Source organism: Scyliorhinus torazame, chromosome 9 (assembly GCF_047496885.1).
Source record: "Scyliorhinus torazame isolate Kashiwa2021f chromosome 9, sScyTor2.1, whole genome shotgun sequence".
In the NCBI taxonomy this organism is placed as follows: Eukaryota; Metazoa; Chordata; class Chondrichthyes; order Carcharhiniformes; family Scyliorhinidae; genus Scyliorhinus; species Scyliorhinus torazame.
In genome coordinates, this window is record NC_092715.1 from 267,006,940 (window position 1) to 267,079,028 (window position 72,089).

Here is a 72,089-nt window from a genome sequence, read left to right on the forward strand (position 1 = left end):
TTCAGGGAAGGAATTAGAAAGCTCAGGGCTGAGGCAGCTGGGACTGCAGCCACCAAGGCTGGAGTGCTTAAAATTGGGAAGGGGCCAGCAGTGCTGGAGGAGCACAAAGACCTGGGACCGTTATAGGGCTGGGAGAGGTTGGAGAGGTGGGGAAGCAGCGAGGTCATGGAGGGGTTGGAGAACAAGGAGGAGAATTGTAGAATTGAGATGTTGCAAACCGGGAGTCACACCAGGTCAGTGAGCGCAAGGGTGATGGGTGGATGGAATTTGGCACAAGTTGGGATACAGAGAGTGGATATTTAGATGAAGTCAAGTTTATGGAGAATTCCATGGAATCCCTAGTGTGGTGAATTGGTTTGGATTTGTTTATTGTCACGTGTACCGAGGTATCGTGAAAAGTATTTTTCTGTGTGCAGCTCAAACAGATCACTTCGTACAAGAAAAGAAAATACGTAAAAGGGCAACACAAGGTACACAATGTAAATACATGTACACCGGCATCGGGTGAAGCATACAGGAGTGCAGTATCAAACTACAGAAGTAGGGGGCAGCACGGTGGCGCAGTGGGTTAGCCCCGCAGCCTCACGGTGCTGAGGTCCCAGGTTCGATCCTGGCTCTGGGTCACTGTCTGTGTGGAGTTTGCACATTCTCCCCGTGCAGGCTAGGTGGATTGGCCATGCTAAATTGCCCCTTAATTGGAAAAAATGAATTGGGTGCACTAAATCTTTTTTTAAAAAAGACACTACAGAAGGAGGCCATTCGGCCCATGGGTTTGCACCGACCCTCTGAGAGGGCACTCTCGTTAGGTCCACTAGAGAGCGGAGGAGCATTGCAATAGTCGGATGTGCTCTCTAGAATGGACAGCAGCAGCAGTTCAGCAGTCACTCCTCCAACAAGTTAGCTCGAAAGACATTGTTGAGGCCAACAGACCAGGAGGCCCCTGGAGGAAGAGTGGGCACATAGAAGTCATCAGATTTTAAGTGCAGAAGGAGGCCATTCGGCCCATCGAGTGTACACCGGCCACTGAAAGAGCACCTCACCTAAGCCCACACCGCCACTCCCTTCCCCGCAACCCCAGCGAAACTTTTTGGTCACTAAGGGCAATTTATCACGGCCAGTCCACCTCACCTGCACATCTTTGGACTGTGGGAGGAAACCGGAGCAGCCGGAGGAAACCCACGCAGACACGGGGAGAACATGCAGACTCCGCACAGACAGTGACCCAAGCCGGGAATCGAACCTGGGACCCTGGAGCTGTGAAGCAACAGTGCTAACCGCTGTGCTGCCTTTGGGGGACCTGGGGGGCACCATCACTCCCATGTGCATAAACCTGCTGGGATTCACCTTCATACTTGTTTTTCTAGCTGCAGTTTATCAGTAGGATCCCTTTAGCAAATGGTACAAGGTGAACAATTCAAACCTGCCAACACTGACCCACAGTGAAGGGATGGAGCGTTGCCCTGGTAACTGACAGCAGCCGCCGCGCAGGCGCGGCTCCGGCCGGGGTGACGTGAGGCGCGGGTCACGTGGGGCCTCCATCAGGCCTCGCGCTGATTGGAGGATGGAGGCGCGCGGGCTGCAGCGACAGGCCGGCGCGTTGAGGACCCAGCTCCGCCAGCTCAGGTACCGGGGAGGCCCGGGGCCCAGCTCCGCCAGCTCAGGTACCGCGGGGAGGCCCGGGGCCCAGCTCCGCCAGCTCAGGTACCGGGGAGGCTCCGCCAGCTCAGGTACCGCGGGGAGGCCCGGGGCCCAGCTCAGGTACCGCGGGGAGGCCCGGGGCCCAGCTCAGGTACCGCGGGGAGGCCCGGGGCCCAGCTCCTCCAGGCTACTCATCAGCCCACTGCAGCGGAAAGACATGGCGTTGCTGTAGCGCCTGTCACATCCTGAGAACGTTGTTAGCGTTGCTATGGCGCCTGTCACATACTTAGAACATTTGTTAACGTTGATCACATCCCTGTAACGTTCTTAATGTTGCTATAGCTCCTGTCACATCCTGAGAACGTTGAAGATAAAGATAGATAGATTTTTGAGGAATAAAGGGATTAAGGGTTATGGTGTTCGGGCAGGAAAGTGGAGCTGAGTCCACAAAAGATCAGCCATGATCTCATTGAATGGTGAAGCAGGCTCGAGGGGCCAGATGGCCTGCTCCTGCTCCTAGTTCTTACGTTCTTAACATTGCTATAGTGCCTGTCACATCCGTAGAGCGTCATTAATGTTGCTATAGTGCTTGTCACACCCCCTCAACGTTGTTAACGTTGCTGTAGTGCCTGTCACATCCTGAGAACGTTAACGTTGCTATAGTGTCTGTCCCATCCTTAGAACATATCTCTTCCCCCTCCCCCCCCCCCCCCCCTCCAAGGCAATGAAGCGCTTGCATTTGAAATGTGCTCACTGTGGGGCACACACAAACTGGTTGTGCACAGCAGGATCCCACAAAACAGCACGGCGGTGATGATCAGTTCTCTCTTAGTTATCATGATTGAAGGATGGACGTTGGTCCCAGGATACACACCAGAGATAATTCCTCAAATTGATCCTCCTTTGACAGTCTCTCGGGATTGGATATGATTTCTTCCATTTGGGTTCAGTGCGTTCCGAATTGGCTGATGAGTCCAGTGCACAAACTGCAGACTCTGCCACATGTGGGGCAGGTGGTATCCAAAGGGTTGGGTTAGATGGCAGAAGGCCAGGTTAAGGGAGTGGTGAAAAAGGCAAATGGAACACTTGCCTTTATCAATCGAGGCATAGATTACAAAAGCAGGAAGGTCATGTTGGAGTTGTATAGAACTTTGGTGAGGCCACAGCTGGAATGCTGTGTGCAGTTGTGATCGCCATATTATAGGAAGGGTGTGATTGCACTGGAGGGGTGAAGTGGTGATTCACCAGGACGTTGCCTGCGATGTAACATTTAAGTTCTGAAGAGAGGCTGGATAAGTTTGGATTGTTTTCGCTGGAGCAGAGAAGACTGAGGGGCGACCTGATCGAGGTGTACAAGATTATGAGGAGCATGGGCAGGGTGAATAGGGAGCAACTGTTCCCCTTAGTTGAAGGTCAGTTACATAGAACTTAAAATATAGAACATACAGTGCAGAAGGAGGCCATGCAGCCCATCGAGTCTGCACCGACCTACTTAAGCCCTCACTTCCACCCTATCCCCGTAACCCAATAACCCCTCCTAACCTTTTTGGACACTAAGAGCAATTCAGCTTGGCCAATCCACCTAACCTGCATGTCTTTGGACTGTGGGAGGAAACTGGAGCACCCGGAGGAAACCCACGCAGACACGGGGAGAACGTGCAGATTCCGCACAGACAGTGACCCAGCAGGGAATTGAACCTGGGATCCTGGCTCTGTGAAGCCACAGTGCTAGCCACTTGTGCTGCCCGTAAACATTACGAGAGGACACATGTTCAAGGTGGGGGGCAGGAGGTTGAGGGGGGATTTGAGAAAAAACGTTTTTACCCAGAGGGTGGTGATGGACTGGAATACACTGCTTGGGAGGGTGGTAGAGGTGGGGTTTTTAAAGTACCTGGATGAGCATTTGGCACGTCATAACATTCAAAGTTATGGGTCACATGCTGCCAAATGGGATTAGGTAGGCAGGTCAGGTGTTTTCATGCATTGGTGCAGACTCGTTGAGTCGAAGGGCCTCTTCTGTGCTGTATTATTTTGTGATTAGATGGGTTCTTCGAAGAGTTTTGCTCCTCGGCACCTTGACTTCACCTCTGCATGTTCCTGGTGAACTCTTGATTGTATTTCGTACTTTCCTGAATGAACCACCTCCATTTGGTCAGTCACAAGCCAAGGTCTCCCATGAGTCGGTGGGTATGTTTGACTTCTTCAGGGATGCTTTGAGGATCCCCCTAAGGTTTTCCTACCCACCTCCCCATATTCAAGCAATATCTTTCAGATCACCAATTTCTGCCTTGAGTGGATGTAAATCATGTTAGGAAGCTGTTTTACGGAAGAATAGGAGAACTCTCTCTGCTGTCCTGGCCAACATTCATCCATCAACCAAGAGATTTTCCATTCATTACCCCATTATTGTCCCTGAGAGCTTACTTTGTGCAAATTGCTGTTGCATTATCCATATGAGTGATCAAATCAAATGGAATTCAATCTGGATAAGTATGAGATGATGCACTTGGGCAGGACAAAAAAGGCAAGGAAATCCATGATGAACTGCAGGACCCTGGGAAGCACCGAGGATCAGAGGGAGCTTGGTGTGCATGTACACTGGTCCCTTAAGGTAGCAGGGCAGGTAGATACAGTGGTTAAGGAGGCATATGGTATACTTGCCTTTGTTAGCTAAAGCATAGCGTTTAAGAGCAGGGAGGTTGTGCTGGAACTGTATAAAACGTTGGTTAGACCACTGCTAGAGCATTGTGTGCAGTTCTGGAATTCACATTATAGGAGGGATGTGATAACACTGGAAAGGGTGCAGAGGAGATTTACCAAGATGTTGCCTGGGATGGAGAGTTTTAGCTATGAAGAGAGATTGGATAGACGGGTTGTTTTCCTTGGAGCAGAGGAGACTGAGGGGGGACATGATCGAGATGTATAAAATTATATGAGGCATAGATAGCGTAGACTGAAATAAACTTTTCCCCTTGGTAGAGGGATCAATGACCAGGAGGCATAAATTTAAGGTAAGGGGCAGGAGGTTTAGAGGGGATGTGAGGAAAAACATTCTTCCCCAGAGGATGGTGGGAGTGTGAAACTCGCTGCCTAAAAGGGTGGTAGAGGCGGGAACCCTCACAACATTTAAGAAGTATTTAGATGTGCACTTGCGATGCCAAGGCAGACAAGGCTGTGGGCCAAGTGCTAGAAAATGGGATTTAGAATATTTAGATGGATGTCTTTGACTGGCACAGACGTGATGCGCTGAAGGGCCTTTTCTGTGCTGTAGACCTCGATGACTCTAAAACTACTTAAGTTGCTATGTAGTGCTGAGTTATTGAAAGGTGTTATGTAAATGCAAGATTTTCTTCTTCCAGACATGCTCAGCACCTTCTGCTTTCTTTTAACAAACATCATTAGCTTAAAATGTGTGCATAATACACTAGCCTGCCGGAAATCTATTGTTCAGAAACATGAATCATCTGGAAATTCTTTGAACATTAGAGGGCAGCACGGTAGCACAGTTGCTTCACAGTTCCTGGGTCCCAGGTTCCCGGCTTGGGTCACTGTATGTGCGGAGTCTGCACGTTCTCCCGTGTCTGCGTGAGTTTCCTCTGGGTGTTCCGGTTTCCTTCCACAGTCCAAAGATGTGCAGTTAGGTGGTTTGGCCATGCTAGATTGCCCTTCGTGTCCAAAAGTAGGCTGCTCTTTCCAAGGGCCGGTGCAGACTCGATGGGCCAAATAGCCTCCATCTGCACTGTAAAATCTATGTTATGTATGAACACACCCAAGCAATTCATGGGATAATTTTAGTTCAGTACTTCAGAGTGGAAACATGGGAGGTACAGATTTTTGAATAAGTAAACCATTTTTTATTAGCGTTTCATTCTGTTTTATGCTTCAGATAAATATTTATATCCATGGTGGTTTCTGGTTCACACACTTGTGGGTGAGCACTGTAATCTCATTTTATAATCCAGAAAATTCCAACATCTAGAAGTAACTTGGGGCCCAAGCATTCTTGATTGGAGAGATTACAGTGTGTTGACTAATTTGTCTAGTAAAATATAAGGGCCACAAACTGAACCTTTGCTGAGGGTCCAAACTGTTCCTGCGCCAAGATATTACCTTAATGCAGTACCTTGCTGTGTGCAAATTGTCTGCTATGTTTCCGACATAACAAAAGTAATTGGGTGTCTGAAAAATGCTGTGGGATGGCCTGAGGTTGTCAAAGGCGCTATAGAAATGCAAGTGCTTACTTCATTCTCTATTAAAAGTTCTTGAAGGTGGTGGTCTAGTAGTTCTGTGCAAATGTATTTAGTCTATCCCCTGATTTATCATGGTCTTTAGTCCCTCAGGGACCTGTCAATTTAAAGCCTTCACATTTGTGTTCAAATCCCCATGTTGCCTCCTCTACCTATCTCTGTAACAAACTCCAGTCTTCCAACTCAGCCCACCATGAAAGATGTTCCCCGAACTCTAGATTGTGCTCTGTTACTGACGGTCATATCCATTGTTGACCATGCCTTCAGCTGCTTAGGCCCTATGCTCTGGAATTACCTCCCGAAAACCTTTCTACATCTCTCTCATTTTAAGCCTCTCTTTGAAACCCACCACTTTGATCGTTTTTTAAAAATATAAATTTAGAGTACTCAATTTTTTTTTTCCAATTAAGGGTCAATTTAGCATGGCCAATCCAGCTACCTTGCACATTTTGAGTTGTAGGGGTGAGACCCACGCAGACACGGGGAGAATGTGCAAACTCCACACGGACAGTGGCCCAGAGCCGGGATCGAACCCGGGTCCTCGGCGCCGTGAGGCAGCAGTGTTAACCACTGTGCCACCTTGCGGCTCTTTGATCAAGATTTTAGTCACCCTCTTTAATGTGACCTATAGGCTCAGTTTCTGTTTTTATCTGATGACTCAATATTTTTCTATGTTTACGGTGAAATTAAACGCAAGCGGTATTCCAGAATTACGTCACATTACCATAGCAGGAACAGCCTGAGAAAATGTTAAAACGATGTAAATAGATTTATCGAAGGGGGCAAGTATTGTTTAAAATACTCCTCCATTGTGCATTGTCACAAGCATACCCTTTTACTATTGCTCTGTTTGGCTATACAGAGTACTTGGATGGTGTTTCTCGGGATCGGGGAATGGGTAGGTCCCAATTGGTTCAAAGTTGTGGGTCCCATGGATAGATGCAGCTACTCTGAAATGTATCTTTCCATCTCCATCTATATTTCCATCGCCAGCAACCTTTTTTTTTTAAAGAGGGAGGATAAGGAAAGCTTTGCTGATCTGTAACTTTGAATGTAATTAGGCAACAAGTCAACAAAGATGTCCATGTACATAAGAAATCTATTGAGGACCTGCACTCCCTTCTGAATGGTTTGACAAAGGAGCCTTCCCAGGATTGTGTAGCTATCAGAAATCAACACGATCCGGTGTCCCTATCTTTGGAGAAAGGTATGAAATTCTAGTTGTTCAATTTATTACAGGTTCTACCTTGGGCCTGCAATAATCTGTTTTACTTGATGTTTCCATGTGTTCATTTTGAACCTTGTGTGCAGGAACAGGCTAAATTGATATTTTTGTTTAAATTGTCGAGTCATTTTGATTGCTAAAGTAATGACTCCACATAATGATTAGAGTTGAGTTCCATGGATGACACGGTAGCACAGTGGTTAGCACTGTTGCTTCACTGCTCCAGGGACCCGGGTTCGATTCCCAGCTTGGGTCACTGTCTGTGCGGAGTCTGCATGTTCTCCCCGTGTCTGCGTGGGTTTCCTCCGGGTGCTCCGGTTTCCTCCCACAAGTCCCGGAATATGTGCTGTTAGGTGAATTGGACATTCTGAATTCTCCCTCAGTGTACCCGAACAGGCGCTGGAATGTGATGACATGGGGATTTTACTAACTTCATTGCAGTGTTAATGTAAGCCTTCTTGTGACACTAATAAAGATTATTATTATATTGGGTGTCAGCACACATTAATGGAGTGAGAAAGGAAACTGGTGGTGTGAGTTAGCATGGTGTCCTTTGATCTCAGTACCAAGATCTGAAGTCAGTTTGGTTGATGTAGACCTGCCTCCCATGTATAGATCCTGGATATAGAATTAGGGAATAAAAATTGGGATTGGATTGGATTTGTTTATTGTCACGTGTACCGAGGTACAGTGAAAAGTATTTTTCTGCGAGCAACTCAACAGATCATTAAATACATGAGAAGAAAAGGGAATAAAAGAAAATACATAATAGGTCAACACAACATATACAATGTAACTACATAAGCACTGGGATTGGATGAAGCATACAGGGTGTAGTGTTAATGAGGTCAGCTCATAAGAGGGTCATTTAGGAGTCTGGTGACAGTGGGGAAGAAGCTGTTTTTGAGTCTGTTCGTGCGTGTTCTCAGACTTCTGTATCTCCTACCCGATGGAAGAAGTTGGAAGAGTGAGTAAGCCGGGTGGGAGGGATCTTTGATTATGCTGCCCGCTTTCCCCAGGCAGCAGGAGGTGTAGATGGAGTCAATGGATGGGAGGCAGGTTCGTGTGATGGACTGGGCGGTGTTCACGACTCTCTGAAGTTTCTCGCGGTCCTGGGCCGAGCAGTTGCCATACCAGGCTGTGATGCAGCCAGATAGGATGCTTTCTATGGTGCATCTGTAAAAGTTGGTAAGGGTTAATGTGGACATGCCGAATTTCCTTAGTTTCCTGAGGAAGTATAGGCGCTGTTGTGCTTTCTTGGTGGTAGCGTCGACGTGGGTGGACCAGGACAGATTTTTGGAGATGTGCACCCCTAGGAATTTGAAACTGCTAACCATCTCCACCTTGGCCCCGTTGATGCTGACAGGGGTGTGTACAGTACTTTGCTTCCTGAAGTCAATTACCAGCTCTTTAGTTTTGCTGGCATTGAGGGAGAGATTGTGTTCGCTACACTACTCCACTAGGTTCTCTATCTCCCTCCTGTCTTTGGACTCGTCGTTATTCGAGATCCGTCCCACTATGGTCGTATCGTCAGCAAACTTGTAGATGGAGTTGGAACCAAGTTTTGCCACGCAGTCGTGTGTGTACAGGGAGTAGAGTAGGGGCTAAGTACGCAGCCTTGCGGGGCGCCGGTGTTGAGGACTATTGTGGAGGAGGTGTTGTTCATTCTTACTGATTGTGGTCTGTTGGTCAGAAAATCGAGGATCCAGTTGCAGAGTGGGGAGCCAAGTCCGAGGTCCTAGGAGAGGACTTTAATCTAGGTTCTTCTGAGCATGTGTTCAAAGGACAAACTCAACATTGAGTGATAATTAATTAAAAATCTTATTTAGAGAGACCACAAGAATAGTTGGTATAGAAAGCAAAACTCGTCGAAAATATGAAGTATTCTTTTGAGACTGTGGTGAAAACACTTTGTTTGGGACTGTGTAGTGGCAGCTTTACTGAGCAAATCATTGGACCAGAGTTGTCCTCGGAGTGTTCGGGCAGAAAAGAGAAAGCATATTCCGTGAAGAGAAACTTCACTTGCCAATTGCCTCAGCAATTCATCAGCAGTAATTATACTTGTTATAAGTGTACTGAAAGTGATACATTATATGTAACTCTGATAATACAGTCAAAACTCCTGTGTTTATTGATTGTGACAGTAAATCGTTTTAGTACACAAGTCTGCTTAATAAGAAAACTTTCTGTATTCAATATATTTCACATCCTGTCCTTGCCTTGCTGACAGTAATATAGATTGACGGTAATTGATCTGTAATGTATGAAATTTAAGAATTCCATGTACTGCATATGTTTTAAAAGGAAACATTCGAACTGTGCCCATTGGATACATCGAATCCTGCTTCACTGCCAAAAATGGCACACCCCGACAACCAACTATTTGTAGCTTGTCCCGTGCACGACTTAAAATTAGCAAGATCGTTTTTAACAACGCGGAACATTCGCTCATGGGTTTGGATCAGTTTTCACATGTCTGGTAGGTTGGTTTCAGTTTTGGAAGGTACATGTTTGTGACCTCTTATTATTTAACCCATTTCTCCCACACTTTTAACTCTCCAATCCTATTTATTCTATGCTAATTTGCTCATTGATAACTCCTCTCTCTCTCTCTCTCTCGCTCATTGGGTCACCCCTCAGCCACCGTCCTGTTTTCTTCTCAAGAGAAAAGCACACCAGCTTGTTGAGCCTTCCCTGATAAGTGTACCCTCTTAGCTCTGGTATCACCCTGTCAAATTTTTTTTGCACCTTCTGTAATGCCTCAATATTCTTTTCTATAATGTGGAGAGCAGAAAGATCTGCATAGCACTACAGGTGTAATTTAACAAAAGCTCTGTACAAGTTTAGCATAACTTCTCTGCTCTAGAAATGAACCCAGTGCTTGGTTTGCTATTTTTAACAGCCTTATTAACCTGCCTTGCTACCTGTACTGATTTGTGTAACTGTACCCCCCTAGGGATCAATGAGCAATGCTGTAAGAAATAAACTAATCACTTTTTTTTTCTTAAATTGGCTTTATTTTTACCCTAACTTTGCTCGGAGTGTCGTTTGTAATCAAAGAATTGCATGTAGCTTGGCTAATTGACCATGAGCAGTAATTATCTTTGGTTTCAGCTTATAAGATGATTGATTTATAAAATTGCTGCAATGATTAGAAAGTGTACAAAATCTACAATAAAACTAGAACAAGTATAAATTTAGCGTTCCTAAACTGCCAGGAGAGGACCATGTTTGGAGAAGATTTTGGTGGTGTTGTCGCATTATCTCTGACAAGCGTTCCCTTTTAGTCTGACTCCCTGCTGGGAGTACTGAATTTATCCTTGGTTGGAAGAGAATCAAGTTAATTTTGTGAGGTTGTTTTGGCATGAAAGCTAGCAATGAGTCAGCAAGCCATTGTACTGTGATGCTATTTCTGATTCTCACTCCCAACTCATACAGGCAGCGAAGTTAAGCCATCCCTCGTGTCTCTACTGGAACACATTTTTATCTAAAGTGGCATTGGTTATAGCGAACATATCTTTTTTCCTAATTATTGGGCAAGACCTTTTTGTCTCTTTTGTGGAACAAGGTGCACAATTGTTGTGCTGAAGTAGAATGAATGTAATGTGACTTTTATTTATTGTGGAGAAGTTCAAAACTTTCTACACAATTGCAAAACTTTTCTGAAACCAATGCCATAGCTGTTGGTCACAGAACGGATCTGTCTTTTTATTCGTTCATGGCTGGGCTAGCATTTATTATCCATCCCTGACGGCATTTAAGAGTTAACCACGTTGATGTGGATTTGGAGTCACATGCGCGTCAGACCGGGTAAGGACGGCAGATTTCCTTCCCTAAAGGACACTAGTGAACCAGATGGCTTTTACGACCATCGACAATGGTTTCATGGTCAGCTCATTAGACTTTTCATTCCAGATTTTTATTGAATCTTCATTGAATGTTTCATCATCTGCCATGGCGGGATTCGAACCCGGATCCCCAGAGCATGACTCTGGGTCTCTGGATTACAAGTCCAGCGAAATACCACTACGCCACTGCCTTCCCTGTAAGCTCGTGTTTTGATTTTTTTTTTAAGATCATTGTTATTGGTGACAGTTTGCTGATTGTAATAACTATTCTGAGATGCCCAAGTTCGAATCAAACTAGAATGCTGAATTAATTATTTTTCTTACTATCCTGCATAGTTCATTGCGTTTTGAAGTTCTCCGAGGGCAGTATAATCTAGTTCCTTATTTTTGTTAAGACTGCCCAACAAACTAAAGCAGTCTTATTCTTTAGCCCTTGTGCTTGTAGGTAAAGTTTATTCAATTTATCAAATTTCTAAATTCTAAATGTATAACATTTGATTTATGCAGGATTATTTTTGTTTTTCACAAGAATGGACACCAGAGCTATAAAGCTAAAGTCAAACCGCCTCGACTAAATGGATTAAAAACTGGAGTATTTTCGACAAGAAGTCCTCACCGACCCAATGCAATAGGTTTAACACTGGTAAAATTGGATCGGATTGAAGGTATGCTTCTTCAGAGATGCTCTATAGGGCTAAAATTACAACTTTGATCCAACCAGGAAAAGTAGAGGTCCTTGTGGGAATCCAGGAATTTTCCCAGTGTGAATCACAGAATTGATATGGTACAGAAGGAGGCTATTTGGCTCATGGTGTCACCACTGGCTCTCCAAATGGACATTATAATCTAGTGCCATTCTCCTGCCTTTTCCCTCTACCCCTGCATATTGCTTCTATTCAAATAATCACCTAATGCCGCCCTATGAAGTTGGAATTAATTAAAACAAAAGAAACAGTATTGTAAATTCATAGTTTCCGGGGTGGATCTTTGCCCAATAGGAGTGCATACGTATTAAGACCATTTGCAGTGTTCACTCCTGAAAAGGCAGAAAATGACAAGGATTGAAAGCTTATCAGTCTTTCAAAAGGTTGAGCTCCACATTGGAACTGTCAATTGAAATATTACCCCTAATATAATAAAGGTTTGCGAGAAGTAATTCTATAAATCTTGCGTCTTCGTGGTCACTGACCATAATGATGCATGTATGGTATTTGTTTTGACTTTCCTTTGAGAAAAGGATGCTGTATCTCAAATAATTTTGATATATTTGACATTCTCTGTCAATAGCCACCTGGTATTTTGGCTGCATAGAAAACTGGGGAGTTGGTTACAAAGATATGGTGTAGTTAAGATGTCCTGATGAACAATTTAATGCAAATCATCTGATTTCCTGGATTAAATTATACAATAGTAGCATTTAACATCCTTAACATAGAGTTTGCCCCACAATGCTTCACAAATGGAAGTGGACAGGAAAAGCAGCTGTAAACCATGTAGGGTGGCACGGTAGCACAGTGGTTAGCACTGTTGCTTCACAGCGCCAGGATCCCAGGTTCAATTCCCGGCTTGGGTCACTGTCTTTGCGGAGTCTGCACGTTCTTCCCGTGTCTGCGTGGGTTTCCACCGGGTGCTCCGGTTTTCTCCCACAAATGCCGAAAGACAGCTGTTAGGTAATTTGGACATTCTGAATTCTCCCTCCGTGTACCTGAGCAGGCGCCGGAGTGTGGCCACTAGGGGCTTTTCACAGTAGCTTCATTGCAGTGTTAATGTAAGCCTACTTGTGACAATAATAATAATTATTATTATTATTAAGCAAGGTTAATGGGGGTAAACAAAGGCTTGGGAGGAAAACTGGATTTTAAGACGGAGAAGGTTGAGAGGGGATTTAATAGAGGTGTCCAAAATCATCAGGTGTCTAGACCGAGTAGATAAAGCAAAACTGTTCCTATTGGCGGAAGAATCGGGAGCAAGAGGTCTTGTGATATTAAGTGACTGGCAAAAGAACCAAATGGGACGTGAGGAAAATCATTTTGATATTGAATGGTGGAGGCAGATTCAATCGTGACTTTTGAAAAGGAATTCAATACCAATTGGATAGGAAAACAGTTTGCAGATCTGTGGGGAAAGGGCTTGGGGCTAATGGATGGGACTCGATGTGATAAATGCCCTCCTGTGATATATTGTTCTATGATTTTTAAATGCCTTTACTGGAGATTAGAGAACAGGAGGAATTTGGAGACAGAGTTCCGAAACTGAAGTTAAGCAGTGGTATGAAAAGGCAAGGACTTCCTGAAAATGCTACAGAACAGGGACCAGGCAAGGTGTATTAAGACTGGATAGGCTTGGTTGGTTGAATATTCATTTTGATTTTAATATTTTGGTGGTGTATGGATCAGCAAAGACGGGGGTTAATGGAGGGTGGAGAGAGCTGCAGTTTGGAACAGTTGGAGGATGGGAGGGCATCAGAATTCATAGAATCCTGACAGTGCAGAAGGAGGCCATTCGGCCCATCGAGTCTGACCGACCCTCTGAAAGAGTATCCTACCTAGGCCCACTCCCCTGCCCTATCCCCACAACCCCACCTAACTTGCACACCTTTGGACTTTAGGGGGCAATTTAACATGACCGATCCACTTGATCTGCATATCTTTGAGCTGTGGGAGGAAACTGGTGCACCTGGAGGAAGCCCACACAGACACTGGATGAAAGTGCAAACTCCACACAGTCACCCCAGGTGAGAATCAAACCCGGGTCCCTGGCGCTGTGAGGCAGGAGTTCTAACCCCCGTGCTACCCATTGAATAGTCATGTCTAGCAGGGGCAAAAGAATAGGTACGTTTTTCAGTACTGGAGGGGTCAAACATATGTCATGCGGGTAGAAATTGGTGTTCCTGGTAAAAGATGGAATTGAATGTAGGAACAGAATGTGTTTGAAGCGCAACTTGAGGTCAGACAATTTTCCATGATTCTGCCACCCAGTTCATCCTTGAAGCTTGTTTCTAATCATTAAGTGTTTACATTATAATTGCTCATCACTGATAGTTAACCAATAGATTTAATCTTTGAATTTTCAGATGGTTGATAATCAATATGCAGCATTGAATGTTTCTTGTGTGTAATCTATTTCCTTACCTCCTTAAAGGTGACACTCTTTATTTCTCGGGAATTGACATGATCCAAGGAACGCCAGTACTGGACATTAAGCCGTACATTCCAGATTACGACACAGCTAAGGCTGACCCACCACAAAACAACTGCCAACCACATCAGGAGATTCTAGTGCCAGATGAGCAATGTCAAGATATAACCATTCCAATCACTGGGCCAGTAACTATGGAGAGTGGGGATAAGGTGCCAGCCCATATTAAGGTGGCTTCAGAGACAGCAGGGCATTGTTTTACTGAGTGGGTGCAACATGCTCCTGGAGATGCCATACACCCATTCAGAAAGACAGATGGTAATGTTCTTGAGGGAGAAGACCAGCCCCCCATGCATGTAGGAAGTACAATTTCAGCCTGCATTATAGACAAAACCACAGACAGAGAGGAGTGTTACAGTTGTGAGCTAAAAACTGAAAAAGCGGGTGGATTTGCTGGAAAGGAGGATGTTTCTGATGAAAGCGCACTCTCAGCTGTGGAGAAAATCAAATGTCAGCTGTTTCACAGTGATAGAAACCAAGTCACTGCAGAAGGCAAAATTATTTGCTTGGAGTCTGAGCAGTCAAGTGCTGCCACCCTCTGTCAGAATAAATGGCCAGAGGACCTTGATGCTGCGAACCAGTCATCCCACAGTGCTATTGCGACGTGGATCAAACAATCACCTGTAACTCCCTTGCACGTTCGATTCACTCCTCATGCAGAATTGGATCTGAAGCAGTTTCAGGCTCCAAGTGGGACAGGTAGGAATGGTGTTACACTGCTTGTAACTAATAATAAAACCAGCAGCCAGAACTCAAATCTTAGCATTCAAATGTAACACCTACTGAGTTGTAAACTAAAGCATTGTAAGACACATGGGGGTCATTTGATCCATTGTGCCTATGTCAGTTGTTTTGGTAGAGTTTGCCGATTGATTCCACTAACTCTTTCCCCCCCCCCCTCCGCTGCTCTTTCACCATAGCCCTGTAATTGTTAACCCTTCAAGTCTTTAATCCAATTTCTTTTTGAAAGTTACTATTGTGTCTGTCCCCTTGCAGTCAGCGCATTCCAGATCTTAAGCCAGACTGCTGCATTTTAAAAAAAAAAAAGTTTCCTCATGTTGCCTCAGGTTATTTTGCCAATAACCGTGACTCCATGTTCTCTGATTATCAAACCCCTTACCACTGGAAACAATTTCTCATTATTTACTCTGTCAAAAAAAACCTGTCAAACAGATTTTGAACCCCTCTGTTAAATTTCTCTTTAACCTTCACTGCTCTAAGGAGACTAACCCCAGCGTCTCCACACTTAACCAAAGTGCCTCACTCCTGGAACCATTCTGGTAAATCTACTCTGCTTCCTCTCTTAAGTTCTTGACATTCTTAAAGTGCATTGCTCAGGATTGGACAGAACTCCACACTGAGGCCGAATCAGAGTTTTATAAAGATTTTGCACACTTCCTTACTTCTGTACTCTACGACTATCTGTTTCTAAAACCAATGATCACAGAATTTACAGTGCAGAAGGAGGCCATTCGGCCCATCGAGTCTGCACCAGCCCTTGGAAAGGGCACCCTACTTAAGCCCACGCCCCCCCCATATCCCCATAACCCAGCAATCCCACCTAACCTTTTTGGACACTAATGTGCAATTTAACACAGCCAATCCACCTAACCTGCACACTGGAGCACCCGGAGGAAACCCACACGGGGAGAACGTGGAAACTCAGCACAGACTGTCACCGGAATTGGACCCTGGAGCTGTGAGGCAGCAGTGCTAACCACCGGGCCGCCCCAATGATCCTGTATTTTTTTGTAAACCGTGTACTTTAACACTAACAGCTTTCAAATTATTTTGCAAATGTGGTTCAGCTTTTTTTGTAATTATTGTGGATTATTTTTAAATGGTCCTGGGGGCCTTGATCCAGGAACTTTGTTGCATTTGTTGAACATTAAACTTACACTTCATCGTAGCTATCATGTAACTTTAGAATTCAATTTTTTGAAAATTTTTTAAGAGTTTAAGATTAATCAACTCTATCTGTTTACAGATCCAGGCAAAATCTCACTGAAATATTTCCAGTCTGTCGAGGAAGCCAAGTCTGCCATTGTGGCTGTACTATCGGAGGATCCAAGGTCCATATATCGTAGAAAACAGTGCCAGGACTTGCTGTTTTACTTCACTGTAGACGCTGCCCATATCACCTCCTGGTTTGGAGATGATTTTGCTGAAATCTTGAGGATAAAACCCGTGAAAGAGAAGGCTTAGATTAAAGGTTACGAATATTGTTAACTTAGGTTTTTAATATTATGAAAAGCCCTGCATGGGTGTAGAATTTGCATCAGTGCATTTCCTTTCAACTTTTCCCGCTTTTCAGGGGACCTATGCCTTCATTTGTAATGGAAACTACCTATGTAAACTTATCACGTTGTCGTTGCCTTCACCACCAGTAGTGATGTTACAGTAATGACTAATTTAAATGTACAGTTTCCACTCTAAATGCAGACATGCATGTCTACAATGGAAAAATAAAAATAAAGACTGTGACTTTGTGAAATCAAAACTGAATTATGCCTGTTCGTTTTCTCTTGTCCAATTATTGCCTGCCCTCTAACCGTTCTTCATCTGAAAATTATACTTAATCTTAACCCACGTCCGCCATAGTGATTTTAATCTAAATTCATTTTTGATTCTGGACATTTTTAGCTTTGTATATCTTCATCAGGAAATGTAATTCCATGCCCAGCGCAACAGCATTGTTTACCTCTTCAGATGCACTATGAATTATGCTTACTGCATTTTTGTTTAAAAGTTCCATCAGTAGGGTTTCGGCGGGAGTGCCCCCCCCTCCCCATAGCATTCCTGTTTATCCATTCTCTGGGATTTCTGTGACAAATTCTTGCCCCAATTCCTTTGGTTTCATCTTGCGTAACTGACTTGAGTTGAGCATGTTAGAGATGGGAACGAACGCTCTTGAGTTCTCCAATCCTGGTAATGGTTTGGTGGAAAGAAAATAATTAACTGTCTAACTAGGGCTGCAGTTTATTCCCCCCCCCCCCCCCCCCAAAAAAAAAAACAGGCGTGCTTTCAGTGAGGCGGGAATATAAAATACGACGGGTGCCCACTCCACTGCCTTCACACCCACCCTTAAGCTCTTTTCTCCCCCACCCCACCCCATAAATTGGTAGGTGGGCAGCAGCCAAAATCAACATCCATCTGACATTTTTAAATATATGGCCAATCCGTCAGAATGTTACACTATCCATTCTATGATACAGTTGGTGCGAGCAGTCTGTTTTCTGAGCACAACTTGAAGAACTAGATTATGAAGTGTATTTACTTGTTATTGAAGCAAATGTGGCAGCCTATTCACATAGCATGCTTCTCACGAAGATCAATTAGGTAAATGATTCAGGTCATGTTTTACTGGTGATGGGAGGATAACTTTATTGAGCTTCACTGCTCTTCAAACAGTGCTCTTTTATGTCTGCTAACAGGTAGGCAGGGCGTCGGTTTAATATCCCGGCCGAAAGATAGCATCACTCTCAATCGTACAGACGTTTCAGCCTTATGTGATCTGCTCTGGGAGTGAAGCTTGATCTAAAATACTTCCGATTCAGGAGTGAAGACTGCTGCTGTTGAGTTGAAACTGTTTGGGCAAGGTTTCTGCTCTCTCCTATTAGTTCGCTGGGGAGCACTCCTGCTTCTAGAGTCCGGAGGTTGCATGGATCAAGTCCAGCTTCAAAGATTTGAGCAAAACATCCAGTTTGACATACCCGGTGCTGTACTTTGCTGCTCGATCAGGAAATGTCACTCCCACAGAAAGGCTAATCTGGCTTTTAACAGAAGTTAGAGCAGAGTCATGCTTTTCTTTATAAGCCTGTTGTGTAAGGCCCAGCAGAAGTTGAGATACTCTTTGGTCTCTGGGTAATGCTTGTCAAAGATCATTGTTCAGGGGAGGACAGGGAGGAAGGGAATGGGTCCTGCAAACATGACTGGGTCCAGGGACTGCGTTGTCTCAACAGCAGCAAAGTGGCTGTGCAGGACATTTCCTGAACTCGGGGGTCGGGTAGGGGAGAAGGGGGCAGATGTCAGGTTGGAGGTGAGCAGAATTCCAGACGGACTCAGCCAGTGGGAAAAAGCACCCAGATCAGATTTAGCGATGAGGATGGTGCCACCAACACCCAAAGTATCTGCGGATGGCTGGTCCAGCAAGTCAAGCGAGCCCCTGTGGCCAAGGCTGTGCAGTTTAAACACATTGCCGTCTCTCAGACGTCAGTTATAGGAGCTTGTACCAGCTTCAAAACACCCCAGGCTTACTGTTCGACAGTCAGGAAGGCAGTCCCTTGCTGGGAAAGGGCGGGGGACAACGAGATCAGGGGTAAGCTCGGCCCTTTGCTACTGAGATGGAGAATGACCAGAAAATGTTAGCTCAGCACCATATCTGAAAACAGCCAAGGGCGCAGAGTCAGTGTAGCTGTAATTTCCTTCCATCAGAGGGCGTTGGCGATGGTGGCAAATCCATTACAATCACAGAGGAAAACGGCATTGAACAGCCCAAATTGACCTTAACGAAGTGCTGTACTTTGCTGCTAGATCAGGAAATGTCACTCCCACAGAAAGGCTAATCTGGCTTTTAACAGAAGTTAGAGCAGAGTCATGCTTTTCTTTATAAGCCTGTTGTGTAAGGCCCAGCAGCAGTTGAGATACTCTTTCGTCTCTGGGTAATGCTTGTCAAAGATCATTGTTCAGGGAGGCAATGGGAATGGGTCCTGCAAACATGACTCTGGGTCTCTCTTTCCCCCCCCCCCGGTTACGCCTCTGGTGTCCGTGCCTTCAGCTGCCTGAGCCCTAAGCACGTGGGGACATAGCTTTAAATTGAGGGGAGATAGATATAGGACAGATGTCAGAGGTAGGTTCTTTACTCCGAGAGTAGTAAGGGCGTGGAATGCCCTGCCTGCAACAGTAGTGGACTCGCCAACACTAAGGGCATTCAAATGGTCATTGGATAGACATATGGACGATAAGGGAAGAGTGTAGATGGGCTTTAGAGTGGTTTCACAGGTCGGCGCAACATCGAGGGCCGAAGGGCCTGTACTGCGCTGTAATGTTCTAAGCTCTGGAATTCTTTCCTGAAACCTCACTGTCTCTATATCCTGCTTTCAGATATTCCTTATAAAACAAGCTGTTGGTGCCGATTCAAATATCTCACTGTGCTTGTCTGATAGTGCCCCTGAAGCCTTTGGCACTTTTTACTTGGTTAAAGGTGTTATTGGCCGCAACAAATCTTTGTTTCACTGTATCTTTTTACTAAAGTTATCCAATAGGATAGACTTCTTTGAAAATAATTCAACAGTGAGTAACCTCGATTCTTGCAAACATCAGTGTCCTGAACAAAACTTTCAAAATTCTCATTAAATTCTGGATTAAGATCCTACAACATGGTTATTTTAATTGGAACCATATAAAGTCACTCAGTACTAATATTCATTGATTTTTTTTTTTTTAATACACTTAAGAGTACCCAATTCATTTTTTCCAAGATGTGGAGATGCCGGCGTTGTACTGGGGTGAGCACAGTAAGAAGTCTTACAACACCAGGTTAAAGTCCAACAGGATGATTTCAAACACTAGCTTTTGGAGCACTGCTCCTTCCTCAGGTGAATGAAGAGGTATGTTCCAGAAACATATATATATATATATATATATATAGACATTAGCAGGTGATTAAATCTTTACAGATCCAGAGTTGGGGTAACCCCAGGTTAAAAAGGTGTGAATTGTGTCAAGCCAAGACAGTTGGTAGGATTTCGCAGGCCAGATGGGGGATGAATGTAATGCGACATGAATCCCAGGTCCCGGTTGAGGCCGCACTCGTGTGCAGAACTTGGCTATAAGTTTCTGCTCGGCGATTCTGCATTGTCGCGCATCCTGAAGGCTGCCTTGGAGAACGCTTACCCAGAGATCAGAGGCTGAATGCCCTTGACTGCTGAAGTGTTCCCCGACTGGAAGGGAACATTCCTGCCTGGTGATTGCCGCGCGATGTCCGTTATTCGTTTTCGTAGCATCTGCATGGTCTCGCCAATGTACCATGCTTCGGGACATCCTTTCCTGCAGCATATGAGGTAGACAACGTTGGCCGAGTTGCACGAGTATGTACTGCGTGGTACATTTTTTACAATTAAGGGGCAACTTAGCGTGGCCAATCCACCTACCCTGCACACCTTTGGGTTGTGGGGGCGAAACCCACGCAAACACTAGGAGAATGTGCAAATTCCACACGGACCGTGACCCAGGGCCAGGATCGAACCCGGGTCCTTGGCGCCGTGAGAACCACTAAGCCACCATGCGGCTCGTTGATCAAAATTTTAGTCACCCTCTTTAATGTGTTCTATAGGCTCAGTTTATGTTTTTGAGCTGGGACCTCGGTGCTTTGAGGTAGCAGTGCTAACCACTGCGCCACTGCGGCCTCCAATATTCATTGATAAATTGGAATAGTTACTGAAGTAGATTCATTTGGTGTGTGTTTTTTTTTTAAAAGGAAATCATTTAACAATAACAGGGAAAGATTCACTCTAAAAATTACAGCAACTCTGAATAAGTTACAATCATTGATCATAATTTAGTAAAGGAAACCCTTTCTTTCCAAAACTCGGTAATCTTCTGCTATCAATTAATTTCATAATTTAACATTCACCTCTGTAAACAGCCTAACAAGCACAGGCAAGAAAGTGGTTTTGTTTAAATAATTAACTCTGTTTCTATTTAGCAATCCCCTCCAGTAACAATTATCTCATGTGGCATTACAACAGTCTTATTGTTAAGAAAGATGTAATGAATCTTATATCTTTTAATGATTTGGGACGAATTTTAAAGAAATCTTAAATCAACCGGTATAACCTGTTTCCCAACAGACAGCAGGTAAATAGGACAAAGCATAAGAAAGAAAATGTCAAGGAGATATCTACACCTCACAATAATATGAAAACATGGAGATGGATGAAATCTTTTACCCTTTCAACAAATTCAGCATCTCGGAGAATTTACTGCTTCTACAAACCTGTGAATCCAGACCGTGTTGAGTTTTGTGCCTCCACACACTTGAAAGTAATGGGTGGCACAGTAGCACAGTGGTTAGCACTGTCACGTCACAGCGCCAGCGACCCATGTTCGATTCCTGGCTTGGGTCACTGTCTGTGCGGAGTCTGCACATTCTCCCCGTGTCTGCGTGGGTTTCCTCCGGGTGCTCCAGTTTCCACCCACAAATCCCGAAAGACGCGCTGTTAGGCGAATTGGACATTCTGAATTCTCCCTCCATGTACCCGAACAGGCATCGGAGTGTGGCGACTAGGAGCTTTTCACAGTAACTTCTTTGCAGTGTTATTGTAAGCCTACTTGTGACCATAAAGATTATTATTATATTACTTTGGCCACAGTCCCTCTGAATAGCAAACCTTTCCGGATTGAGTTTTACAACTGATACACTCAGGTTTGCAATCACCCTGGCCATTGGGGATCCATTTCAATGCCTCAGCTCAATGTACTGAATTGAATTGTGATCATAAATGCCAATAAATATTCTTAGGCTGTTCGCACAATTGGAAAAGAAATCTTCGCACCCAATCCTTAGACCCCCAGATAGCCAATGGGAAATTGAGGAGCAAATATGTGCACAATTTGCAGAAGTGCAATAATATAATAAATTAAAAATAATAATATGGTAATTATAGTGGATGATTTCAACTTTCCCAACATTAACTGCGATAGTCATTGTGTTACAAGATAACTTTTTAGCTCGGCATGTGGAGGGTCCAACAAGGGATGGTGCAGTGCTGGACCTAATTTTGGGGAATGAAGCCAGATGGGTGGTTGTTGTGATAGTGGGGGAGCATTATAGTGATAACGACCACAACATGGTGCAATTTAAGTTTGTTAGGGACAAGGAAATAGACAAATTGCAGAAAAGGGTGTTGGATTGGGGGAGCGCAGACTTTAGTAAAATAAGGCAGGATCTGGCCAAGGTAGATTGGAACAAGTTACTGGTGGGGAGATCTACAAATGAGCAGCGAGGGGGTGTTTAAAGAGGAAATGGGGAGGGTACAGACCCACCATGTTCCCTCTAGGGTAATAGGAAGGAATAACAAGCCCAGAGAACCATGGATGACCTGAGATATTCAGGATACAATGAGAAGGAAGAGAGAGGCTTTTAGAAGTACAAGGGGAGCAAATCAACAGAGGCATTAGTGGACTACTGAAAGTGCAGGATGGAGCTTAAGAAAGCAAATAGGAGAGCAAAGAGGGGATATGAGAAATCTCTAGCTGGTAAAGATAGGGAAAATCCAAAGATATTCTATAAATATATCAATAGGAAGAGGATAACCAGAGAAAATCTAGGGCCCATTGGGGACCAAGAGGTGAATCTCTGGGTGGAGCTAGGGGACATTGGAAGGTGTTAAATGAATATTTCACATCAGAATTCATCCAAGAGGAGGAAAACCCGGGGAGAGAGACTGTGAGGTTATTGAACAAGTTGATACAGGGAGGGACGAGGTATTGGAGGCGTTGGCAAGCTTAAAAGTTGTCAAATCTCCAGGTCCGGACGAATTGTGCCCCAGGTTGCTGTGGGAGGTGAGGGAGGAGATTGAAGGGACCCTGATCTTAATTTTCAATTCTTCTCTGGCCATGGGAAAGATGCCAGAGGTCTGGAGAACCGCGAATGTGGTCCCATTATTTAAGAAGGGCTGCAGGGATAAGCCAGGGAACTACAGGCCAGTGAAGTCAGTGGTGGGGAAACTAATGGAGAAAAGTCTGAAGGAGAGAATCTATCTCCACTTGGAGAGGAAAAGTTTGATCAGGAATAGTCAGCATGGTTTTGTCAGAGGGAGGTCATGCCTAACAAATTTGATTGAATTTTTTGAGCACGTGACTAAGTGTGTAGATGAGGATAGTGCAGTTGATGTAGTTTACATGGATTTCAGCAAATTCTTTGACAAGTTCCCACATGGGAGATTTATAAAGAAGGCAAATGTACATGGGATAGAGGGGAACTTGATAAGGTGGATTCAAAGCTGGCTGAGCTGTAGGAAACAGAGGGTGATGACAGACGACTGCTCTAGTGACTGGAAGCCAGTGACCAGTGGTGTACCACAGGGATCTGTTGGCCCCCTATTATTCGTCATTTATACAAATCACTTAGATGACTATGTGGAGGGTAGTAGGATCAGTAAGTTTGCAGGTGACATAAAGATAGGCCGGGTGGTTAACAGTGAGGAGGCCGGGTGGTTAACAGTGAGGTTGAGTGTCTTGAGTTACAGGAAGAAAGAGACAGGATGGTCAAATGGGCAGAAAGGTAGCAGATGGAATTTAATCCTGAAAAGTGTGAGGTGTTACATTTAAGAAGGAGCAATCTGACAAGGAAATATTCAATGAATGGCACCACGCTGGGAAGTCCTGAAAACAAAGAGACATTGCCATGTTTATAAATAGATCTCTGAAGGCAGAAGGACAGGTTAATAGGGTGGTGAAAAAGGCAGATGATACACTTGCCTTTATCATTCAGGGCACAGATTACAAAAGCAGGGAGGTCATGTTGGAGTTGTATAGAATTTTGGCGAGGCCACAGCTGGAGTACTGTGTGCAATTCTGGTCGCCACATTATAGGAAGGGTATGATTGCACTGGAGGGGGTGCAGAGGAGATTCACCAGGATGTTGCCTGGGATGGAACATTTAAGTTATGAAGAGAGGTTGGATGGCCTTGGGTTGTTCTCACTGGAGCAGAGAAGACTGAGGGGTGACCTGATTGAGGTGTAGATCATGGACAGGGTGGATAGGGAGCAGGGTGGGTTACGACGGGACACAAGTTCAGGGTGAGGGACGGGAGATTCAGGGGGGGGGGGGATTTGAGGAAAAACATTTTTACCCAGAGGGTGGTGAGGGTCTGGAACGCGCTGCCTGGGAGGGTGGTAGAGGCGGGTTGCCTCATATCCTTTAAAAAGTACCTGGATGAGTACTTGGCCCGTCACAACATTCAAGGCTATGGGCCCAGTGCTGGCAAATGGGATTAGGATTGGCAAATCAGGTGCCTTTCATGCAGCGGTACAGCCTCTGGGCCAAAGGGCCTTTTCTGCACTGTATTTTTCTGTGATTCTGTGAATCCTTGTAAACTTTACAAGAAAAAATCTTCAATACTCTGTTAAAATCACAATAACCCGGATTTATTGAAAAAGTAGATTTGTCAAGTAACAAAAGTGCCTCTTAACCATTAAAGCATGTAAACCATTTTTTTCATCCGCAAGTGTCATAATCTTAATTCTGCATTTAACTAAATATACAATTACTAATAATAAAAACTGGAAATCATCCCTTGACCATTATTTGATAGTAAAAGAAGCCTGCCTGATCAACAGATCTTTTCAGTTCGCTTCCATTTTACCAACATTACACTGGTGTAAGAAGATTATTGTTGCTTATAGTTATAGAACTGTGACCATTTCTATTGTTTAACCAGAGGAAGAAATAAAATATGATTCTAAAACAAATTTGGGTTTAGCATTTTGTTTTTAAATTACAAATAAAAGTAGGTAGGGCGATGTACAACAGTTATATCTTATTGTGGTTCAGCTAAGATGATATTCCTGAAGTGACAACATTCCTGCCATTCAAACTATATATTCCCGCCAGTTTGAGGTCCTTTTTTGCGGTATATCGAGTCACACCGTGTATAGTTTCTCAGTCACAAAATGTTAAAACACAAACAATCACCTGAGAGAAATTTCCAGATATTAACATCTCAGTGATCTGGGATTCAATAACGACAATACGTTTGGCTAAAAGTGTTTCAACGCATCACCTGTGTATCTCAGATTTTTTTCATAAAATATATAGAAATAGTCCATCATAATACTCCCTGCCTAACAGCACAGTGGGTGTACCTACACCACATGGACTGCAGCGGTTCTAGAAGGCGGCTGAACACCACCTTCTCAAGGGCAATTAGGGATGGGCAACAAATGCTGGCTTAGCCTGCGACACTCACATTCCAGGAAAGAATGGGGGAGGGGGGGGGGGGAAATCAGAAACAAACCTTTTTTCAATCAATAAAGGGATCTCTGATATTGTTTATACTCTGGGTAAGACATGATCACAGTGGTTAGCATGGCTGCCTCAGAGCACCAGGGACCTGGGTTCTCTTCTGGCCTTGGGTGACTGTGTGGAGTTGGCACATTCTCTGGAGTGCTCTTCCAGAGGGTCGGTGCTGCCTCTTTCTGCACTGTAGGGATTCTCTGGTTCTATATGCAGCCTCTTTTAGAAAGGGACGTACAATCAACACTCTGCAGTATGTTACATACAGAACAACACAAAATCTGTTCAACTTGTATGTCTTCCTCCTCTCAGTAATCTCTGTCAGTAACAGAAAATAATAAATACTGAAGAGCTAAAATATATATCATCGTATTTCAGTATATTCCAGACAATTTGCATAATGGGAATGGGTGGGGTGCGGGGGGTGGATCTCCACTGATTGAAATCATACCTCACACAAAGGAAGATGGTTGTGATGGTTTGAGGCCAATCATCTCAGCTCCAGGACATCACTGCTGGGGCTCCACAGGGTAGAATGTCCTAGGCCCCAACCATCTTCAGCTGCTTCATCAATGATCTTCCTGCCATCTTAAAGTCAGAAGTGGGGATGTTCACTGATGACTGCACAATGCTCAGACTATTCACGACTCCTCAGATATTGAAGCAGCCCATGTCCATATGCAGCAAGATCGGGACAATATTCAGGTTTGGACTGATGTGGCAAGTAACATTTGTACCACTTAAGTGCCAGACAATGACGACATTTATCAAGAGAGAATCTAATTACCTCCCCTTAATATTCATTGGTATTAATAATAAGTCTTCACATTCCCACCATTACCATCCTGGGGGTTATCATCGACCAGAACTTTAACTGCACCAGCCATATAAAGGCAACAGGAGAAGGTCAGAAGGTGGGAATTTTGTGCTGAATAACTCACCTCTTGATTTCCAAAAGCATGTCCACCGTCTACAAGGCACAAGTTAGGAGTGTGATGGAACACTTTCCATTTGTCTGGACGAGTGCGGCTTCAACAACCCTCGGGAAATACAACACTATCCAGAACAAAGCAGCCTGCTTCCATCCACCATCTTAAACATTTGCTCCCTCAGCCACTGACGCACAGTAGCAGCCGTGTGTACCACTTACAAGATGCACTGCAGAAATCATCAAGGCTCCTTCAACAGCACCTTTGAGCCCCGTGACCTCTACCACCTAGAAAAGCAGCAGATACATGGGATCATCATCATCTGCAGGTTCCCCTCCAAGCCACACATCATCCTGACTTGGAAATATATCTTCACTGTCACTGGGTCAAACTCCTGGAACCCCCTCCCTAACAGAACGACAGGAACACCCTAACCACACTGACTCCAATTGTTCAAGAAAGTGGACTGAAGACTGGGGTGTGGCAGAGGTGGATTTACCACATTATGCCAAGGAACAGGGACCCGACCAATGGGGTGAGGGGGGGGGGGGGGAAGAGAGAGAGAGAGAGAGCACCATGTCAGTGAGCTACAATCATAGCCTGATAACGCTACATTTGCTGATAGGCTCAAGCTGGTCAGCCAGCAATGCAGAGCGACATCAAACTCTGATTGGTTGAGTCTTCCCAGAGCAGGAAAACACACTGGTCTGAACGTTGAGGTGTGCACAGGCGAGGAGCAAAAGGGAACCACAAGCAGGGAGAGACCCTGAGGCAGAAGATCCTGTGGTTTACATTCGCAAAACAAAAGGTGCAGCCAGCTGGTTTTTCAACCCAGGACCAAGGGCAGGCCAGCCAGCAACAATGAGGTACAAGGCGCCAGGAGATGTCGATGAGGTGGGAGATTGTCTTGAAGACCCGAGGTGAGTGAGGTTAGCAAGAAAACAAAACATAAGCATTTTGAAAATAATCTGGTCTTTTACGAAATGAACACTTTATTTAACAAAAAAGATATTCTTAAGGCAATCACCTTTTTGAAAAAGCATTGACACAGAGGTAAACTTTCCCCCATGCGTGACCCCCACTTGTTAATCAACCCTGTGGTGAATGTTTATCGGCAGGCTATTGGTGGGACTAAGCCTCTCAAGAGTTTATGCAAAGTAGAAATTTAAAAATTGCTAAATATGTAAGCACTCTGTCATTTTGTGTATTAGTGTATTTTTGTGGCATGTGCCTTTACTTTCTGTGAGGCGAGGGTGGGCAGGATCGGATCGGAGGGAATAATCTGAGAATTAGAGGTCATCCGATTAAAACAGAGAGGAAGAGGAAATGAGTCTGCACCGACCCGTGGAATACCCTTGGAATGGGCACCCTACTTAAGCCCATAACTCCACCCTATCCCCATAACCCAGTAACACCACCTAACCTTTTTGGACACTAAGGGGCAATTTAGCATGTCCAAAGATGTGCAGGTTAGGTGGGTTGGCCATGTGGGAGGAAACCGGAGCACCCGGAGGAAATCCACGCAGACACGGGGAGAAAGTGCAGACACCGCACAGACATAACATCAGAAGACATAGGAACAGAATTAGGCCACTCAGCCCATCGAGTCTGCTCCGCCATTCAATCATGACTGATATTTTCTCATCCCCCATTCTCCTGCCTTCTTCGCATAACCCCTGATCCCCAGTGACCCAAGCCGGAATCGAAGCAGGGTCCTTGGAGCTGTGAGGCAACAATGCTAACTATTGTGCCATCAAGGGTTATGGGGATAGGATGGGAAAGTTGAGTTGAGGATTGTATCAATTCTGGCCTCGGGTGACTGTCTGTGTGGAGTCTACACGTTCTCCCAGTGTCTGCGTGGGTTTCCACTGGGTGCTCCGGTTTCCTCCCACAGTCCAAAGATGTGCAGATTAGGTGGATTGGACATGAAATGAAATGAAATGAAAATCGCTTATTGTCACAAGTAGGCTTCAAATGAAGTTACTGTGAAAAGCCCCTAGTTGCCACATTCCGGCACCTGTTCGGGGAGGCTGGTACGGGATAAATGAATCCTTTGTGTCCAAAAAGGTATGGTTGGGTTATGGGGTTAGAGTGGAGGCCTGGGCGGGGTGCCCATTTCGGTGCAGACCCGATGGGCCGAATGGCCTCCTTATGCATTGTAAACTCTAAATTATCATACAATCATACAATTCACAGTGCAGAAGGAGGCCATTCGTCCCATCAAGTCTGCACCGGCCCTTGGAAAGAGCACCCCACTTAAGCCCCTACCTCCACCCCATCCCCGTAACCCAGTCACCCCCACCTAATTCTTGGAAAGAGCATCCCACTCTAAACGCAAAGCACATCTTATTGTTCCGCGCGTTTTGTGTATCATTAATAACGTGTTACAATATCCAACTTATATCCCAACTGTCCTAACAATCATCATGGAATTCTAAAGGCCGAAGTTTTTCTTTGCACAAGTCAGTCGTGTAATCCCCAAACCCCAGGAGATTCAGCGCTGGAGATAAACCCCGAATTTAAAAAGATTTGCAATCATTATCCTATTTTTAAAAAACCCACAACAGTCCTTCGACCAGTCCCTTGTCCCCGAGCCCTTGCATTTTACACAGTGCACTGAACCCTGTTGATTTGGTGCAAATCTTGGTCCCTTTTGCGAGTGATGTGACCGTTTCCAAATGCAACGAGGTGGATGATCACATCTCAATGTAACTTTTCAAAATAACCCCCCCCCCCCCCCCCAAACGCACGGACACCATCGATGCGAGAGAATAAACTCTTAATAAATGTAGAAGCAATCTAGGGTATTGCAAAATCCGCAACATTCAGAAACTCTGATGTATATACCCCTGGTTGAGTGAAAATCTTGAGATTTACTTTCCAAATTAGTGTCGAATTTCCCACCAATTATTTGCGAATGGCATCAATCCTTTCACTCGGTGTTTTAGTTTGTTGAAGGCGAGCTTGTTCTTGAAGAGTTGCTGACGCCAGCTTCATATCAAAGTTAGACATCGTCTCCTTCCTGTGTCCACCTCAAAGAGATTGTGGCCTAATTTTGGCAAACTGCTCAGTGCGAGTGAAGGCAGTAAGTTATCAGGATCATCACTCCATTCCCCAAATCGTGCAAAAATCTGCCCCAACTGGCGAGCATGAAGCGAGAGAAAACCACACACACAGCCGTCAGTGTCAATACTGCTGGAGTAAGTTCCCTTTAGAAAATATACAGCTCAAAATGCAAAGAGTGTAGACAAAACTTTACAAGTGTTTAAAGATGGGCTGCAATGTGCACATTCAAGTCAATGATTAACATCTTGACATTTGGCACCAGGATCAGATGTCAAATTGATTTAATTCTTGGGGCGATGCAGATTCACTTGGTTTATGGCGGGACTCACCAGGGAGATTCTGAAGCTTATTTTTTTAAGTGGAATAGTCAATCCCGTCCACGTTTCCGCAGTAAGATGCGTGCCTGATGTGTGCACCTGTGCAGTTGTTCGGCCCGTTGCTGCTATACTGTCGTAGGGGTGGGAAGTGGGCTGGAGAGATTCGTTCAAAGGGCTCCATGGACTCATTAGTTGCCGGGGAGAGAGGGACAGACAGGCGGCTGGAGGCGCCATACATTTGGCCGGTGGCTGGGCAGCAGGTCGATTGATTCATGGGGAGACGTGGATTGGCGCCCATGTAGGTATAGGGCACAGCGTTGGAATACAGGGCTCCATTGCAGCCTCGAGTCTGGTAAGCTGTGCCTCCAAAGTTGTTATAAGCAGGGCTGAGTTCTGCTGGACATGAGTTAGGGGGGAGCTGGCTCATATCTGTCCCCGAAGCCAGGCTGCTGAAGGTCAACATCCTGGACTGGGTGCTGCAAAACGCCGAGGGGGGCGGGGAGTAATGGAGAGGGGCATTGGGGGCAAGCTGGGGAGGGTAGCTCACATTGGCGTAGATGGGTCTTGTGTGGGATCTGCTTACTTGCATTGGAGCGAAGAGGCCGTGGTCCTGCAGGAGGCTCGGGTAGCTGGAGGTATCTGACCTCTTGAACCTCCTCCTCCTTCTCAAGAAGCTGCCACTGTCGAACATGTCCTCAGCCCCTGGGTCGAGTGCCCAGTAGTTGCCCTTGCCCGGCCGCCCTGGCTCCCGGGGGATTTTGATGAAGCAGTCATTGAGGGTGAGGTTGTGCCGGATGGAGTTTTGCCACCTCTTGGGGTTCTCCCGGTAGAAGGGGAACCGCTCTGTGATGAACCTGTAGATGCCGCCCAGGGTCAGCTTTCTGTCCAGGGAGTTGGCGATTGCCATGGCGATCAGGGCGATGTAGCTGTAGGGGGGCTTCCCTCTTTGAATGGGCCGCTTGCGCCTCCTCCCCCGGGGAGGCTCGCCAGGGTGGGCGGCCGACTCCTTCTCCCCATTCACCACACAGGCGGCTGGCGATGGCGACTGCTGACCCTCTGCTGTCATCCCTACAACAGGGGGCCCATGGCACTGAGACAGGGTGAAGCGTGCAGGCAGGAACCTCACACACCTTCCCCACCTCCAGCATCCAGCTGCTGCGCCGGCGCCTGCAGAGAACTGCTCTTAATTCCAAACTGCAGTCACTCCCCCTGTCAGTCATTTAAATAAACACACCCATTGCTCCACTCCAGAAATTCCGTGTGCAGGTTCCAACGCAGTGCCACGAAGAATAAACATGTCCTGATGACCATCCCCAAATGTCCCTCAGCATCTTACTGCTGGGGTTTGCAATGTGGCCTCGTTGTTCTGACCCTCCCGATGGGTTTGAGCAGCTACACAATCCCAACATTTAACAGGGGGAGGGGGGTGTCGGGAGTGGGATTGATTGGATATCTAGCAAAGAGCCAGCATGGAAACGACTGGCCGAATGGTTCAATCAATGATTCAATCATGAGGATGGAAACGTTTCTATTGCTCCTAAATGTGTCTGGGGTTAATTTGGGATTTATTTCTAAACCGGTTCTAATTGATGAATTCAATGAAGGGACTTCTGGTAAACTCAGACATTCCAATCATTCGATTCGATCCGTAAACAACAAAACAAATGCCCCTTCAAGGAATGACATCTCTGGGTAGTCACAAGCTTATTTGTACAGCCTGTTAAACATTGAGAAGTTCCCCACTGGTAAACATCAGATAAACATTCGATGCAGAATAATATTGAAGCAAATTGCAACAGTTTAAAAAGCTGCTTTTAATATTTAAAACCAGTCACCGTCAGTGCAACAGTTAAAGTTGTAACCGCACGTTTCCATTTGAAAGATTCAAATTGAATAGAATTTGATCAGGATTTGCACAGGAATTATTCTCTTGCTTTTACCCCTTAACTGGCATTTTCTCCCGGTGTGTTTTATTTTAATTTCCAATAGAACCTCTGTATTTTTATTTATTTCAGTACTTCAGTATTTCATTAAATATGAATTCATATTTAATCATGAATAAATATATATATTTATAATTCCACCTTTAACAAACTCCGAAACCAACTCGACAATTACCGTTCCCTGAAGTGAGAGAATTCACACTTTGCCAGGAGATTGACTATAACAACATGTAAAGCAGTTTGTTTTCGCCAACCTTCTCATGATAGTCGACTGGATGCACGCTGTATACTTTTAAAAAGATAAACTGTAAAGAAAAATTTAAAAGTCGCCACACAAAGGCTTTATGGATCTGAGAACTGGGATGTTTCTACAAGATCCTGGAATGAGCAGGTATTTAAGTGTGTCAGACTGGGATCACCAGGAAACGCGGGAATCGAGAGAACGATTCCAAACGGATCCTAAAACACAGGCTGGGGAAATGCACAACGAACGACCTGGAAAAAGGGTTGAGACAGGAGATGGAAATCTAGTGATATGCCTGACACACCATTGGGGGGGGGGGAGAGAGATAATGAACGAATCATTCATGGACGATAATGAAAAGAGATTTCACTTTGTACATCAAAAATATAACCCAGTCTCCTTCCATAAAGCTGTGGGAGCTTTCGAATTTACTCTGTGAACAGGCGAGAGAAGAATTGGAGTGATTTCCCCCACAGTAAGGCAGTTTGCTTGCTCAGTAAGGGTAACATTTGCGTTTGGATTTCACCCCTCCCCCCCCACACCCGGCTCCTCCAGGTTTCTCTGGAAACACATTTAATCCCTCTACCTGCCGATCCAGTCCGGGGATCCGAACCTGGATGGAACAAGAAGTCAGTAACAAAAAAAACTGATTCCCCCCCCCCCAAAAAAAAACTGATTCCCCCCCCCAAAAAAAAACTGATCCCCCCCCCCCCCCCCGAATCTTTAGATTTTTCAACGCGCTCGACCATTATTCCCGGTAACTCCGAAATTTCTACAAACCATCGAATGAAATTGAATTCGCGCTGAGAATCGTTATTAAAAATCCGTTGTAGCTAAACGGAACAGACATAGTTACCTGGGTCACACCGCTCGCTCTCCGTGTGAAATCACCGGCCTGAGATCTTTAACGTTGTTCAATGTCAGTAAAACAACAATGTGCGATGATGTAACCAACTATTTAATGTAAGAAAACACTCGCCGAGTTGCTACAGGATGGATGTAGTTAAGGGAATCCCTGAGCATCGAAAAGGGAGGTTTAGAGAGGACCATCGCAAAGTTTACTGGGGACGGTGAGATTCGAGTAGGTTTCTTTTTTACAGGGTTGGAAATTATTTGAAGTGGGCATAGATCTAAAGCCAGGGGTAGAAAATTTAGAGGGGATTTGAGGGAAAACCTTTTCCCCCAGAGGGTGGTGGAATCTGGAATTCGCTGCCTGAAAGAGGGGTTGGGGCGGGAACCCTCACGACATTGAAGGAATATTTTCATAAGCACCTGGAATGCCAGAGCAGACAAGGCAAGGGACTAAGTGCTGGAAAATGGGATTAGAATAGATAGGTGCTTGATGACCACCACATACATGATGGGCCGAAGGGCCTCTTGCTGTGCTGTGAAGCTCTTAAAACAAAGGTAGTTTTAAGGGAATTGGATTTGTATTGGTAAATATAGGGCAGCACGGTAGCATTGTGGATAGCACAATTGCTTCACAGCTCCAGGGTCCCAGGTTCGATTCCGGCTTGGGTCACTGTCTGTGCGGAGTCTGCACATCCTCCCCGTGTGTGCGTGGGTTTCCTCCGGGTGCTCCGGTTTCCTCCCACAGTCCAAAGATGTGCAGGTTAGGTGGATTGGCCATGATAAATTGCCCTTAGTGTCCAAAATTGCCCTTAGTGTTGGGTGGGGTTACTGGGTTATGGGGAAAGGGTGGAGGTGTGGACCTTGGGTAGGGTGCTCTTTCCAAGAGCCGGTGCAGACTCGATGGGCCGAATGGCCTCCTGCTGCACTGTAAATTCTATGAAAACTATGAAATATTAGAAATAAGGTATAGTTTTAAGTGGGTTTAATTCAATGTTTCTGTGCCTGGAAGGGTAAAATTTAGATTCATGCTGGACAATGGTGTTTGTTTGTGTGGGGGTTGGTTAAGTTCCAACTGTGTTTCTATGGTGCTTAGAAAAGGCTATGGCATAAAGAATAGAGGCCAGCAGAGGTACGTGGGCATTGCTTAGGAACTGGGGCCTTGTAAGGTAGCTTTTAAGTTTGGTTTAGCTAATTTGACTGGAGTTGGAGATAGGCAGTCAGACAGAAGGCAGCGCTCAGAGCTCTGCTAGAAGCAGTTAGTTTAGCAGGCTTACAGGGAATATCTCTCTCAGCTTTGCTAGAAGAAAATCCATCCCATGGAATAATGGTTAAGAAAACAAGTGCATGGAGAGATTGATTTTGATGTTCACCTGGGTCGGGGAATTAGCCAGGATTATGAATGCTGTACTGCCTGTCTCAGAGGAAGAGGCAGTCGTGGTAGTGGTGGTGGTGGATGGGGGTTGGTGTTATCAAAGATGATATATTATTATTGGGCGCCGAACATGAAGAAACTGTTGGGTTTGTGTGATGATCTGGAGGCTCTGTGGGTGCGGATGGAGCTGAGCTTGTGCAGGGTGTCGGGACGAAGGGTGCTGGTAATGGCTTCGCTACCTTTTCCTCCAGGGAAGTACTCAGGGAGTCTGGTGGTGGGCTTAAAAGGGACTTTGTGTGTCAATGAGACCATTGTAGCTTCAGATGCCATTTGTAATCCACCTTAACACCGGGCAGCAGGGTGGCACAGTGGTTAGCACAGCCGTCTCACGGGCCCAGATCCCAGGTTCGATCCCGGCTCTGGGTCACTGCCCGTGTGGAGTTTGTACATTCTCCGCGTGTTTGCGTGGGTTTCGCCCCCACAGCCCAAAGATGTGCAGGGTAGGTGAATTGGCCGCGCTAAATTGCCCCTTAACTGGAAAAAATGAATTGGGTACTCTAAATTTAAACAAAAAAAAACCCTTAAAACCTGTGTGTAATTGTTAAGGGGAAGTAAAGGAGGGTTTTACCATAATCCAATTGTTCATGTTTAATATAATTTATTTCTTATTGTTAAAACTAATTAGCGGTGCTATGACGCTCCTCCAGGTTTTATATATATAAAAATGGAAAGTTTTGAGCCTGGGGTTCATTCTGGGATCTTCCCGTCCAGTTATAACATCTACTCTAGAGTTTTGGGGAAAATGAAGGCATTCCCGCCAGTGACCCGGGAAGGGAGGGATATTCAGGAGGTCGGCAGAAAGACACTGGGGCCCCCAAGATCACAAGGATAGAGCGCACCCGCCAAACACAGACCTGCAATTTTACCATTTAAAAACAAACATGTTTTGCAAAAGAAAAACCCATCGAACATTCATTATTATTTTCTCGTGACCGTGATATCTAATCTTTCAACCCACAGGTTTCACACACGTTTCATAATTCGTTTAACCCCCAGCTTGTCCAGCCTTGCACTGAATGTTTTGTGTACATCTTTGAGAATTTAAATCCACAACCGCGCCATTAGGTGCCATTCAGAAATACTACAAATGGAGAAAATTAAATTAGAACGGGAAATTGAAGAGTATTGTAATTATTATCAGAATATTTTAGCTGTTTAAACACATTTGCAGTGTTAATGTAAGCCTACTTGTGACACTAATAACGATTATTATTCTGGCCATTCACTGCGTGTGACTAATATTAAAACAAACTTGTTTTTAACACTGGTACTAAAATATTAAAAATCAAAATCACAACAAGTTTTGTAATTTGTTTAAAATCTAACCGCTCCTTTCTACCTGATAGATGTCCACCTGCCTATTGATTTTCACCAAGTCCAATTGTTTTCTATATTATAATCGATTCGATCGAAATTGCGTTAAAAGGTGATAAACGGCATCTTTTGGAACTAACATTAACAGCTGAACATGACTTTCTGTCCCAGTTCCCAATAAGAAATACTTCATAATCCGAATTTAAGCTTTATTCAAATCCACAAATGATTTGAGAGAGAAAAACGCCTTCAAACAGTTTCTCCTGTCTGTTTTCACTCTTTGAACGAGGATCTTCCTATTATTGGAAGGTGAACAGGGTTATTCGAGTTGGTTAGATCTGAGGACGCAGGGGTTAGGGTAACATCTGAACACAACCCCATGACATTCCGCTTTCTGTTTCCAGACACGCCTGGTATTCGCATTTTCGTTCTATTTGGGCATTTTCTTTCCACATCTGAAGGTAAATGTGAATTTTAGTTATAACTCGCGCTGTTAATCAGGCCACTGGACACATTTCCATCGAAGCTTTTACCAGTTTGAGGATAAACACCCCAGTCCCGTTCAAAACGCACACAGCCAAAACCGAACCTTGATTTCTGCAACGAATGTCAGTTGGAAAGGGAGTTTAGCTGCCAGTTGAAAGCGGCTAATTGGCACAATTCTTGAGAACGGCTTTCACCCACAAGGATATCGACCTGAATGTTCTTTTCTTAAAGTGAACTGTGCGGATTGTTGTGTTTCACAGCGGGATTCGGTGCTCACATACTCCACATGGAAAATGTCACACATTTCAATCTGTGATGTAGTTAAGGCCATGTAGCTGAAAACAGTAATGAGAGTTAAGTCACCCCAGCGCCAGCATCTACTCAATTCAGCGTGGGTTGGATTTGGACACTGTTTTCCCAGCACCTCCTATTTTTGCTTTTGGATTCAACCCCCAAAAAAACCCCACGAAATGAAACACAGAAACAGCATGTAGGGTTCCCAAATGAAGGGGGAAATTGTTTAGCTGCAACGCTGAACTTTCATTGTAAATACCCCAAAATAACAAAGATAGGAACCTAATTTAGAACGGAATTCTGAAGAGTAATTATTCACGAAAACCTTTTAAACGACGCAGTTTTACAGAGCAACAATGAATATATATTTGATATCTATATATATTTAACGTTGAAGCATTGTCTGACTCCTGCTTCTATTCGGGAGCTGAACACACCCTTCCTTAAAACAATTTAGATAAAAATGCTTCCTCTTTATTTGTGAGTTGGGAGCTTTATTCACAGAACGCTCTTAAGGAATATATTTGAATGGAAAATGTTTGAGCTGACCACTGTTGTAGATTTTTATGACAATGGCCACAGACTCAATGTAACCCAGAGACACCGGCCAGATCAGAGCCTGTATCCAATGACATCAGCCTTTTATAAATCAGTATATTTCATTCTGTTTGGTGGTTGTAATTCGGTGGTGGTGGTGGTGGTGGTGGGGGGGGGGGGGGGGGGGGTAAAGGCCAATAGAAAATAAATGCAAATGAGCATGATGATCACAAATACATCCCCTTTCATTCAATTAAAAGAGAACTTTATGCAAAATTCAAATTCAAATCATAAAACGAATTTAACTGCCAAACATTAAAGACACGGCATCAGAGAATAATGTTCAGATAGTCACACAGCATCTGTAGAGAACATAGAACATTACAGCGCAGTACAGGCCCTTCGGCCCTCGATGTTGCACCGACCTGTGAAACCACTCTAAAGCCCATCTACACTATTCCCTTATCGTCCATATCTCTATCCAATGACCATTTGAATGCCCTTAGTGTTGGCGAGTCCACTACTGTTGCAGGCAGGGCATTCCACACCCTTACTACTCTCTGAGTAAAGAACCTACCTCTGACATCTGTCCTATATCTATCTCCCCTCAATTTAAAGCTATGTCCCCTTGTGCTAGACATCACCATCCGAGGAAAAAGGCTCTCACTGTCCACCCTATCCAATCCTCTGATCATCTTGTATGCCTCAATTAAGTCACCTCTTAACCCTCTTCTCTCTAACGAAAACAACCTCAAATCCCTCAGCCTATCCTCATAAGATCTTCCCTCCATACCAGGCAACATTCTGGTAAATCTCCTCTGCACTCTTTCCAATGCTTCCACATCCTTCCTATGATGCGACGACCAGAATTGCATGCAATACTCCAAATGCGGCCGCACCAGAGTTTTGTACAGCTGCAACATGACCTCATGGCTCCGAAACTCAATCCCTCTACCAATAAAAGCTAACACACCGTACGCCTTCTTAACAACCCTCTCAACCTGGGGGCAACTTTCAGGGATCTATGTACATGGACACCGAGATCTCTCTGCTCATCCACACTGCCAAGAATCTTACCATTAGCCCAGTACTCTGTCTTCCTGTTACCCCTTCCAAAATGAATCACCTCACACTTTTCTGCATTAAACTCCATTTGGCACCTCTCAGCCCAGCGCTGCAGCTTATCTATGTCCCTCTGTAACTTGTAACATCCTTCCGCACTGTCCACAACTCCACCGACTTTAGTGTCATCTGCAAATGTACTCACCCCTCCCCTTCTACGCCCTCCTCCAGGTCATTTATAAAAATGACAAACAGCAGTGGCCCCAAAACAGATCCTTGTGGTACACCACTAGTAACTGGACTCCAGTCTGAACACTTCCCATCAACCACCACTCTTTGTCTTCTTCCAGCTAGCCAATTTCTGATCCAAACTGCTAAATCTCCCTGAATCCCATGCCTCCGTATTTTCTGCAGTAGCCTATCGTGGGGAACCTTATCAAACACTTTACTGAAATCCATATACACCACATCAACTGCTTTACCCTCATCCACCTTTTTGGTCACCTTCTCAAAGAACTCAATAAGGTTTGTGAGGCACGACCTACCCTTCACAAAACCGTGTTGACTATCTCTAATCAAATTATTCCTTTCCAGATGATTATACACCCTATCTCTTATAAACCTTTCCAAGATTTTGCCCACAACAGAAGTAAGGCTCCTGGTCTATAGTAACCGGGGTTGTCTCTACTCCCCTTCTTGAACAAGGGGAGAACATTTGCTGTCCTCCAGTCTTCTGGCACTATTCCTGTAGACAAAGATGACTTAAAGATCAAAGCCAAAGGCTCAGCAATCTCCTACCTAGCTTCCCAGAGAATCCTAGGATAAATCCCATCCGGCCCAGGGGACTTATCTATTTTCACACTTTCCAGAATTGCTAACACCTCCTCCTTATGAACCTCAAGCCCTTCTAGTCTAGTAGCCTGAATCTCAACATTCTCCTCAACAACATTGTCTTTTTCCTGTGTGAATACTGACAAAAAATATTCATTTAGCACCTCTCCTATTTCCTCGGACTCCAAGCACAACTTCCCACTACTGTCCTTGACTGGCCCTACTCTTACCCTAGTCATTCTTTTATTCCTGACATATCTATAGAAAGCTTTAGGGTTATCCTTGATCCTACCTGCCAAAGACTTCTCATGTCCCCTCCTGGCTCTTCTTAGCTCTCTCTTTAGGTCCTTCCTAGCTAACTTGTAACTCTCGAGCGCCCTAACTGAACCTTCATGTCTCATCTTTACATAAGCCTCCTTCTTCCTCTTGACAAGTGTTTCGACTGCTTTAGTAAACCACGGTTCCCTTGCTCGACCATTTCCTCCCTGCCTGACAGGTACATACTTATCAAGGACATGCAGTAGCTGTTCCTTGAACAAGCTCCACATTTCCATTGTGCCCATCCCCTGCAGTTTTCCTCTCCATCCGATGCATCCTAAGTCTTGCCTCATCGCGTCATAATTGCCTTTCCCCCAGATATAACTCTTGCCCTGAGGTATATACCTATCCCTTTCCATCATGAGAAACCTTTCAGTTTCATGACCTTTCCTCAATCCTGCCGCAGACCCGCTGAATGTTTCCACCGTTTTCTGTTTATACTTCAAATTTGCAGCTTTCGGATTATCAATTGAACCGTCACAATCATCCAATCACCATCATCCAATCACCATCATCAACCAACTCCATTCATCCAATCACCATCATCATCCAATCACCATCATCATCCAACCACCACCATCCAATCACCATCATCTTCCAACCACCATCATCCAATCACCATTATCATCCAACCACCATCATCTTCCAACCACCATCATCCAATCACCATCATCATCCAACCACCACAATCATCCAACCACCATCATCCAATCACCATCATCATCCAACCATCACCATCATCCAACCACCACCATCCAATCGCCACCATCATCCAATCACCACCATCATTCAACCACCACCATCATCCAAGCACCATCATCACCCAACCATAACAATCATTCAACCTCCGCAATCATCCAACCACCATCATCATCCAACCACCACCATCCAATCACCATTATATTCCAACCACCATCATCATCCAACCACCACCATCATCCAACCACCATCATCCATTCACCATCATCTTCCAACCACCATCATCCCATCACCATTATCATCCAACCACCATCATCATCCAACCACCACCATCATCCAACCACCATCATCCATTCACCATCATCTTCCAACCACCATCATCCCATCACCATTATCATCCAACCACCATCATCATCCAACCACCACCATCATCCAACCACCATCATCTTCCAACCACCACCATCATCCAACCACCATCATCCAATCACCCACCATCATCCAATCACCATCATCATCCAACCACCATCATCCAATCGCCACCATCATTCAACCACCACCATCATCCAAGCACCATCATCATCCAACCACCATCATCATCCAACTATAACAATCATTCAACGACCACAGTCATCCAATCCCCATCATCATCCAACCACCATCTTCCAATCTCCATAATCATACAACCACCGTCACCCAACCATAACAATCATCCAACCTCCACAACCATCCAACCACCACCATCATCCAACCACCATCATCATCCAATCACCATCATCATCCAACCACCACCATCCAATCACCATTATCATCCAACCACCATCATCCAATCAGCACCATCATCCAACCACCACCATCATCCAACCACCATCATCCAATCACCACCATCATCCAACCTCCACAACCATCCAACCACCACCATCATCCAATCACCATCACCATACAACCACCACCAGCATCCAACCAAACAATCATCCAACCACCATAATCATCCAACCGACATGTCAGACACTTGTGCATAATTTTCGGAAATAATGTTCTATTTGGTTCTTTTGCTCCCTGGTGAATGAACTTGCCATTCACCACTTTCAAAATATGCACACCCTTGAACTAACATCTGGAAAAAAAACAATGCTACAATCTTAACACATCTTTTTAGTAAATCTTCGCCTTCCCCGGGGTATGCAGGAGTGAAGACTGGAGGAGGCAGGGAAGACAAGGACCACAGTTTTGAGGAAGTTCAAGACTTGTTTCAACAGAGTATTACTCCAGAGAACATGAGGGCATTGTGTCTTTTTATCTTCTCTAAATCTCGTTCTCTGTTCAGGTTATTCTCATGGATGAACCCTTAACTTTCAGCACTTACTTACCCTGCCCCTGCTATCATTATCTAGGTATGGGAGTGTGTTCGAGATATCAAACAAAGCCCCTTCTTTCACATTGAATTAGAGACTGAAACCCCTCTGTAAAATCCTATCTGAGTTCAGGATGTGACAGAATAACATAACACCAAATCAGATTAATACCATTTGTTCTTTCTTAAATATATGTGCAATAGTACTCAAGTGCGACTAAAATATAACTTTCAAAAACTCTGCTTCTGTAAACTATTTGACATTCATCACCTTCCCTCAAACTCTATTAAAAACGTTGTTCTTCCAGAAAATGTCATTTATGTTGTTCTTGCCTTATCTTTGGGTACACATGTATGAAAGTAGCACAAAGATATTTTAACTTAAGCCACATGGACTTCAATGAGCCGAATGGCCCCTCTCTAAGCCACAATCATAGAATCACTACAGTGCAGAAGGAGGCCATTCAGTCCCTCGAGTCTGCACTGACCCAAGAATCATAGAAAAGTTACAGCACAGAAAGGGGCCATTTGGGCCATCTAGTCCATGCTGGCCCTAGGACACCCAGGTGTCCTTTCTAATCCCACCTTCCTGCACCCAGTCTCCAAGAGCACCCTACCTGGGCCCACGGCTCACCCTAGCGCCGTAACCCAATAACTCCACCTAAACCTTTGGACACTAAAGATAAATTTAGCATGGCCAATCCACCTCACCTACAAATCTTTGTACTGTGGGAGGAAACCGGAGCATCCGGAGGAAACCCACGCAGAAAGTGCAAACTCCACACAGTGACCCAAGGCGGGGGTCTCTGGCACTGTAAGGCAGCAGTGCTAACCACTGTGCCACCCATAATGCTTCCAGTAAGTCTCTAATGCTACCAGTTCACTTGTCACAAAAGGATGGAGACTGACAAACAATAAGAGACTGACAAGCAAGCTAAAGACTGGAGGAGGTAGAGAAGACAAGGGTCACATTTTTGAGGAAGTTCAAGGCTCGTTTCAACAGGGTAGCCCTCCAGGGAGCATTGTAAAGTGACTTATTTGCAGCTTGGAAGAAACTATTTGGGGGAGTTCAGAGGAACACATTGCATTAATAAAATAGAGACAGCAATGGTTTGAAATGAGGTGGAGGTGAGGGGAAAGTGCGGCTCCAAACCTTTTTGTATTTTATCCAGAAATGTACGAGAGATTTTGGGATAATCCTTCCAATATATTGCAACAATAGCTCAGTCCTAGGCAGATTTTGCATGTGAAACTAGGACAATCTGTATTTGCAAGGGATACCAAACAGCGATCACCCTGAGACCCCAGACTCGAGCTCCCCAGAGAAGAATGCTTTGGGGTTGCAAAAGCATTGAATCCTGGCCTTTGCTGATCTTTAAAGCTGATTCTTTAGTCATGATTCTTCCGCACTAATTAATTAATCCCCCCCCCCTTTTGGAGTGAGCTCAGATGGAATATGTTCAGATGCCAACTACGGAATCTGTATCGGGATTCTCTGGTCCGCCAGCCATCTTTTCCTGCGTGGCGTGCCCCGCTGGCAGCGGACTTCTCCGTTTCCGCAGCCAGCCACTGGGGTTTCCCATTGTGGCCACTCCACGCCATCGGGAAACCCGTTGGCAGGGGTACACTGCTGACGGACTGGAGGATCCCGCTGACAGGAATTCCGCTACTGATCTTTCCATTGGAGTTTTTAAACGGCAATTTCTGATTATTGAACTGGTCAAAAGTTCCTCAAGACTCGCTGTATCCTCGAATTTCAAAGTTTTAGCTCACCCTTTCTAGGTCTGCTGATTTCCAAAGCTGGATTTAAAAAAGGAACCTGTGGAGACTTCCCATGCAGTCAGGAATGTTAAATCTCTGCCTTCAGCATCCAAGATGTGGAGATGCCGGCGTTGGACTGGGGTGAGCACAGTACGAAGTCTTACAACACCAGGTTAAAGTCCAACAGGTTTGTTTCGATGTCACTAGATTTCAGAGCGCTGCTCCTTCCTCAGGTGAATGAAGAGGTCTGCATCCAAGCCTTTCTTTGGAGCTTTCCCATGGTGATTTTCCTCTGCCTGTTGCTTTTTATGCTTCACCTCAGAATCTTTCTTTGAATTTTTCTTTCGTCTTCAAGCATTTTCGTTTTTCTCTGCATTTCTTGCAAGGTTTTGAGATTTTCCTTTCACTGCCACCATGTTGTAGGGTGTTGGATTCGGTAGGTCTTAATTAGGTCTTTGTAGCCTTAAGTAGGTTAACTGTATGTCGTTATTAACTACAAGAGCTATTACAATATATACAGTAAAGGGTTCAAACTAAGAGCTGTCTCTGTGTCTGCTTACACACATGGCTGTATCCAAGCTCTAGACTGACCCCTGGGTGCAGGTTATGTGTTCTCTGACATCACATTTTGGGTGGTAGTATACGCTGTCCCACATTAATCCTATATGTGCCAGACCATTATAATACAGCGGATTCAATAGCTGAGGAACCTCAGAATCACCATTTGTGTGCAGGCAATTAACTCTGTACATCACTTCTTTCTCTTCTCCCTCTATACCCCCCCCCCCTCCCCTACCCTCACCCCCTCTCACCCCATGACACCCCATATGCCCTAAATAGGCATTAATTAATTTCTGGACTGTTACTTTGCAAGTAAACACCCTGTGACTAGTTATTAGTATAATGCAGCAAATTATATATATATATTTTTTTTTTTTTTTGTTGTTAATCCTCCAACGTATTTGCAGATGAGATTGCTGAAGTTGTCAATGAAACCTCACTGACCTAAAACCCTATTGTCAAACAAACATTGACATCTATGCCCTGCAGTCAACAATTACTGATAAACAAGGTGTGAGGTCCCTTGTCTGAGGTTTCTTGACAAGCAGACATTTGAGCAACATAAACAGTTGAATGTTATCATAATCCCGCCACTCTGTGTTCAGACATTTGCTGCAGATTCCTTTTCGCTTTGTGCCTGGGACTGCCAGGCTGGTGTTGGCTGCATTTACTCTTTTTGCTTTATATGGAAGCACCTTGCAAAGTGAATAATTGCCCTTATTCATCAAACATTTATGATTCAATCTTTATTCAATGACATTCTATTATGTTTTGGGTTATCAGGGATGGATATAGCAGAGTAGAAAATACACAGCGCTCTTGAAGTTATAGATTTGGTACATAATCTATACATAATTCAACCGCCCAAAAGGGTTAATTTGTGAGAACAGATTGCAGAGATGTATCCCCTTGAGTTTAGAAGATCGAGGAGTAAAGGTGTTCAAAACGATTAATGCATTGATACTATTCCCCTAATGGGGGAAGTCCGGGGCAGGGGGGCAGAACTTTAAAATTAGGGCAAGGCTGTTCATAAGTGAAGCCAGGAAGTACTTCTTCACATAGAGGAGAGTGGAAATTTTGGAACAAAGTGCCCCAGAAAGCTGTCGAGGTGTAGGTCAAATCAAAATTTCACGATGAGTTTGTAAGATTCTTTTCCCCAGTAAGGGTATTCAGGGGTATGGAACCAAATCAGATAGAAGGATTTCAGATATCGATCAGCTACCATCTAATTGAATGGTAGAATATGCTTAAGGGGCTGAATGGCCTCTTGCAGTTTCTATATTCCTAAGTGTATGAAGAACAAAACCCTGGGTTATTTCCCCCAATTTGCTCAATTTTAACATGTAAATCCTCTGCATAACAAAATACTGTTTACTCTTAAAAACATATTTTTTTTAAATAAAAAATTTTTTTTTTAGAAACCCCAAATACTGTTAAAGAAAGTAAAGTTGTATACTTCCATAAGAAGACAATTCACACACCTCTTTAGCCTGTGATTACCCCTCTCTCTAGTAGTGCCATCTGGACCTGTAAAGACTTAATTACCTGCAAAGACTCGCATTCAGAGTATCATCTTGCATCATTGGCTTTGTCTATGCATGCCGTGTTTGTGTAACCTACCTCTTCACTCACTTGATGGAGGAGCCACGCTCCAAAAACTTGTGATTCCAAATAAACCTGTTGGACTTTAACCTGGTGTCGTAAGACTTCTTGCTGTACATAAGAAGTGATCAAGATGGGCTGTCCATGTCACAGCAGCCGGTCAAAATTTGTGAGTCACTTAGGAAATAACTGAAGCCACTCTCGTTATTCATTTTCAGATGCCCGTCGCTGGCTTCGGGATTGAGTCTGTTATCATGAAGGTAGGATTGCCATGGTAGAACACTCTGTCTTCGGTCTGGTTTGGTGTGTTGTTGCAGGGCCCATTTCATTGCTGCTGTGCTTTACATCAGCGTTGGTATAATGGAAAGGTTATTCTCCAATCAGAGTGTCACACTCCATTTCTGACCCACCGTAGTGAGAAGCCCCATTCCTTTGTGTCCAATGATGGTTGTCACTGGACTGGTTCCTGGGACGAGGGGATTATCCGAAGAGGAGAGATTGAGTAGACTAGGCCTATGTTCCCTGGAGTTTATTAGAATGAGAGGTGGTCTGACTGAAACATGTAACATTTTTAAAGGAACTTGACAGGGTAGATGCTGAGAGATTGCCTGGCTGGTGTAAAGGTCCTTCCTGTTTGTTCCCTTATTTCTCCATTCTTTTATTTTGCAGTTATTATTTTTGATCCATGGATGATTAATGGACATGTATCTTTAAAGTCAAGAGGCAGAATTCAGAAGTTACATGAGAGAACACTCTGCTAGTCTCTGCTGGTTTGAACAGGAGCTTCTGACTTGTCAACACCATAGAGAGAGATGGGTGGAACTTGGTTTGATTGATGGCCAACGAATTGGCTAAAAAGGCTATACTCTGCCTGGTAACAGGTGGTGATTGGATCATATCCCAGTGGAACGATTTTCACAGTTCCAAGGAGTTTCAGGTTGTCCTGAAAGCACACGGTGTAGGTCTCTCTCTCTCTCTCTCTCTCCTTGGTGTTTTCTCCTGAAAGGCAGTATTCCCGGGGCTGCAGAGAATCTGAATGAATGAATCAATAGGAAAATCATTACAGGCTGCTAACAAAGGCAAGAACCTCCTCTTTCTCCAGAAAGGCTGAGTGTGCTGTATTCCTGAAACTATAGAGACATGAATGAATCTATAATAAAAACAAACTGGAAGCAACATTTGAAGAGGAGTAAGGTGCTGGAAACCACCATCTGAAACAAAGTATCTTTTTCCCTTTTACTTATGATTTTTCACCCCTTTCTTTGTCTCTGTGTTTGTCTGTCTTGTGTGTGTGTAGAGTGTGTGGGGGACAAGTTAAAGTGGGGAGTTAGGAATTAGATAATAGTTAACCAGTTGTATTTGCTACTTATTTCATTACAGTTCTTGCTATAAATAAACAGTAATTGTGTTTACATTTACAAACCTGGTGACTAATTATTGGGCAGCCAAGGGCCAACGACTACGGGTATTTTTCTAACAGCTATCTGCTAATTCACTTGTGTTGTGACTCGGGGGCATGCGGGGCTGGAATTGACCGTGCACTCGCCCAGGGTGTCATAACACTGGGGAATCCAGTACGCTGGGTCACAGTCTCACAATAGGGGGGGGGGGGGGGGGAGTCATTTGGGACTGAGATAAGGATACATTCCTTCACTCAAAGAGCTGGTAGTCTTTGGAATTCTCTGCCCCAGAGGGTTGTGGATGTTCAGTTATTGAGTATATTCAGGGCAGAGGGTGATGAATTTTGGCCACTAAGGGATATGAGGGTCATGGGGGAAGGGACAGCTTATAAAGATGATAAATCATGATCATATTGGATGGCAGAACTGGTCTGAAGGGCCAATGGACGACTCCAGCTCTTACTTTCTAAGTACTTAGAATCAACATGGTGGGACACCATGTGCATAGAATCCCTACAGTGCAGAAGGAGGCCATTCAGCCCCTGAACCTGCACCAACCCTCTGAAACAGCACACTGCCTAGGCCCAGTCCCTCACCCTATCCTTGTAACCCCACCTAACCTACCACATCTTTGGACATTAAGCATGGCCAATCCACCTAACCTGCACATCTGTGGACTGTGGGGGGAAACCGGAGCACCCGGAGGAAACCCACGCAGACACGGGGAGAAAGTACAAACCCCACACAGACAGTCACCCGAGGACGGAATTGAACCCGGGTCCCTGGTGCTGTGAAGCTGCAGTGCTAACCACTGTGCCACTGTTATTTATGGTTACCATAGCAGCAGCGCTCAGAGTTGCTGTGGGGAGGGGGTGATGGGGAATTCCATACTCGGCCTTCCACCCTGAGACGCTCCTTCATTCTCACTTCCTGCACCATTGCTTCCTGACAACCAGGCACCAAGTCAATAATAGCTACCTTCACAGATCAGATCATCCAGCCCTCCTGGAGAAACTAGATTGCTTCTTGCCTATTTGTAACAAAACTCCTCGAGAGAAATCATGCGATAAAATCAGATAAAATGTTTAAAAGGAAAAACACGAAAAACACTTAAGACTGGGGGCCTTAAGGGATTAGCAAGTGAATAATAAAAACAGATAAGGCATTAAAGGCTGGGATTGTCTCCTGTCAATCAAAATGACCTCAGGATAGGAATAGATCCAATGATCTTAACTGGGATTTTTTTCATAAGATGTACAAACAATATTTATAATTACTTGGAAATAACCCTATCATCAGGCATTTAAATGGCTTCCTTTCTATACATGATAACCAACCAAATGTTATTCTTGCGACATACAAACAAAATTCCTTTGGTGATTAAGTTTGCTGTCGGGGAATACTCATCTGATACAAGCATAGATTGGACAAATAGGAAAAATGAGTTAGTCCATCGAGACTGGAGAGGACACGACAGTCAGTGGGGAAAAATATGCCCTGGATCTCCAACCCTCCCTGTCCCAGGTGATGGAAACCAATACGGGAGACGTGCTTATTCAGATGTTACTCTCAGCAAGGTTTCCAACACTGGAGGTCACCACAGTCCAAGGGCGGCACGGTGGCACAGTGGTTAGCACTGCTGCCTCACAGCGCCAGGAACCCAGGTTCAATTCCGGCCTTGGGTGACTGTCTGTGTTGTTATGGGTCAGGATTTAGAGAAGCCCAAAGTGTATCATGGAGTTCATCTGACCCACAACTTTTACTAGATTGTGGTCTGGGGAGCACACGGCCCACTCTACAGGTGTGGGACAGCAGAAATGGACAAGTATTTTTTAAAACAAAACAATGTTTATTCTATGAACTCAAGTTAACCTTTTTAAAACAAACAGTGAATATCTTAGCAACCATTAATTCAAAGATAACCCCCAAAGAATACAACACTAAGTAATCCTTTAAGCTGTCCTTTTAACATCCAAAAGACTTAACAAACCTTTAAACAGTTTTTTTTTTGAATAGGAGCACATTAGGTTCACATTCACCACTGAAAACATTTATAATTCTGAATTCACCAAATGATCCAGAGATAGTCTTTGGATGGCAGAGATCAACAGGACAGCTCTTTGTTTAACTTCAGCTACAGCTCCCTGGAAAAACCCAGACACACCCAAGCTTTTTCTCAAAGTGAAACTAAAAAGCAGAACCAGAGCTCAGCTCTGCCCACACTCTGACATCACTGCAGTAACATGAGCAGCTAACCATTTCTTAAAGTGACATTCTCATGACAGTGTAGAGTCTGCACGTTCTCCCCGTGTCTGCGTGGGTTTCCTCCGGGTGCTCCAGTTACGTCCCACAGTCCAAAGATGTGCAGGTTAGATGGATTGGCCATGCTAAATTGACCCTGAGTGTCCAAAAGGTTAGGTTGGGTTATGGGGATAGTTTGGGAGCGTGGGTCTAGGTAGGGTACTCTTTGCAAGGGTTGGTGCAGACTTCTTGGGCCAAATGGCCTCCTTCTGCACTGTAAATTTTATGATTCTGTTATTTGCTTCCCAGGGATCGGCGTGGAAGGGTGGATGTCACTATAGAGGAATCAGTAATTGGTCAGTTGGGAGGTTGCGGTCAATTGTAGTGCTGTCTGCCTCAGAGACGACAGGGCAGTGTTTTCACTGGGGGGGGGGGGGGGGGGAGTGGTGGCGTTTCCTCATCTACTGATAGATTGGCCAGAAAGATTAAACATAAGCCACGTTTTACAGACATTCTCTGGGGATTTCTGTCGATCTTCTGCCAAAGTCAAAGTGGACAATTGGGAGAATCCCTTGCCGAAATTCATAGGAATAGGAGCAGGCCATTCAGCCCCTCGAGCCTGTACCATCATTTAATGAGATCATGGCTGATCTGTGACCTAACTCCATATACCTACCTTTGGCTCATATCCCTTCATGTCTTTGCTTCAACAAAAATCTATCTACCTCAGATATAAAATTAACAACTGTTGCAGCTTCAACTGCTGTTTGTGGGAGAGGGTTCCAAACCTCTACCACCCTTTGAACAAAGAACTGCTTCCTAACATCTCTCCTGAATGTTCTAGCCCTAATTTTAAAAATATCCTGGTGTGTGATTACCCAATTCATTCTTTCCAATTACGGGGCAATTTAGCGTGGCCAATTCAGCTACCCTGCACATCTTTGGGTTGTGGGCGTGAGACCCACGCAGACACGGGGAGAATGTGCAAACTCCACACAGACAGTGACCCAGAGCCGGGATCGAACCTGGGACCTCGACGCGTGAGGCAGCAGTGCTAACAGCGTGGCACCGTGCTGCCCGAATGCAAGCTACTTTCAGTGTTGCCCTGGGTGCCACGCATTGTCAGCAACATCCCCAGCACCTGAAAGTGATTGAACTCCTCCAGTTGTACCTATCAGACGCTGGAATGTTGCCAACACCCCCTCCTGTAAATCTGGCTCTGAATCGGCATCTGCACCAGCGATGGGATAAACTTTTTCAGAGGCGTGACATCTGTCTGGGGGGCAGATGTTCCCTGGGATCGAGCATCCCTCTGACCGGCTGCTCCTCTGGGAGTCCCTGCCTCCACCTGATGTGCTGCAACCTGTGTGTGTGGAGCTCACCAGAGGTGAGCCAGGTGCCTGACCACAGCCCGATGAAGGGGCTGGTTTAGCACACTGGGCTAAATCGCTGGCTTTTAAAGCAGACCAAGGCAGGCCAGCAGCACGGTTCAATTCCTGTACCAGCCTCCCCGAACAGGCGCCGGAATGTGGCGACTAGGGGCTTTTCACAGTAACTTCATTTGAAGCCTACTTGTGACAATAAGCGATTTTCATTTCATTTCATTTTCATTTCATTTCATTTCACTAACATGTCCCACCGAGGTGATGGTCTCTGTGCTGGTGGACGGTGCTGGTGAAAGCAGAGCCAAGAACTCAGTGTCTTCCTCGGAGGTCTGCCTGGGGGTGTTCTGAGGGTCTCGAGGGTAGCCTCACCTGTGAGCTCCCTGGCCCTTTCTTCAAAGAGGACTTGGATCCATATCTCGGGCATGCCCCCCGCCTTGTCTTCTGATGCCCCCTTCGATTATGGCCCGCTTTATCCTTGGAGACACAGAAAGTCCATAGTGAGACACCGGAATGTCAGTTCTAATTGGGGGGAAGGGAGTGTGGTTTCCTGCTGGTGGCATATGTGGACAAGACACCTGGCCAAAGAGGGCAGGGCATGTGTTGAGGGTTTCTGGAGGGTTGGTTCTGAGGAACATGTTGGTAGGTCATGGCAAGTAAGGGTTAAGGATCAAGGATAGGGCCAGGGTCACACAGGTGGTTACCCACCTGTGCAGCTCGAAGGAGGTTGTTGATCTTCTTGCTGCATTGCATGCTAGTCATGTAGGTGAAGTGTTGCCTTTCTCTTCCTATGGCTCTGTTCTAACAGTCAGTGAGTTTGCCCTCCTTTCTTTTGATATCTATATTCTAATGCCCAGAGTCGCCAGGTATCGAATGATACCACCACAAGTTTCGACCGGCTATCGATCAAAGAGCCAAACACCAGTCAGTTAGTTCAAGGTCAAGGGTACTTTATTTACACACAATTAGTCATGCAACATAAACACTTCTAGTTAACTACACCTATCGACTAAGACAACCTGTACTTAACTTAGGGCACCCGGCTTAGGTCAGGAAACAGTGGCCGCTGTTCGATTCTGGATCCATCGAGTCCGAAGGAGTAACTGCTGCTCAGCTAGGCTCATCCATCTGGTAGCGAGCGTTGGACTTGGGCTTGCTTCTGGTGTTGCTGCGATTGGAGATGGTCGTTGCCGGGGCACCAGGTCCAAGAGAGGACAAACATATGGCAAACTCTTCTTATACTTGGGGGTTTTTGCGCTCTTTCGGGCGGCCCTTCAGTTTGGGCCCCACTAATTGGGTGATCCCTGATCACTATGTTCGATTCCTAACCAATAAGTGTGCGGGGTCTGGATGGCTGGGCGTGTCCCAAGCGGTCACTGACCCTGTTGTTTGCGTTTTCCTTGAAGAGGGAGTGGCGCCGAAATGTCTGGGGCTGTCCCGGGTGCTCGAGTACCAGTCCTTTGTCTTGGTGAAGATGGGCAATCAAATGCTAATCGGCCCCATTAAAATGCTAATTGGTCGGAGATTCGATACCGTCTGGACTTCTTGCTTGCAAATGTACATTTCAGGCTCTGAGCCTGCCTGAGTCTTGGCTTGTCCATTTTACCCTCTAGGCTTTGTGTGTTTCTCTATCCTTGGTTGTAAGTGGCCATCCCAGATGGCTACAGAAGCTGCCAGAACTCACTGCATCTGCCACCTCACCCCAGGCTGGCTGGTGTCTCCAGCCCACCCTGGGGAAGAAGTTGTCCCTCCCTCCTCAATGGCATCTATCATCGTATGGATACCCACATCAAGGAAGCGTGGTGTAGGTCCTCTTGGATTGGATTTTGTTTATTGTCATGTGTACCGAGGTACAGTGAAAAGTATTTTTCTGCGAGCAGCTCAACAGATCATTAAGTACATGATAAGAAAAGGAAATAAAAGAAAATACATAATAGGGCAACACAAGGTACACAATGTAACTACATAATACCGGCATCGGATGAAGCAGACAGGGTGTAGTGTTAATGAGGTCAGTCCATAAGAGGGTCGTTTAGGAGTCTGGTGACAGCGGGGAAGAAGCTGTTTTTGAGTCTGTTCGTGCGTGTTCTCAGACTTCTGTATCTCCTGCCCGATGGAAGAAGTTGGAAGAGTGAGTAAGCCGGGTGGGAGGGGTCTTTGATTCTACTGCCTGCTTTCCCCAGGCAGCGGGAGGTGCAGCCTGTGTGTGTGGAGCTCACCAGAGGGTGAGCCAGGTGCCAGACCACTAACATGTCCCACCGAGGTGATGGTCCCTCTGCTGGTGGACGGTGCTGGTGAAAGCAGTGCCGAGAACCCGGTGTCTTCCTCGGAGGTCTGTCTGGGGGTGTTCTGAAGGTCTCAAGGGCTGCCTCACCTTCGTGGCTAGAATAAGAGTCTGGGGTGAATGGATCAGTTAAAAGCTGCTCCAGCTTGTCAGACTGACATGGTATCGCCAGTCCCGGAGAATCACTCACTGGAGAATCAAGGCTCGGGTGGCGTGCTGGGCCATTTGCACTGGTGGAATCGTGTCTCCCCAGCACTCCTAGTGACAGCGCGAAAATGTTCTGAATCTCTGCTGGTGGCAGCATGGAATCTCTGAACCAGGAAATCCTGTCCTTGATGTTTCTCGGAGCAATGAGTGCGTAATTCTGAAGGACGTCCTGATAACGTGCATCAATCAATGCCTTATCAATTTGTTGATATTGTGGTGACATACTTACTTGTGACAAACCATTAGCAAATTGGGTGTTTTGAACTGCCGATCCCCTCCTTGCCTGAAGAAAGCCAGAGGGCAACAATAGAAATCAGAGTGTCAAGTAATACAATTCATTGGGTGAACTTTCCCCCTTAAACAGGTGGAGGTTTATGTAAATATGCAAATCATCCCCCCATACCAGTTATACAAGCTGCTATTTTAAGGTATAAATGGGCGAGGAATTTGCCTCGTGCACTGCCTATTTGCGATCGGGCTGAGCAAGTTACCAAGGGAGACCTGTTTCGAAGTGTAGTCACTGTTGGAATGTAAGGAGCATGGTCCCCAATTTGCACGCAGAAAACTCCCATAAGTAACAATGCAAAAATAAGGGGATAATTATTTAGTCATATGGTTGAGGGGTATATAATGGCCAGGAAACTAGGGAGAACTCTCCTGCACCTCTTCAAAAAAGTGCAGTGGGATATTTTAGGCTCACCCGAGAGGACAGACTGTTATGGGTCAGGGTTTAGAGAACCCCAAAGTGTAGCATGGAGTTCACCTGACCCACAACTTTTAATAGATTGTGATATGGGGAGCACACGGCCAACTCTACAGGTGTGGGACAGCAGAAATGGAAAAGTATTTTTTAAAGCAAAACAATGTTTATTCTATGAAAAACTTAACCTTTTTAAAACATACAGTGAACATCTTAGCAACCATCAATTCAAATACAACCCCCAAAGAATACAACACTAAGTAATCCTTTAAGCTTTCCTTTTAACATCCATATGACTTTAAACACTTTTTACCAGAAGCACATCAGGTTAAAGTCACTACTGTTATTAGTTTTAAATCATCAGGATTGATTTACAGTCTTTAGATTACAGAGAGAGATTCATACACCTTCTGGCTGTGACTGCAGCTATTCAGCTCTTAAAGCGAAACTAAAACACACCCTGCAGCCTGCTCAAAAACGAAAGTAAAAAGCTGACAGACAGCCCAGCTCCACCCACTCTCTGACATCACTGCAGTAGTAAACACCCATTTCTTAAAGGTACTTTCATTACAGATATTTATATACACACCCATTTCTTAAAGGTACTCTCACATGACAAGATAGGGCCATGAGAGATGACAACACTGACGGTAGCGCACTCTCTCAGTACTGCACTGAGAATGTCAGTCTAGATCATGTGCTCAGGTCCCTGGAGACAGCGGAGACTTGAACCCATCATCTCTGACTCATATAACATATGACTGCAAGAACTTAATAGGAGCAGGAGTAGACCAATTGGGCCCTAGACCGTTCTCCGCCGCCGTTCAATAGGATCATGGTTAATCTAATTGTGGCCTTAACTCCACTTTCCTGTCTGCCACCTCCATAACGCTTGGCTTCCTCTGTCTTACTCAGCTTTGAACATACTCAATGAGCCAACCTCCACTGGGGAAGACAGTTCCACAGGCTAACAACCCTCTGAGCAAAAATAATTCTCCTGGTCTCCGTGTTAAATGGAAGGTGCCTTATTTGTAAACTGTGTCCCATAGTTCTATGTTCTCCCATGAGGAGAAACATCCTCCCAACATTTATCATGTCAAGCCTTCTAGAATCTTACACGTTTCAATAAGATCACCTCTCATTCTTCAAGGGGTTTCGGACGCAACCTGCTCACCCTATCCTCATGGGACAGTCCCTTCACCCCAGTGAACCTTTGCTAAACCGCTCCCAATGCAAGTATATCTTCCTTAAGTAAGAAGACCAAAACTACATACAATACTCGAGGTGTGGTCTCACCAACTCTGTGTACAGTTGTTGTAAGACTTCCCTACCTTTATGCTCAATTCCAACTTGCACAAAAGGCCAGCATCCAGTTGCCTTCCCAATTATTTGTTGTGCTGTGTGCTAACCTTTTTGTGACTTGTGTACAAGGACGCCCAGGTCCTTCTGTACCACAGCATTCGGCATTCTCTCTCCATTGGATAATATTCTATTTTCCTATTCTCCCTCCCCAAAATGGACAACCTCACTTTTTCCCGCATTATGCTCTTTCTGCCAAATGTTTTGCTCACTCACTTAACCTATTTATTTTTATTTATAAATTTAGAGTGCCCAATTATTTCTTTCCAATTAAGGGGCAATTTAGTGTGGCCAATCTCCCTACACTGCACATCTCTGGGTTGTGGGGGTGAGACCCACGCAGACACGGAGAGAATGTGCAAACTCTACATGGCCTATTTACATCCTTTTGCAGACTCGGTATCCTCCTCACAACTAGCTTTCCTTTCTATTTTTGTATTTCAGAATATTTGGCTACAATGCAGACGGTCCCGTCGCCCTTTGACATCGATCGTACACACAGTCGTTGAGGGCCCAGCACTGGTTCCTATGGCACTCCACGAGTTACGGTTTGACAAGTTGAAATGACCCATTTATCCCAATTGTTTGTTTCCGTTTGGTTAACCAATCCATGCTAACATATCACCACCAACACCATGAGCTCTTAACTTGTGTAGTAACCTGTTATGTGGCCTCCCAAGCACCCTGAGCTCACCTTCTTACCCTCAGCAAATCAGATTGTCCGGCCGCTCTCTGAGGCAGGATCTCCTCCCAACTGTTTCCACTTGTAGGAAAAACTAGAACCAGAGGACACCGTCTCAGACTAAAGGGACGATCCTTTAAAACAGAGATGGGGAGGAATTTCTTCAGCCAGAGGGTGGTGAATCTGTGGAACTCTTTGCCGCAGAAGGCTGTGGAGGCCAAATCACAGAGTGTCTTTAAGACAGAGTTAGATAGGTTCTTGATTAATAAGGGGATCAGGGGTTATGGGGAGAAGGCAGGAGAATGGGGATGAGAAAATATCAGCCATGATTGAATGGCGGAGCAGACTCGATGGGCCGAGTGGCCTAATTCTGCTCCTATGTCTTATGGTCTTATGATCTACAGCTAGGGTTCTGCTTTATCTATCCTGCTTCTTACATCCTCTAAGAACTCTAAAGAAATGTGAAATTCCATCATGTTATGATTACTATTACTAGAGGATCCTTTAATGAGGCATTAATTAATCCTGTCTCATTAAACATTACCAGGTCTAAAATAACCTGCTCTCTGCTTGGTTCCAGAATGTATCACTCTAAGAAACTGTCCCAAATACACTATGGGAACTTATACTGCAGGCTACTGTTGCCAATCTATTCCTTCAATCCACATTGAAATTGCCCATGACTATTGCAGTACCTTTCTTACAAGAGCTTGGGCGTGCTCCCCATTAGTCACGACTGATACATCTTATCCTATTCATTCACCAGGTAACATTAAACACCAGGGTTTTTCATTAGGTTTGACACGCCGGCTGTTTTTAAAAAAATGTATAACTGATCAAATATAAGCTGCCTTTGTTACAGGAAAATGGGCGAGGCAGAAATGATTATCTGTGGATTTACTTTGTCAATGAAGAATTAATGAGTTGTTATTAGACTGCCGTGGCAAGTGTATCTGGGGAATTTCAGGTCCTCGTACGCAATGAATGACAAGTAAAGTTTTACACCCCAAAACTGGAGTTGAGTATCAAGCGTGCAGAACAAAGAATGAGAACTTGAGTGTTGGTGACAGATAACCAATCAAAATGTCAAGCCTTCCTTTACCTCCTCATCTGCTGATGGACCTGTTGTATATTTCTCGCATTTTCTCTTTCTATCCCAGGAGCAAAGGGATAATCCCCCCAGTAATGCCATCAACATGTCCAATATCGAGAAAACAAAATGTGTGCCTTCCTAAGCTACAATTTTTTATGTCAATTCATGGACAAGACAAAGACTGATTCAGATATCTCTTTAAACTTTTATTTTTGGACTCACATCTCATTTCTAATCTCCGTGTGTATGTTGCGTTGGATTATTTTTCCTTGCGTTTTAGTAACTAATCATCTCACCCTTTCTGTAACTCAGAAAAACCTGGTTAAATTGGCTCCTTTTAAAACATAAATACATTTGCTCTGGGAAAAGGGATCCAAAAGGGAAGTGATCCTTTTTAAATTAACCTTGTGGTGACCAACCGAGGGGGTTGAATACAGATGGTGAGCCTGTTCGTCCCTTCTCGCTCTGGACCATAATAATTTGGGTCTATCCTGTCTGGAATCATTACGAATTGGGAGATTGCCCGAGTGTCATGATATGCAGACATGCACATAATGAGATACAGACAGGCAGCTAATGAACACAGAGAACAGGACATAACCAATAAGCAGGCAGAACACTTGGGGGTGGTTTCCCACTATAAAAGGCACAAGGCAATCACACTCTGCCTCTTTCCACTGGGGACATCTACAGAGTGAATCAGGGTGTATATATCACATAACACCTCCAGCACGTGGCTAAGAGCTAGTCTGGTTCAGTCAGAGTAATCACACTTAGGTTAGCAGAGAGTCGAACTCACAGAGAACTGAGCTAACTGTGTGACAGGTTCAATAAATCAGATTGAACTAACTTCAAGGTCTGGAGTATCTTTCAGTTAAAACTGCATCCAGTTGCAGCCCGTGTTACCTCAGTGTGCTTAACACGACACCAGGGACTGATCGTAACAGTACGCACTGGAACTCTAGCAAACACCCCAGATGATGGACATGGTCACCTTCCACTCGGAGAGTGAACAACACGAACTCCCTGAGCCTTTTAAACTTTGACAGGCATCTCAGCCCTTCATTCAACGTGGAATCCTCAGTGAAGGTTGATGAGTCTGTTGAAGTCAACACATTCATCAAAATGAAAGCAGCACCTGATTTCCAGAAAAAACATCACCTGTCTATATTTAACAGCGATGTATCACTGCCTAAACTGCCCCACTCACCTGACAGCCGTGTACCGTTCTCTGGCCCGCAAGAAAGTGATCAACTGTTTCACGATTTAACAAGCCAAAGTTAACACCCATCGTATATATCGTTGTTGCTTTTTGTTTTGAAAAATATTTTATTGGAGGCATTTTCAAATATATACAGAATGTATATATATGAATATATATCAGGAGGCAAAGGCTGCCACGTCAGCCTCTCTCCCCACCTGCACTCCCGGCTCCTCCGGCACCCCAACTATTGCCACCCATGGGCTCGGTGCCACCTCCACTCCCACGATCCATGACATTACTTTTACAAACCCTTTCCAGAGAACCCTTCCAACCTTGGACATGCACAAAACATACGGACATGGTTCACAATACTCTCTGTTCATCGTTCTCACCTAACTCCACCCCTGGAAAAAACCGACTCAACCTAGACCCCATCATATGAGCCCTTTGCACCGCTTTAAGCTGTATGAGACTCCGCCTTGCACACGGTAAAGATGAGTTCAATCTCCGCAGAGCCTCGCTCCACACCCCGGCTTGCATCGCCCCTCCCAAATCCTCCTTCTCCTTGTGCAGGACCTCCTCCACCTGAGTGCCCTCCCTCTGGACCTCCTCCACCCAAGCGCCCTCCCGCTCCATCAGCTCCCCATATATATCTGACACCTTGCCCACGCCTATCTCATCCTTGGACCGAAGCTTTCCCAGTAGCGCTGGAGGGGCAGCTGTGGGAATGAACCCATCTCCTTTCTCAAGAAGTCCCTCACCTGCAGGTACCTGACCCCATTCCCCTTCGGCAGCAAGTAACACCTCCTCAAGCTGTTCCATTTCCGCAAACTTATCCCCCACAAACAGGCCCTGAAAAATCGTTGTTGCTTTTAAGTGTGTTCACATCACCAAACTTGTCAGATTCCTGGGGCGAAATTCTCCCCCAACGGCGCGATGTCCGCCGACTGGCACCCAAATCGGCGCCAATCAGACGGGCATCGCGCCGCCCCAAAGGTGCGGAATGCTCCGCATCTTTGGCGGCCTAGCCCCGACATTGAGGGGCTAGGCCGGAGCTGGAGGGATTTCCGCCCCGCCAGCTGGCGGAAATGGCGTTTGTTGCCCCGCCAGCTGGCGCGGAAATGCGGCGCATGCGCGGGAGCGTCAGCGGCCGCTGACAGTTTCCCGGCGCATGCGCAGTGGGGAGAGTCACTTCCGCCTCCGCCATGGTGGAGGCCGTGGCGAAGGCGGAAGGGAAAGAGTGCCCCCACGTCACAGGCCCGCCCGCGGATCGCCCGATCGCGGGCCAGGCCACCATGGGGGCACCCCCCGGGGCCAGATCGCCCCGCCCCCCCCAGGACCCCGGAGCCCGCCCGCGCCGCCTGGTCCGGCCGGTAAATACCAGGTTTAATTTACGCCGGCGAGACAGGCAATTTCTGGGCGGGACTTCGGCCCATCCGGGCCGGAGAATTGAGCGGGGGGTCCCGCCAACCGGCGCGGCCCGATTCCCGCCCCCGCCCAATCTCCGGTACCGGAGTCTTCGGCGGGGGCGGGATTCACGGCGGCCAACGGCCATTCTCCGACCTGGCGGGGGGTCGGAGAATGACGCCCCTGGGCACATGATCAAAGTTTGGTTAAAACCAGAAAGGGCAGATTAAAATGAATTGTACCTTGAGCAGGAAATAATTTATAGCTTCTGCATAACCTCCTTATATGCATAAAATGACAAACTATCATTTTCATTTAAGAGATTCTTGTTGCATTGTATATTCACATAATTATTCTATGTTAAAGTATGCAAAGGGGAAATTCGTACGTAAATAAATCACCCATTCACAGGACCTGGGCATCACTTGCAAGGTCAGCATTCATTACCATTCCTATACAACTCGGCCATTTCAGAGGGACAGTTAAGAGTCAACCATATATCTGTGGATCTGGAGTCACATGTAGGCCAGACCGGGTAAGGACGACAGATTTCCTTCTCTGAAGGACATCAATGATAGAGTTTTAAGCCAATACGATGGTTACTGAAGCTGGCTTTTTATTCAAGATTTATTTAATTAACTGAAATCGGATTCCCAGCTGCCATGGCAGGATTTGAACTCATGCCTCTGGATCATTAGATCGGGCCTCTCGATTGCAAGTCAAAGGAATCGGAGAAGGCCCTTGAACCTGGTCCACGATTCAATGAGATCATTGGGTGATCATTAACCTTACTTCAGTTTGTCATGATATTCAAACACACATCACAACACACACATCATGATAGACAGACCAACAGACCAATTAGCACACATAACACGACAGCCAATCACAGACAAGAGCAGACACAGTATAAGACAAGAAACACGACACCTGCTGGCCAGTCCATCTGGAGACAGGACAAGGCCAGGACCTCATTAACAAGACACTCAGACAGTCACCACGTGCTGAGTACCAAGTCAGATGTGTAAATATCTAGTTGGAATAAAACTGCGTTGTACCAATCGCAACCGTGTTGATTCGTCTGTACCTCAGAGCACCCAACACCACATGGTACCAGTGAGTGAATCGATACTTACCAGCAAATCTGCCATCCTGAGCCATGGACACCCACAACAAACCGCAGTCGTTGCAAGTCGCTGGGAACCTGGGCACCAATTGGAAGCTCTTCAAGCAGCGATTCAAACTGTTCATGCGAGCCAACGAAAAACAGGGCGCCTCGGACGAAACAAAGATTGCCATGCTCCTCACTACCGCAGGTCAGCACACCATCGATGTATACAATGCCTTGGTGTTCGCGGAAGGCGAGAACAAATCTAAATATGACACGGTCCTCCTCAAGCTCGACCAGCATTTCAACGTTGAGGTCAATGAAAGCTTTGAGAGGTATATCTTTCAGCAGCGCCTACAAGGTACGGATGAGCTCTTTCAGTCCTTCCTGACGCACCTCCGCATACTCGCGCAGTCCTGCGGTTACGGCACCACCTCAGAGTCCATGATCGGGACCAGATCGTTTTTTTTGTTGCCTCCAGTGGCCTACGCCAGCAGCTTCTAAAAATTAAAGGCCTGACCTTAGCATCTGCAGTTGAAGCCTGTGTCCTGCATGAAAATGCGACCAGCGGCATCGCCCAATTTCAGGCGACCGAATCGGCACGGAGGGGGTCCCAAGCGATCGAATCGGCAAGCCAGGCTGCCCACAAGGCCGAACGCATCCAGGCAATCGAGTTTCTCCTGGCCCGCGGCCCGGACGAGGGCGGCCGTTTCGCGCGCTTTTTGAGGCCTCCCGCGTTTATGCGCGCCAAAACCTACGGCAACACTGAGGGACGTGCTGCGCAGGCGCCACCGACGCAAGACCGAACTGCGCATGCGCAGTGGCGTAACGAACACCATGACGTCATGACGTGCGGCAACTGTGGAGCTGCACATTTAAAAGGGCAATGTCCCGCAAAAACCCAACAATGCCTACGCTGTGGCAAGATGGGCCACTACGCTGCCTACTGTCGTGCGGCTCAACCTGTGGATCTTCCACATCTCCGACAACCTCGCAGACACGTGCGGACCATTCAGCCTCCACATCACGACATCCAAACCGACGACACAGATGACCAAGACGCCTTCCGGGTTGCGGTCACTGATGTGAACCGGGTCAACACCATCAATCCGGCCGATGAATGGAGTGCCACCCTGATGGTCAACCGATTGCCGATCACTTTCCGCCTGGACACTGGCGCCTCCGCCAACCTCATAGCATGGTCAACATTCTATGCCATGAAGGTCAGACCACCAATCCAGCCATCCCGGTGCAAGATGGTCGACTACAACGGGAACGTTATCCCGACCATGGGATCCTGCCAGCTCCAGGTGACACACAAAACACACACGGCCACACTCTTGTTCGAGATAGTTGGCTCATCGAAGGACTCCCTGCTGGGCGCACAGGCATGTAAGGCTCTCCACCTTGTGCAACAAATTCTCTCTCTCTCTCCAGACGGCACGTCTGACTTCCCGGATGCAGAGTTCAGCGCACAGCTCCAATCGCTCCTCGCCCACAACCAGGAGGCATTCGAAGGCATGGGAACACTGCCATACACCTACCGAATTCGCCTCAAACCGGACGCTATCCCGGTCGTTCACACACCTCGCAGGGTTCCTGCGCCACTTAAAGACTGCCTCAAGCTGCAGCTGCAGGATCTCCAGGACCAAGGGGTCCTATCCAGGGTCACGGAGCCCACGCCATGGGTCAGCTCCATGGTGTGTGTCAAGAAGCCCTCTGGCGAGCTCCGCATCTGTATAGACCCCAAAGACCTCAATAATAACATTATGCGGGAACATTATCCCATACCCAAACGGGAGGAGATCACCAGTGAAATGGCCCAAGCGAAGATATTCACGAAACTGGATGCTTCTAAAGGATTTTGGCAGATCCAACTGGACCCGTCCAGCCGAAAGCAATGTACCTTCAAAGAACAACAAAGAACAAAGAAATGTACAGCACAGGAATAGGCCCTTCGGCCCTCCAAGCCCGCGCCGACCATACTGCCCGACTAAACTACAATCTTCTACACTTCCTGGGTCCGTATCCTTCTATTCCCATCCTATTCATATATTTGTCAAGATGCCCCTTAAATGTCCCTATCGTCCCTGCTTCCACTACCTCCTCCGGTAGCGAGTTCCAGGCACCCACTACCCTCTGCGTAAAAAACTTGCCTCGTACATCTACTCTAAACCTTGCCCCTCTCACCTTAAACCTATGCCCCCTAGTAATTGACCCCTCTACCCTGGGGAAAAGCCTCTGACTATCCACTCTGTCTATGCCCCTCATAATTTTGTATACCTCTATCAGGTCGCCCCTCAACCTCCTTCGTTCCAGAGAGAACAAACCGAGTTTATTCAATCGCTCCTCATAGCTTATGCCCTCCATACCAGGCAACATTCTGGTAAATCTCTTCTGCACCCTCTCTAAAGCCTCCACATCCTTCTGGTAGTGTGGCGACCAGAATTGAACACTATACTCCAAGTGTGGCCTAACTAAGGTTCTATACAGCTGCAACATGACTTGCCAATTCTTATACTCAATGCCCCGGCCAATGAAGGCAAGCATGCCGTATGCCTTCTTGACTACCTTCGCCACCAGTGTTGCCCCTTTCAATGACCTGTGGACCTGTACTCCTAGATCTCTTTGACTTTCAATACTCTTGAGGGTTCTACCATTCACTGTATATTCCCTACCTGCATTAGCCCTTCCAAAATGCATTACCTCACATTTGTCCGGATTAAACTCCATCTGCCATCTCTCCGCCCAAGTCTCCAGACAATCTAAATCCTGCTGTATCCTCAGACAGTCCTCATCGCTATCCGCAATTCCACCAACCTTTGTGTCATCTGCAAACTTACTAATCAGACCAGTTACATTTTCCTCCAAATCATTTATATATACTACAAAGAGCAAAGGTCCCAGCACTGATCCCTGTGGAACACCACTGGTCACAGCCCTCCAATTAGAAAAGCATCCCTCCATTGCTACCCTCTGCCTTCTATGGCCTAGCCAGTTCTGTATCCACCTTGCCAGTTCACCCCTGATCCCGTGTGACTTCACCTTTTGTACTAGTCTACCATGAGGGACCTTGTCAAAGGCCTTACTGAAGTCCATATAGACAACATCTACTGCCCTACCTGCATCAATCATCTTAGTGACCTCCTCGAAAAACTCTATCAAGTTAGTGAGACACGACCTCCCCTTCACAAAACCGTGCTGCCTCTCACTAATACGTCCATTTGCTTCCAAATGGGAGTAGATCCTGTCTCGAAGAATTCTCTCCAGTAATTTCCCTACCACTGAAGTAAGGCTCACCGGCCTGTAGTTCCCGGGATTATCCTTGCTACCCTTCTTAAACAGAGGAACAACATTGGCTATTCTCCAGTCCTCCGGGACATCCCCTGAAGACAGCGAGGATCCAAAGATTTCTGTCAAGGCCTCAGCAATTTCCTCTCCAGCCTCCTTCAGTATTCTGGGGTAGATCCCATCAGGCCCTGGGGACTTATCTACCTTAATATTTTTTAAGACACCCAACACCTCGTCTTTTTGGATCACAATGTGACCCAGGCTATCTACACCCCCTTCTCCAGACTCAACATCTACCAATTCCTTCTCTTTGGTGAATACTGATGCAAAGTATTCATTTAGTACCTCGCCCATTTCCTCTGGCTCCACACATAGATTCCCTTGCCTATCCTTCAGTGGGCCAACCCTTTCCCTGGCTACCCTCTTGCTTTTTATGTACGTGTAAAAAGCCTTGGGATTTTCCTTAACCCTATTTGCCAATGACTTTTCATGACCCCTTCTAGCCCTCCTGACTCCTTGCTTAAGTTCCTTCCTACTTTCCTTATATGCCACACAGGCTTCGGCTGTTCCCAGCCTTTTAGCCCTGACAAATGCCTCCTTTTTCTTTTTGACGAGGCCTACAATATCACTCGTCATCCAAGGTTCCCGAAAATTGCCGTATTTATCTTTCTTCCTCACAGGAACATGCCTGTCCTGTATTCCCTTCAACTGACACTTGAAAGCCTCCCACATGTCAGATGTTGATTTGCCCTCAAACATCCGCCCCCAATCTATGTTCTTCAGTTCCCGCCTAATATTGTCATAATTAGCCTTCCCCCAATTTAGCACATTCATCCTCGGACCACTCTTATCCTTGTCCACCAGTACTTTAAAACTTACTGAATTGTGGTCACTGTTACCGAAATGCTCCCCTACTGAAACATCTACCACCTGGCCGGGCTCATTCCCCAATACCAGGTCCAGTACTGCCCCTTCCCTAGTTGGACTGTTTACATATTGTTTTAAGAAGCCCTCCTGGATGCTCCTTACAAACTCCGCCCCGTCTAAGCCCCTGGCACTAAGTGAGTCCCAGTCAATATTGGGGAAGTTGAAGTCTCCCATCACCACAACCCTGTTGTTTTTACTCTTTTCCAAAATCTGTCTACCTATCTGCTCCTCTATCTCCCGCTGGCTGTTGGGAGGCCTGTAGTATACCCCCAACATTGTGACTGCACCCTTCTTATTCCTGATCTCTACCCATATAGCCTCACTGCCCTCTGAGGTGTCCTCTCGCAGTATAGCTGTGATATTCTGTGATATTCTGTGATATTCAACACCCCTTTCGGCAGATTCTGCTACAACCGGATGCCATTTGGCATCATCTCGGCATCCGAGGTCTTCCACAGAATCATGGAGCAGATGATGGAAGGCATCGAAGGGATGCGCGTATATGTGGATGATGTCATCATCTGGTCCACCACACCGCAGGAGCACATACATCGTCTCCAACGCGTTTTTGCCCGCATACGGGAAAACGGCCTGTGCCTCAACCGAGCCAAGTGCTCCTTTGGCCAGACCGAATTGAAGTTCCTGGGGGACAATATCTCCCGGTCAGGGGTCCGTCCGAATGCAGACAAGGTGAACGCCATCACAGCCATGCCGCAGCCGGCCGACAAGAAGGCTGTCCTATGCTTCCTTGGAATGGTCAACTTCCTGGGGAAATTCATTCCCAACCTTGCCTCCCACACGACGACTCTGCGCCACCTCGTCAAAAAATCTACAGAGTTCCATTGGCAACACACACACCAGCTGGAATGGGAGGAGCTCAAACGCAAACTCACCACGGCACCAGTGTTGGCGTTCTTCGACACGTCTCGTCCCACCAAAATCTCAACTGATGCCAGCCAATCCGGCATTGGAGCAGTGCTCCTGCAGAGGGATGACACGTTGTCATGGGCCCCGGTTGCCTATGCATCGCAGGCCATGACCCCCACAGAACAGCGCTACGTGCAAATCGAAAAAGAATGCCTGGGCTTGCTAACCGGTTTAGACAAGTTCCACGATTACGTCTATGGTCTTCCACGGTTCACGGTCGAAACTGACCACCGCCCCCTGGTCAGCATAATAAACAAGGACCTGAACGAGATGACCCCTCGCCTCCAGCGCATCCTACTTAAACTCAGGAGGTACGACTTCCAACTGGTCTACACTCCAGGGAAGGACCTCATCGTGGCGGATGCCCTATCCAGACCAGTGAGCACGCCGCCAGACGCGGAGGGGTTTGTATGTCAGGTCGAGGCACAGGTGGCCTTGACAGCGGCACATCTGCCGGCTGACGACTCCAGTCTGGCCCGCATCCGACGAGAGACAGCGGCCGACCCCCTTTTACAGCGAGTGATGCGCCTCATGACGGGAGGATGGCTCAAAGGGCAGTGCCCGCAGTTCTATAATGTACGAGACGACCTAGCCATCATTGATGGGATCCTTCTAAAGCTGGACCGGATTGTGATTCCGCACAGTATGCGACAGCTGGTTCTCAATCAAATACACGAAGGCCACTTGGGGGTCGAGAAGTGCAGACGGAGGGCCCGAGAGGCGGTATACTGGCCGGGCATCAGTGACGATATTGCCAACATGGTGATCAACTGTACAACCTGCCAAAGGTTTCAGCCGGCGCAACTTCCTGAGACGCTTCTGCCCCATGAGCTGGTGACGACCCCTGGGCGAAGGTGGGTGTCGACCTATTTCACGCGCTTGGCATGGACTATGTTATCATAGTGGACTACTTCTCCAATTACCCAGAAGTCATACGCCTGCACGATCTCACGTCGTCTGCTGTCATCAGGGCCTTCAAATTCACCTTTGCTCGCCACGGCATTCCGATGACTGTCATGTCGGACAATGGGCCCTGTTTTGCCAGCCATGAATGGTCGTCCTTTGCGGCCTCGTGTGGCTTCACACACGTGACGTCCAGCCCTCTGCATCCCCAGTCCAATGGAACGGCGGAGAAGGGCGTTCACATTGCCAAGCGGCTCCTCTGCAAGGCTGCTGCTGCCGGATCGGACTTTCACCTCGCCCTGCTGGCCTATTGCTCGGCCCCACTAGCCACAGGTCTCTCGCCAGCACAGCTGCTGATGGGTCGCACCCTCAGAACCACTGTGCCTTCCATCCTGGCACCAACAATAGACCATGCTCCGGTACTGCATAGGATGCAACTGCAGCGCGATCGCCAGAAGAGATCGTACGACACAAGGGCAACTGATCATCCCTCCCTGGCCTCTGGCGACAATGTCCGCATTCACCTACCAGACGGTGGCTGGTCAGCACCTGCCGAAGTTCTCCGACGCGTGGCTCCCCGCTCGTTCCTGGTACGCATGCCGGATGGATCCGTGCGTAGGCGCAATCGCCGAGCCTTCGCCTACTTCCACGCTCGCAACGGAACCATACACAGACGCTGTGTCCTCCACTGGTTCCTGATAGCGACTTCGTGGAGCTGCCTCCCACCATGCCCCTTCTGTCGCCGCCCGTGGCCAGGCTCGCACCTCAGCTGGTGGTTCTCGACCCACCCTTGAGGCAGTCAACCCGAATTTGTCGCCCACCTACTAGACTGGACTTATGAGACTGTTCACACGTCAAACGTTAGCAACTACTGTATTGTAATATGTCACTGTTTTATCGTTCCAGGCCTCGTTTGATCGGTCCAAATTTCAATGTTATTCTTCTTTTGTTATGGTACAACCTCGTTAGCATGTCACACCTGACACCGCCCCTTGTATATAGTTACGCCACATGTACATGCTGTAAATATCACGCACACACACCTTTAGCTGCACTCAGGACACATTTATATTTATAACCATGTAGGCACATAATCTTGTAAAAAAGGGGGGATGTCATGATATTCAAACACACATCACAACACACACATCATGATAGACAGACCAACAGACCAATTAGCACACATAACATGACAGCCAATCACAGACAAGAGCAGATACAGCATAAGACAAGAAACACGACACCTGCTGGCCAGTCCATCTGGAGACAGGACAAGGCCAGGACCTCATTAACAAGACACTCAGACAGTCACCACGTGCTGAGTACCAAGTCAGATGTGTAAATAACTAGTTGGAATAAAACTGCGTTGTACCAATCGCAACCATGTTGGTTCGTCTGTACCTCAGAGCACCCAACACCACACAGTTTATCCACCTTTGCCCAATATGTCCTTGTAATTTAGTTAATAAAAAGCTATCAATCCCAGATTAAGAATTAATGATTGACTTTGCATCAATTGCAATTTTTGCAAGAGAGTCCAAACTTGTATCCTTTCTGTGTACAAGTGTTTACTAATCTTACTCTTAAAAAGTAGGACTCTAATTTTTAGACTATGGCTCCAATCCAAAAGTAGAATTAATTTCTCTCTATGCTACTCTTAATTGCTTGAAAACATTGACTGAATTACTCCATAATGTGGTAAACACCACTGATCATACACTGCGTGTATTACGGTACTGCCAGTGTATTCCAGTCATTACAGTAAACCCCGGCCTGCTGGCTCCACCCAGCAAGCTCTGTATAAAAGTGAACACTCTCCTGCACTGCCCCCATTCTGGTTCCAGCTGCAGGAGGCTTAACATCTAGCACAATAAAGCCTCAATTATTCACCATTCGTCTCGTAGTCATTGATGGTACATCACATAATCTCCTAGATTCCAGTGAATACAGCACCATTTTGTGTAATCTCTCCATGGAGTACAGATATTGTTCTGGTTAATCTATGTTGCACTCCCTCATTGTCCTGCCAAACCCAACTTCACTCATGTTCCCTATGACCAGTGAGATAGATATCAGCTATAACATATGTTTTGTATGGGAGGGGCAGCAATAAATAGCTTGTTCTTTATCTTACGCCTTCAAGCAGCTAGAGGTGGGGGGTACTGATGCCGGCAATGGGGGGGTTGGGAGGGCACCTGATGCTGGTAATGGAGGAGGGAGGGGTCTTTGCCGGCTGGCGAGAGGTGTAGCCCTTTTTGGCAAGAAGGGGGGAGGGGCCCGGAGTGTTAGTCTGAGATCAGGGGCGGAATTCTCCGGTATCGACGCGATGTCTGCTGACTGGCGCCCAAAACGGTGCAAATCAGACGGGCATCGGCCGCCCCAAAGGTGCGGAATGCCCGCGCCGGACTAATTTCCGCCCCGCCAGCTGGCGGAAAAGGCTTTTAGTGCCCCGCCAGCTGGCGCGGAAATGACATCTACGGGCTGCGCATGCGCGGGAGCGTCAGCGGCCGCTGACGGCATTCCCGCGCATGCGCAGTGGCGGGAGTCTCTTCCACGGCACAGGCCCGCCCACGGATCGGAAGGCCCCAATCGCGGGCCAGGCCACCGTGGGGGCACACCCCGGGGCCAGATCGCCCCCCGCCCCCCCCCAGGACCCCGGAGCCCGCCCGCGCCGCCTTGTCCCGCTGGTAAGAGAGGTGGTTTGATTCTCGCCGGCGGGAGAGGCATTTTAGCAGCGGGACTTCGGCCCATCCGGGCCGGAGAATCGCGGGGGGGGGGGGGCCCGCCAACCGGCGCAATTCCCGCCCCCGCCCCCGCCGAATATCCGGTGCCAGAGAATTCGGCAACCAGCGGGGGCGGGATTCACGCCAGCCCCCGGCGATTCTCCGACCCGGTGGGGGGGGTCGGAGAATCTCGCCCCGGGGTGCCAAGCCAAAGAAAAAGCTGGAATCAACTGAAAAATTCAAAATAGGCGGCTAGAGTTTTGTTAGACAAAGGCGTTAATGATTACCAAGGCAGGTAGATGGGGTAATGGTACAGAGCAGCCCAATGGTGGAACAAACCCAAGGGGCTGAATAGCCTCCTCCTGTTCCTATTCAACATAAATCTGAAATTTCATTTGAAGCGGTCATAAGGATGTGGCAAATGGGAATGTTGCATTGGTGAAGAATTGATTGTTCTTTTGAGGTTGCGATGCCCACGCATGCATGGGCCTTCAGATCGCTTATGTTTGCTTGAGAAAGGAGACGGGGCCACAGCGTAACAGCTCATCCAGAAGGTGGCACCTCCAGAACACACCCCCAGACCTCCAGCAGCAGCCGAAAGTCTTAACCTGGACTTTGTGTGCAAGTTGCAGATTGAGCTTCACTTGACAGCTTTCTGACACAGGGGTGAATCAAGTCGAGATATATATATCTGTAAGTTAAGATATGTTAAACAGCTAGAGTGCAAAGCTTTAGTGACTTGTCGTAACGGGAAATGTGGAGATGTGCCAGTGCGGCTTTGCGATGAGGAGTTTCTAGATCTGAGATTGCTCACAATCCCCTCCATCCATGGTGGGTATGTCAACTTAAAGTGTTGAAATTGGATGATCTGAAATTTTCCATGGAGAAAAATTGAATGCATGGATGCATTTGCAATAAATTCACTCATGTATATGATCCTCCTGGTCATTGGCCAGAGCACAGCTGTCATTAATTGCAGTTTTCAACATGCAAACATGCCTCAGCACACACTTCTTATCACTGACACATCTGTCAGTGTGTTTCACTTCTCAATGCACATGCATGCAAATGTTTTGAATGTATTTGAGCCTGTGGAATATTTATATTAGTCTCAATGACATTACAGTGTTGCTTTAAGGTTGTTATGACTTAAAGTATAGTCAAATGACTGTTGACATAGCACTAATCCAATTTCTCTGCATTTTTCATCATTCCTACAGAAGTAATCATTTGCATGCTTCAGTAAAATATATTAGGATGTGGAAACTGTGGGCGGAATTTTCCCATCTGGGATTCAGTTCCGTGGGTTGGCGAGAACGTGGAGTGTTCCTGGCTGTGGAGGCTGGTGTGAAAAGATGCCAAATCTTCTAGCCACGGCCTCATTAATTATGCAACGGGGTGTTTTGTGCCATGTTCCGTGGCAGTGTAGGGGTGATGGCTCGTACTCCACTGTGATATATGGGCGTCATGATGCAACCGTGCCCAACATCACTGACGCACTATTGAAGAAAGAAGGTGGACGTCCCGAAAATGAGGATGGATCTCTAGGAGCGCTCTGAGACTGGCAGATGGATCTCCTGAGAACAAAGGTGGATTTTCAGGAACATTCAGAGGCTGCAGGATGGGCCCCCTTCTGGACACCTAATCTGGAAGATCCACTGGCAGCTCCCCCAACCCCTCAGTTTTGTGGTTCTCCAGGATCCAGGGTTGCAGGCGTCCTCCATCCTGAACTCCGAAGGCAGCCCCCCCAGGCATTGTTCAGATCAGTGTTGACGTCTGCACGCCAGGTTGTTCCAAACGTGTTTCACATTGGCGTGTTTTCCCGCTGGCACTGCAGATAATCGGGCGTGGGTGGTTGAACCTTCATCTGCATCCAATGAACGGGATGCAAACGGGTTTCAAGCCGGCCTCCACCGCATTTCCCCGGCCGCCATGGCGGACACCAGTGGAAGATCCTGTGGGAAATTCACGGCAGCGTAAAACTGATTTTCTGGCCCTCCTGCCAAAGTCTCCACCCGTTCGATTCCCAGCTTGGGTCACTGTCTGTGCAGAGTCTGCACGTTCTCCCTGTGTCTGCGTGGGTTTCCTCCGGGTGCTCTGTTCCTCCCACAAGCCTCGAAAGACGTGCTTGTTTGGTGAATTGGACATTCTGAATTCTCCCTCTGCCAACCCGAACAGGCGCCGGAATGTGGCGACTAGGGAATCTTTCACAGTAACTTCATTGCAGTGTTAATGTAAGCCTACTTGTGATACTAATAAAGGTTATTATTATTATTATACAGGAGTTGTCCTCCATTTCTACCCATTCCTCTCCCGGCTCTTTCACCCATTCGCGTTCTCTCTCTGCAGTGGCTGCCCAGTGGTAGGGTTGGAGGCTCGGAAGGGCCAGACCCCCCTTATTCCTCCTTCTCTGTAGGACGCTCTTGTGGATTCTAGGGTTCTTCCCCTCGCACCCCCCACCCCCAACGCACACACACACAAACGTCATGATTGATTTGTCTATTTTGGTGGAGAGGGCTTTGTGGATGAAGTTCGGGAGGGATCTAATAATAATAATCTTTATTAGGCTTACCTTAACACTGCAATGAAGTTACTGTGAAAAGCCCCTAGTCGCCAGTGTCCTTGCCTGGACACTGCCCCAGTTCCATGGGGGGTGGGGGGGGGGGTTAGCTTGGCCCCACGGCCCATCCTCTGATCACCACCCCCCCTCCCTCCCCCTGGCAGGGTTACCCCCAGCCCGGCCAGTGTCCAGCCCGGCATCCCTCGATTGCGCCTCACCGTGTCCTAACCCCTCTCTCTCCCTCATCAGCCTCTTTTTCTTAATTTTTAAAAGCACAAGTGACCTCCCCCCAGTGGGGGCAGAGAATCGCGGAGGGCCCCGGGGAACACCGGGTCTGGGCCACTAATGATATGCCAACCGTTGGTATGCCAACATACAGCGTTTACCGTACGTGCGGAGTGGAATGTATTGATGCCACTGTCAAGGCACAGGAGAATTGCAATTTGGCGTGAACTCAGTGCCCGCCACGATTTCGCCGTCAAAACCGATTCTCTGCCCAATCGCGTTTCCTGATTCCGGGGTCCTGTCCAGTCTCACAACGAAGGGGACATACCATTTGCCTTCTTTACTGCACCTGCATGCTTACCTTCAGCGACTGGTGTACGAGGACACCCAGGTCTCGTTGCACATTCCCCTCTCCTAATTTATGGTCATTCAGATAATAGTCTGCCTTCCCATTTTTGGTATCAAAGTGGATAACCTCACATCTATCCACATTATACTGCAACTGCAATTCATTTGCCGGCTCACTCAACCTGTCCAAATCTCATTGAAGCATCCTCCTCACAGCTCACCCTCCCATCTAGCTGTGCGCCATCTGCAAATTTAGATATTACATTTTTTTCCCTCATCTAAATCATGAATATATATTGGGAATAGCTGGGGTTCCCGCACCGATCCCTGTGATACCCCACTA

At 46.3% G+C, this 72,089-nt stretch overlaps 2 protein-coding genes across 5 annotated transcripts; one reads left to right on the forward strand and one right to left on the reverse strand.

The window, feature by feature from the left end:
• The first annotated feature begins 1,499 nt into the window (after positions 1–1,499).
• On the forward strand, positions 1,500–16,656 carry trmo (tRNA methyltransferase O). 4 transcript variants are annotated; one of them, XM_072517448.1, is made up of 6 exons: positions 1,500–1,623; positions 6,947–7,092; positions 9,415–9,589; positions 11,466–11,623; positions 14,100–14,855; positions 16,144–16,656. In XM_072517448.1, the coding sequence occupies exons 1-6, from the start codon at positions 1,562–1,564 to the stop codon at positions 16,359–16,361; spliced, it is 1,515 nt and encodes a 504-aa protein (XP_072373549.1). In that variant the 5' UTR covers positions 1,500–1,561; the 3' UTR covers positions 16,362–16,656. The 4 variants fall into 4 exon arrangements, with proteins under 4 accessions (XP_072373549.1, XP_072373548.1, XP_072373550.1 ...); XM_072517447.1 differs by having other exon boundaries at positions 1,566–1,701; XM_072517449.1 differs by lacking the exon at positions 1,500–1,623 and adding an exon at positions 1,630–1,727.
• Positions 16,657–24,286: 7,630 nt separating this feature from the next.
• foxe1 (forkhead box E1) lies at positions 24,287–30,645 on the reverse strand. The gene has a single exon (XM_072517451.1). The coding sequence runs from the start codon at positions 30,552–30,554 to the stop codon at positions 29,526–29,528; it is 1,029 nt and encodes a 342-aa protein (XP_072373552.1). The 5' UTR covers positions 30,555–30,645; the 3' UTR covers positions 24,287–29,525.
• Between the last annotated feature and the right edge of the window lie 41,444 nt (positions 30,646–72,089).

Excerpts from the sequence above, each read along its gene's own strand:
- trmo (XM_072517448.1), top strand. The coding sequence starts at position 1,562 with ATGGAGGCGCGCGGGCTGCAGCGACAGGCCGGCGCGTTGAGGACCCAG. Across the intron at positions 1,624-6,946 it reads ACCCAGCTCCGCCAGCTCAG|GCAACAAGTCAACAAAGATG; the intron begins GTACCGGGGAGG and ends GAATGTAATTAG. Across the intron at positions 14,856-16,143 it reads TCAGGCTCCAAGTGGGACAG|ATCCAGGCAAAATCTCACTG; the intron begins GTAGGAATGGTG and ends ATCTGTTTACAG.
- foxe1 (XM_072517451.1), bottom strand. The coding sequence starts at position 30,554 with ATGACAGCAGAGGGTCAGCAGTCGCCATCGCCAGCCGCCTGTGTGGTG.